Raw genomic sequence first — 72089 nt, forward strand, 5'->3', positions numbered from 1 at the left:
TCATATGTCTACAAAGATGAAGATTGCCGCGGGGGTAAACATTCCAAGGAAAGACTTACAATCATGCCGTGCGCAAACATGATGGGTACCGATAAGTTAAAACTCATTGTTATCGGGAAAGCAAACAAACCAAGGTGCTTAAGTGGCGTGAAGAGTTTGTCGGTCACCTACAAAGCAAACAAATGCGCTTGGATGACGTCAGACATTTTCAATGAATGGCTTCAAAGCTGGGATAAGAAGCTCAGGCGTGAGAAGAGGAAAATATGCTTGGTTATCGACAACTGTCCAGCCCATCCCAATCCAGACAGCTACGACCTGAAATGCATCAAGGTGGTGTTTTTGCCACCAAACACCACATGCCATACGCAGCCCATGGACCAGGGAATCATTCAAAATCTCAAAGTCCACTACAGAACAATATTTTTACAAGAGGGTGTCATGAAAGCAATGGAAAAGGGGAAAGAGCTGGAATGGACTGTTTCGGATGCCATTAGGGCAATTTCCAGAGCATGGAGCATGGTGTCCGAAAATACCATCAAGAACTGCTTCCGTCACTGCAAATTTGAACAAAGCAGTGAAGAAACATCTGCAGCTGATGAAGAGGATAAAGAGGATGAAGAAGACAACATTCCTCTTGCAATGTTGGCTGAAAAGCTAAAAGTCGCCGACATTGCATCGTATGTTGCAGTTGATAATGACATTGCGACATTCCAAAGCTTGTCAGATGCAGATATCGCAGCAGAAATTCAAGCTAAATATGCCCCAGAAGATTCCCAGAATGACGAGGATGATGAGGATGAAGAACCAACTGACATAGCATACACACCTATTCCAACGAAGACACAAGAGTTGCAAAGTGTTATGGAATTACGAGTTTAATTAGAGTCGAGAGAAAATGCATCAGATTGTTTAGAAATGTTAAACAATATTGAATCTTTTGTGTTAAAAGGTGAAAAGGGGAAGCAGAAGAAGATGGAAGATTTTTTTAAAGTATTGCAGAATAAGTAATGTAGCAGTTTTTGTTTTCCATACATGTATTTAATTGTGTTGTATTCAGATATCTTTTTATCGCTTGCAATAATCACTGTTTTTCATATGTACATGCTGGCGTTCGTGGTTTCTCTCGTGTGTATAGAACAATGTCCAGTGCATTATTGAATATTTACTCAGAGTCACTATTGCAAGAGTGCGTTATGAAAATAATAAATGTTGAAAAAAAATGTGACCCATCTGACTTTAACTGAATTGTGTTATGTATATGAATGCAATCATTTTGTGCAGCAATGTTTATGGTTTTGTCTGCTGAAGCGTGAGGATTTTGCATTGGTTGAATTTTAGAAAAGAAATAGTCATTAAAAAAGTGTAAAGACGTTTTTATTTAATGCATAAGTTTATTTTTCACTTCACTATATTACAAAAGCATGCTAGATACGCAATCCATGAACTCAAGGAGAAAATTACATGCCATATCAAAGATCCCCCATTTATCGCCCACTTTTAATGCAGTTCGGCGCAGGATCGGATATATCGATAGCCCGGTTATATCGATATTTTTTCCGAATATCGATATAATGAGACTTTACTGTATTACAAATATACAACATAAGGTGGCCCGAAATATTTCAGTATTTGTTCTCAATTAGAAATCACTCCACACTCTTTATTGCTCTCTGGTTCTACCATATCTTACTTATTGTGTGGAAATATGGAGTAATAACTATAAAAGCAATCTTCATTCGCTAAATGTACTGCAAAAAAGGTCAGTAAGGATAATTCATAATGCCGCCTACAGAGAACATACTAACTCCTTATTTCTAAAATCACAAATACTTAAACTTGCTGATATAGTTAATCTTCAAACAGTTAAAATAATGCATCAGGCTAAAAACAACCAATTACCAAAAAATGTCACCCAATATTTCTCGACAAGAGAGGAGAAATATGATCTCAGGGAAGAACTAAATTTGGAACACTTATGGTCTTTTTAGTTGTAGATCACAGAACCAGGTCACACAGCTTTCGTGCAGGTTTGCAATCGGTATTGCACATCTCTCTCTTTTCTTTTTCAGGGTGGTGCTGGTGACTTGCTCACTGGCTTTTGAGTGTTAAAATGCGTTAAATCTCCCTTTTGAATATGCGCCTTGAACAGCTTTAGTTTGTTGACGAACGCAAACACACTTTGCACCAGGTCAGGCATTATTTTTAACTTACGCTGGAGGGTCAGGTTCAGTCTGTCCAAGTGACGCAGCATGTCGACTAAAAATGCCAGATCCATAATACACTCAAGGTCTGAGAGCTCGGGATAGTCCTTGTCCTTCTCTTCCATGAACAATTTCACTGCATCCAAAAGCTCAAAAAAGCGAAAGAGTACCTTGCTTTTTGACAGCCACCTCACAGTCCAGTGCAGCGGCAGGTCATCTGGAAGCCCTTGGTCCAGCTCACCGATGAGATTCCTGAATTGCCTGTGGTTAAGCGCATGATTTCCATCACAGGCTAATGACGTTTTGTAAATTCAATGATTTAGACATGAGTTGTTCCTTGTGGATGATGCAGTGTAAATTCCAAAAGTCTGGAAATGTTTGATCAGCTTTGCACAGGACCACAAGCCCGTTCACGGATCCGATCAAGGCTGGCACTCCATCCATGGCTATTGCAGTTAGGTTAGGTATGAGCAGATTTGCTTTTGCAAATGCCGCCATCATTGTTTCTTTCACATCTATGCCAGGGGTTCTGTTTTTTTATGTCTGACATGTCTGACTCTTGTTGGGTCATCGACCGGGGATATGGTGTACACCAAACCACCACCTTTTGGTGCTTTCACGACTCTGTACACGACAGTGCGCCTTTTGCGCTCAAGTTCTGCAACAACACCAACTGTCCCTCCGTCAACGGGGCGTCTCGAACATGCTGATCGTGATTGTTTTTCCTGCATTCAGCCTCACTCTTCAGTTTCTCTCGACGCTTTCGAATACAATTTGGAACCAAGCCTGATGCTCCTGAGTCCATTCGTGGACATGACTATGCACAGGGTCCTGGACTCTTCCCAACAGGAAGTCAACTGGGAGCCTGGGCTCCTGCTCAAACATCAAGAAAAACAGGGACTCTCCAGCGGACTGATGGGGGGTGGTGTTATAAGAGTACAGCAGCTGCTTGTTGAAGAGCACTGATTGTCCAACTGTGAACAGCCAGACAGAGCTAACACGGCTGATTGTGTTGCCTCAGCCTTTTTTTCGTGGAGCGCCTTCTGTAATGGCCGTGGAAGGGAGGTACCAGGGATACTGGCGAGACAATGTGCCAGCATTCCTGTTGCTCTCCCAGAGCGGTACTTTATTTCGAACTATATTTTGTTCAATGGCTCCGAGCTTTGCAGTAGACAAGAAGCTAAGCGAGTTGTTGTCTGTGTAGATAACACACTTGTGACCAAGGAGATACTCCCTGAATTTGTCAGTCATGGCCCACTTGAGCGCCACAAACTCCAATCTCAAGGAGCTGTAGTTCACCATATTGCGCTCAGTGGGCCTCAGTCCATGGCTGGCATAGGCTACGGGCCTCACCTTCCCACCTTGCTCTTGTGACAACACAGCCCTAAGGCCACCATGACTGGCATCAACCTCCAGAATAAAAGGGAGGAGAAATCTGCATATGCCAGTGATGAGCTTGGTTTTCCTCCTCTGACAATTGTCACCGATTGCACATTCCAATCTTTTCCTGGTTTTGGAGGTCCCAAGCTCAGCAACCAACTTGTGAAGGGGAGCTGCCACCCTTGCAAAAACCCTCCACAAAGCGACGGTAATAGCTCACAAAACCAAAATAAATCGCAGTTCAGAAACAGTAGTGGGCGGTTTCCAGTTGGCTACCACTTCGACCTTACTTGGGTCAGTAGAGACCCCCTGGTCTGAGATCACATTGTTCCAACTTTGTTGGAAGGAGGCACACTTGGACAGCTTCACCTTGAGATTTTTGGACTGCAAACACTTCCACAAGGACAAATCGCATTAAACATTCAAAAACTGTACATAGAAATAAAGAAGAATAAATAAAACTAATATTTACTGTAATATAATGATTAATTTCTATGTATTTCAATGCGTTTTGGATGAAAGAAAGAATTTGGATGAAATGTTTTATCACTATTGCCCTGTGTTTTAGGTATTTTCTGTCACGATGTGGGCGTCACCCTCTCGTGACAGCTCCTTTTAGTTTCCTTCCTTGCCTCTGTTCTGGTTTTCATGCCCTTATTTTGGTACTACTTCCTTTCTTGTTCCCTTCTGCTTTCTCTCTGACTCATTTCACACACCTGTCTCTAATTTCATTATCCCTATTTAGTTCAGGTGCGTGCTCTATCTGTTGGGGTTTCATTGCGAATTGTCTTTGCTTTGTTGTGGCTGTTGCGTTTTTTTGCTACTGCCTTTTTTGCATTAAACTACCTTTTATTTGCACTTTTGGTCCTGCTCTCTGCACCCTGGGGTCACATCGCTAAGCTCGCAAGCCTACTCGTGACAGAATGAAGCCACCACAAGACGACTTCGCGGAGAGCGATTTCTGGACCCGGCAGATCCTCAAGGCCATGGAGAAGGAATCGGCCATGTTTACCCCGGAGGAGCTGGAGGATATGGTTTGGGGGCCGGACGGCACGCTCATCCCCATGGCGTGGGTGTATCCGGGACCCGCAATGGACAAGCCTATCCGACCACGACGCCGACGCACGTCTCGGCCGACCTCCGCAAAGGGTCCGCGTGGCTGTAAGGTGAGGGCACCCCCTTCCTCCACGCCATGCCACGCCAAGGCGGAATTAACCCCCCACGCTGTCGCTGAGTGCCGGCCCATCACACCACTATTGATGGTGCCCCCGTTACGACAGCCCGCTGAGCCCCAGCCGCCTACCGTTTCAGAATCCCTGTTGCCCCCCATGCAACACGAAGAGGACCGCGGCACACGTTCCCCTCCTGTGCCCAAACCACGCAGCTCCAAGGTTTCCCAAAACCCGGCTCCCGTGCCATGCTGCGTGACGCCCCGGATTCCTCCTGTCCCCAAGCCGCGCAGTCTCAAGGGTTCCCAAACCCCGGCTCCCGTGCCAAGCTGCATGACGGCCCAGATTCCTCCAGTCCCAAAGCCACGCAGCCTCAAGGGTCTCCAAACCCTGGCTCCCGTGCCAAGCTGCGTGACTCCCCGGATTCCTCCTGTGCCCAAGCCGCGCAGCCCCAAGCCCCAGCATCCCCTGGCTCTCGTGTCCAGGGGCTTGATGCCCCAGACCCCTCCAGAGCCCAAACCCCGCCTGAGGTCCCTTGTAGACCTGGTCCGGGCAGCAGAGCGGGCTGAACTCAAGACCCTCCTCCAGGTCCCCCTCCTCCCGTCCCTGGTTCCACATCCAGCAGCATACGGCGTCTGGAATCCGCCTTCGGAAGGGGGGGCTAGTAGGACCAGCAGTGCGTCGGAGGACGCACATCACACCCCGTCCGTGGAGTGTGGGGATGATGCCCTCTGCTGGTCGCCCGAGGAGGAACAGCCCACCGGACCTCCAGCACGACCGGTTCTAGCAGCTAACCGGGATGTGCTGTCCGGTATGTTACCATTCGCCCAAGACTCACATTGCTGTTCCTCTGCTCCACAGTCCAGCCAAGATCCAGGACTCGCTCCTCCTCCGGCGTCCGCTCTTCAGCGACGGGACGCCGCTCCTCCTCCGGCGTCACCGATACCACGGCGGGACGCCACGCCTCCTCCTCCGGCGTCACCGATACCACGGCGGGACGCCACGCCTCCTCCTCCGGCGTCACCGATACCACGGCGGGACGCCACGCCTCCTCCTCCGGCGTCACCGATACCACGGCGGGACGCCACGCCTCCTCCTCCGGCGCCACCTCTTCCACGGCGGGCTGGCCTCCCCTGCCAGGCCCACCACCCTGGCCGCCCCCCAGAGGGGTCCATCCATGGCTTCTGCTGGGCCTGCCGTCATGGGCATCCTCCAGAGGAGCCCGGTTCCCTTCGGGCTGCTCACCCTTCAGGCCGCCCTCCTGCGTGGCCCTGCCACCCTGGCCGACCTCCGGAGAGGTCCGGCCAGCAACCCACCTCCGGTCCCCCCGCCTCCCATCCCTCTTGGTCTGTGGACTTTTTGGACGTCTGGGATCCGTCCTTGAGGGGGGGGTACTGTCACGATGTGGGCGTCACCCTCTCGTGACAGCTCCTTTTAGTTTCCTTCCTTGCCTCTGTTCTGGTTTTCATGCCCTTATTTTGGTACTACTTCCTTTCTTGTTCCCTTCTGCTTTCTCTCTGACTCATTTCACACACCTGTCTCTGATTTCCACTCTCCCTATTTAGTGCAGGTGTGTGCTCTTTTGTTTGGGGCTTCATTGTCTTTGTTAGGTTTGCCTGTAGTTGCTGTCTTTGTTTTTGGTTTGCCTGTAGTTGCTGCCTACATTGCTTAAACTCCATTAAATCCCTTGTACCTACATTTTTGGTCCTGCTCTCTGCATCCTGGGGTCGCATCGCTAAGCTCGCAAGCCTGCTCGTGACAATTTTCATTTGTACTTTTCATGAAGGAAAGGTGCATTGAGGCAATTCTTTAATAATAATCCTATCTGAATGTTCCTAAATAAGCTTTTTACTCAAATTTAAAACCATATCATCAATAAACATCTTATTTTGAGCTGACACAAATAAACAAAAACATGTTCGTGTGAGAGGTCTCACTTGCTCACATTTTGTATTTGCTGAACGTTTGTTGGCAAGTTTTAGAGCTAATATGCTAATAATAAAGAAAATAATAATACTAATAATAATGCTTGCTGACTGTTTTTTTAAAACCCTGATTGGCCCATGCCTAAAAATTAACCAATGATTGACTGACAGAAATACAAGAAAATATATTTAAAAAAAAATATCCATCTACCTTAAGTAAGTTGTCTGTGATTGACAGGAAAGTGAAATACATTTTCTTTCATGAAGACAATCAGAGACCTGACCAAAAACCAGACTGACGTTTGCCTGCAGGCTTTCAATACAAATTCAGGACAAAAGAGAACAACTGTTCTCAAAATACAAGTTTCTTGTCGACATCTAAATGACAGATCAAAGTTTCCAACATGGCAGATCAAAGATGCAAATCAGCAACATAAATAGATCACTCCTCCTATTCCCATTCCAAGCGGATGAGTGTACTTGGATGGCATGAAAGGAGATTGATGCAACATCTTGCAAACATGAGAGAGTCTGTGGGATTGGATACGTTTTATCAATACCTCGTGCCAGGTTACCCCAAATTAACAGCCATGGCTGCAAAGGTTCTATGCATGTTTGGGATTACTTATCTTTGTGAACAGGTGTTCTCCGTAATGAACAATAATAAAACAGAGCCGCGCTCAAGGTTAACAAATAAAAACTTGAATGACATTGTTAAATGTGCTACTACTCAGGATTTGACCCAATATCGATGCACTTGTCAAGGCAAACATATGCCAGATTTCAGGAGCCAGCAGCAGCAAGTGGGCTGCCAGAGTGCAGTGAGAGAGAGAAAAAAAAGTGTGATGACACGAAATTTGTTTGCACCCATCAATACAGATCATTAAAAATGAGATTCATCTGGTGTCATATTAAAGAATTAATATTGCAGGGCTCGACAATAACGTTGTACCGATGGCCCGGGGCAAGTTAAAACAAAATTCGGGCAAGTAAATCCAATCATTAATATTCCCGTCGGGCAAGTACACTTTAGCATGCCGTACTGCCAAGAGTTTTTTTTAAAGCGGTTCTTGTTGGGTGTTGGTAAAACACGGACTGCGTAATTCCGATGGTAATTTGCAAACCAATCCTTGCAAATCTTGAAATGGACCAATCAGAATCGTTTATTTAGACCGCGGTCCGTAATCCACAATCCGCGTTTTACCCACACCCGTTCTTGTTCGCGACCAACCAATCAGCGATCGTTTTACTAGGAAAACATCTATCATGGCGTCCCTGCCAACATCGTCTAATTCTTCAACAACTTCTGAAGGAAAACAGCAAAAAGTGATGAAACAGTGCCTCCTAAACAAGTATTTTATTAGCGGCAGCAAATCAAATGATGGCAAAGGTGAGTGAATCACGTTGCTGTGACAATTTGAAGTGGTCACAATGAAACACCACCCATTAGATCCAATACCAAGTGCTGATTTTGCACAAGCTACAAAACCTAGCGGTTTCATTTCTCTGTGTATTTTTCTCACCTTTGCTTCACAAATTATTGTTTGACCATTGAGCATTTTTTTCTGGATTAAAAACACTTTACTAGTACACAAATGTGTCAAATGTTTCATTGTGGTGCACAACTTATAAATATCACTGCTTACTACGACTACCATGTGTAAGGTAGAATGGCTTGCCATGTTAACATACATCTCCACAAATTTTCAGACATTCCTCCAAATACAATGCATCAGTACTATTATCTGATGAATTATCAGCATATATTGATATATGATATCATTATGGCAGTCTTTTCATTTTACATGGGGCAAGTTCGGGCAAGTAGTTCTCACCTTAAGGATTCCCCATGGGCAAGTGATTTTTGTTTTTAACGTAGAGCCCTGTATTGTACAGTATGTTCTCAGTTTCAGTAGGCCCAGCCTAGTAGTTTGATCTGATGTAGTCTAATCTTATTGCCACTACTATAACTTTTTATTTTATTTATTTTGCATTTCTTTTTTTATTTATTTCAAACCACTTATGACATTTAAGGTGAAAATATCTTTTTCATAGCTCCCACTTGAGTTTGTTTCGTGTGGTGAGTTGGCTCAGGTGTAAAACTGCATTCACTCAACTGTTAAAATAAACCAGTTGTTAACTCCGCCAATCATGAAAATCATTTTTTTCCATTGTTTGTGAATAAATGTGTTGGCCTTAGAAAAGATCCCTTGTCATTCGTGATTACACAGTAATATGTAGGATTAGCATAATACTGACAAACAAAGCTAAATATTGGAGTTGACATTCTTTACCGATCCGGCCCACCTGAGAACAGAAAGTCTGGGTGCGGCCAAACTGAGTTTGACATGCCTGCTGTAAAGGCTGAGTGTCCATCCACCAAGCGAGGAGGGGGGGTGGCACTGCCGGTGGGTTGAGATCACTTAGGGCAGGGGTCAGCAACCCAAAATGTTGAAAGAGCCATATTGGACCAAAAAAAAACAAAAAACAAATGTGTCTGCAGCCTAAAAAAATCAATGCCTTATATAAGCCTTATAATGAAGGCAACACATGCTGTATGTATCTATATTAGCTATATTAGCATACTATAAAAATAACTAAGATGGCTACAAATACATAATGAGCCTTCATGATTAAATGTTTATTTTCCCTGCAGCGCATCCTGTAGGGAATGATGCACCATGTGACCTCTCTGTTGTACGATGCCGCCTCATTTAACTTTGTTACAATATTCATAAATTATGTTTCATTGCTTTAATGAAATCAATCCAATTTTTCATGTCTTATTGTGGCAGAAGGGCTGTGAGCGCCCTCCCACTGTGGGCACAGCACGTGTTTTTCTGATTAGTCTGATTGATGGGTGGCTATATAGTGGGGCTCGATCTCAGGCACGTGCCCTCTTTCTCTCCTGGATCCGCGGCTCCTCGTGGCGGCTCTAGTGTTGCGTGACGTGTGCCGTGGTGGATGAACCGGTGAGCGTGGTTGGCGATAGTGCCGTTGGCGTGCCTTACCAGCGAGGTGTTCGTTCCGGCAACAGGTAAAGTGTGCACCGCTTTCTCCCGTTTCCTTAATGTGCAAAGTGCATTGTTGACATAGTGGGCTTCTTTCCGCGTCCAGCGTGGGACTGTGGTGTGGGGTCAGGCTTTGCCGCTGGAAATTTGTGTGTGGCTGGTATTGAGGCACGAACCCCCTCCCCCGCAGCGCACAGTGAGGCGGGCTGCTGGTTCTGCGGGGTTCAGGTTGCCCTGCCGGGGGCCGTTCTGAGTGTGGTTGTGTTTCCCGTAGGTAAGTCGGCGATGTCCGCCTTATTCTATTGTTTTATTTTGGGCTCCTGACTGACAGTGGTGCTTTCTGCTGCAGCCTTTCTCGATTGGCTTCTGTGGTGCTGCGCTGGTCGTGGCCCAAGTTGCATTGTCCCCACCGCTACAGCTCCTGAACTGCGCTGCTGTTTTGGCTCTGCCTTTTTAAAATTGGGTTTTGTTTTACTTATTTCCTGGTTTGGGTTCACCCATTGTCGTTATCTTCTTTTTAATTAGTTGTGTAATTAAAAGGCCAAAATGTTCTCTATAAAAGCATAATAGAAGGTCAGCAAAAAAAATTTGTTCACTCCAAAGGAACTCAGCTTCCTCAACATGTACAGTCTCTGATTGCACTTCTTGAGGATCTCCTCTGTATTAGATGAAAACCTCAGAAGGCCATCAAATACCGTGCCTAGGTACCTATACTCCTCAACCACCTCCACCGGTTCCCCACCAATGGTGGTAGTGATGGCCTCTGCAAGTTGTCTCTGCTTGCTGCTGTATGTCACAATCACCTCTTTGGTCTTGGTTGGGTTGAGTTGCAGGCAAACGTCATCACACCAGGCGACAAAGTCCTGAAGAACAGAGCTATGGTGTAGATTTGGTGCAGAAAGCAGAGAAAGTAGAACTGTGTCGTCAGCAAACTTCACGAGGTGGCAATGCGGCTGGCTAGACCTGCAGTCGTCCGTATAGAGCAGGGGTCCCCAAACTACGGCCTGCTGGCCGAATCCGGCCCGCCTCCACCTTTGGTCCCTCCCCCCTCCCAGAAAAAAAAATTCTTGACTCACCCCGTCAAATAGAGCGGAACAATGGCGAAAAGATTAGGTAAGAGAAAAACTGATTCAGAATGCAGGGTATTTAACCTGCAGTGGACAAACGATTATTTTTTTGTTCAATGCAAAGAAAAAGCGGTTTGTCTAATCTGTCAAGAGACGGTGGCCATATTTAAAGAATACAATCTGCGCCGACACTTTGAATCCCGTCACAAAGACAGGTATGATAGCTTGCAAGGCCAAATGAGAGCAGACAAACTCTCAAAGCTAAAAAGTGGACTCTTTGCTCAGCAGAATATATTTCTACGCCAAACTCAGCTGAATCAATCATCCGTTCGAGCCAGCTTTCGGGTTGCTCAATTGATAGCGAGCAGCGGTAAACCTTTCACTGATGGAGAGTTTGTAAAGAAATGTTTGAATGCTGTCGCGGAGGAGGTGTGTCCAGAGAGGAAAGATGTTTTTAATGCCGTGAGTCTGTCGGCGAGTACAATCACCAGACGCATTGAAGAACTTGGGGGTAATGTGTATGCCCAGCTGCAGCAAAAGACAAAAGAGTTTGACTTTTTTTCATTAGCACTGGATGAGAGCATGGACGTGCAGGACCCGCCGCAGCTGCTCATTTTTATTCGTGGAGTTAGCGCAAACTTTGAGATGTGCGAGGAGTTGGCAGCCCTCCAAAGTCTCAAAGGGACTACAACGGGGGAGGATATTTTCGGTAAAGTATGCCAAACCATGGAAGAGTTGGACTTGGACTGGTCAAAGCTTGTCAGCATCACAACTGACGTGGCTCCTAGTATGGTGGGCGCGTCTCGGGGTCTAATAGGACGCATGAACCGGGAGATGGAAGAACGGGGTCTCACTGCCCCGCTACAAGTCCACTGCCTAATTCACCAGCAAGCGCTGTGCTGCAAAGTGTTGAAGTGGGATTCTGTCATGAAGGTTGTGGTGTCATGCATTAACTTCATCAGAGCAACTGGACTTAAACACAGGCAGTTCCAACAATTCCTGTCTGAACTGGAATCTGCGCACGGCGATGTGCTGTACTACATAGAGGTCCGATGGTTGAGCCGAGGCAGAGTTCTGAGGCGTTTTTACGAGCTGCTACCCGAAATTAACACATTTCTTCATTCTAAGGACAAAACGGTCCCAGAGCTTTTACCTGTTAAGATTGTGCATGGCACAACAGAAAATTAATGTTCCATGGCCTTTTTTTCTGTGAAGACCCCGGAGAGGGTTATTTGGTTATTATTTATTTCATAATTGTGTTGTTATATATGTCCTGACTTTATTTTTTCTTTGAAGACCCCGGAGAGAGTATTTGGTTATTATTTATTTCATAATTGTGTTGTTAAATATTTCCTGACTTTGTTTTTCTTTGAAGTCCCCAGAGAGAGTATTTGGTTATTATTTATTTCACAAATAGTATTATTTATTTTATTAATAGTGTTATTATTTATTTCCGACTTATTTTTTCCGTGAAGATCCCGGAAAGGGTTATTAATATTTGGTTTTGTGTGGCTTTCTGGAAAACAATAAATGTTTATGTTTAGACACCCATGCAATCGTTACATTTTCTGCTACAAACTGACCCCGGCCCCCCATCAGAGCAGGGAAAAGTTATGTGGCCCTCACAGGAAAAAGTTTGGGGACCCCTGGTATAGAGGATGAAGAGGAGTGGTGATAAAACACAGCCCTGGGGGGAGCCGGTGGAGGTACGGAGGGTGTCGGAGTATAAACCGTTAACAAGCACCCTTTGTGAACGGTCAGTTAAAAAATCCATAATCCACAAAGTGAGCTGATGATCCAGTTTAAAGCGGGTAACTAACTTTTGAGCAAGGAGGTGTGGCTGCATGGTATTGAATGCTGATGAGAAGTCCGCGAACAGGAGCCGAGCAATGGAATTAGGGGTCTCCAGATGAGCATGGATGGCCTCCATTATGAACAGTTTGGCATGGTCCACTCCCCTGCCGGCCCTGTATGCAAACTGCAGTGGGTCCATAAGACTGGCAACAGACTTTAATGATTCTCTCCATAGCTTTCATCACCAGGGACGTCATATGCATGAACTGCATATTCAGAGTGGAGCTGCATGTCACTGGGTATGTTGTTTCATTCTCCTCACTGCGAGTAACTTTGAATTTTGTTGTCTGTCTCTTCTGTAATTAAGTGTTTATGTTTGAACCTGACACTAATTTTGCTAAAATTGCAACTTAAGTTAATTTGGTAGGTTTCTCATAATATTTTTCTAAAATAATTGTTTTTATTTTTACATTTCAATTTTATGCCACCAAAATTATTTTATTTGTACTCTTAATATTACAAGTTCTTTGCAACTATTCTTTGTAACTATTTTCTTATTGGAATGATATTTTGATATCTCTTGATATTTTGACTTCATTATCATCAGGATTTATAGCTTTTATGACAACCTTTCATTCATTCATTCATTTTCTACTGATTATCCTCACAAGGTTCACGGGCATGCTGGAACCTATCCCAGCTGTCTTCAGGCGTGAGGAGAGGTACACCCTAGACTGGTGGCCAGTCAATCACAGGGCACATATAGACAAACACTTGACCACTGTCAGCTTTATCCTGATCCCCCCCGCCCCAAAAAAAAATATATACATATATATAATTTAAAATTACATTGTTTTTCTTCATAATATTATGACTTTTTCTCTTAATAATGTAACTTTATTCTTGTAGAATTACTGCAAAAAATCTTGGTAATTTCTTTTAGACTGTGCCTTAGGCCACTAAAAACTTTCTTGACTTTGTAGTTTTTATCCGTTGTTGTTTTTTTACGTGATTATTTTTAGGGCTTTTGCCCTTTCTGTCCTCCTCACCTCTTGTTGTCTTGTTCTAGTTTTGTTTTATGTGCTTGTCAAAATCTGCTGCTGGCTTATATACAAGAGACGAGACAAGTTCTTTGAGAGTAATGAGCAGTCAAAATTCATAACAGTCAGCTGTAAGGAGACACATCAGTACAACCTGAAGAGACGGCTTCTAGAGAAAATGGCTGACTATTCATGTACATGTTCATATAGTTCATATAGGAAACCACATATGCGAGGAGAGGAGACGATGAAGGGCAGACTCACATGCCTTGTCATCCACGGTTATTTGACCCAGGTGATAAGGACATAGAGAACTACTTTTAGGGACAAGAGGCCCTTAGCCTCCAGCAGATAGTCATAGCAAGTGTGACATTAATGGGTATCATATGTTTGTTAGTGTATAATTAACTAATAACTAATGTTAGTCAACTCATCACTGTCATTATTAAAAAATATTTTTGTTATGAACTGAGGTTGCATCACTGATAGCTATTTGACTGCATGTATCTGGTTGTTTAGTATCAATTATAGCAATTCATTGTATTTTAATTCTTAGTTATCAGAAGGGTTAATTACATTTGGTTAATTACATACACAAATAAAAAAATTACATTTTCCTGACTTGGATTTCAGGTTTTTGGCTGATTTTAGGCACCATGTGTTCAGAAGCCAATGTTAATAGACTCTGCCTCTGCAGGTGTCTGACACGTTTCTATTGCAGGAAAATAACAGGTGTTGATATAGTGTGAACAAGTAGTCTGTGACTTGAGGAGGCAGGTTGTTTAGTCAGCGGCACATCACCTGTCAATCATATGCACTCGTGCACCAAGGACCCCTTGTTCACCAGGAAGTGGACCAGATGCGAGGTGAAGTTGGAGCTGAATATTCAATACACCAAGATTGAGGGGAACTGTACAAGACAACTTTATATCGAGCTTGGATCATCAGAATTGTTACAGACAATGAATGATAAAGATTCTGACTTGCCAGCAGTAATCTACCAGTATAGTTTACTGCAACAGATGTACATCAACTTGACGAACAACCCACTACCCTGCTGTAAAAAACAGCATAGAAAACCAACTTGTGTATACTGGTCTTGCTGGTATGCATACCAGCACGAAAACATAACATATGCACAAAACGTATGCTGGTCTATGCTGTTTTTTTCCAGCAGGGTGCTCCCTCTACCTTTTGGTCTCTGCTGGTGTGGTGAAGCAGCCTACCAGCATGGGATGCCTGTAAGACAAGGATGGACATATTATGCTGGTAAGACCAGCAAGACCAACATACTGTATACCGTTTGTATGCTGGCATGCTGGGATGGGAGGGATGACGGTCTGATGATAAAAGCACATGAAAATATTGCAATGTTTTCTGTCAGGTCTATGCACCATAACAATGAAACGGAAGAAAGAAGGCAACAGTTATCAATTTTACTCGCAAGAAAAACGGAAGAGATGTACTCGGACTCGCGAGGAGAACGGAAGAGATGTACTCAGCATACAATCCTCAACCGCTCTGAGTACACCGTTGCCTCCCTTTTTATTTTCTTGGGGTGTTCCCCAAGTTACAAAGTTTATAATGCAGCCCTAAAGGACAGGGAAGTGGCAGTTGCAACGTGATGTGATCAAGCTTACACAAGCAAAACAGTTGATTGCATTTAGGTGTATGATAAGAAAACAATTGGTGGACTTCGTCGTGCCTCTGTGTGCCACTGTGGTCAGATGTGTTCTGTTTCCTCTTCACAATCTTGTGTGTCTTGTTCCATTCACACTCAGCAGAAGGCCAGCAGGATACAGGGCACATACATATGTACAAAGATAATACTTAAATGTGTTTTCATTTTCCTTGTGTCATGATGCCAACTACTAGAATGAAGAAAACAGTGTGAATAACAGTGTGTTAGCATACATTTAGTAAATACACTTAACAAATACATACATTAAGAATGTGATAATTCAACAAAGAGCAACAAGATGCAATTCAAGTAAAATCAATAATTTACTTGCACGACTTTTAAGATGTTTAAGAGAGGTTTATTGATAACATGGGACTTTCTGCTGTTAGCTGCTGGGGGATAACTTGATGTTACAAGCAGAAGTGATGAAAACATACTTTGCTTGAAAACTTTCTACTATCTTCTCCAGCTTTCTGATGTGGTTCTAGAAGCTTTTTCTGTACTAAATGTAATAACCTCACCAACCATAAACCTCACTGCATGTCACTGTTTCACAGGCATCAATAAACATTTTTACATCAATAGTGATGGGAGCATTTGGGCTGGATATAGAATATAGCCATAGAATTAATGTGGAATTAACGCCAGTATTTATTTTCACTTATAACATTGTGGTATCACGTGTTGTGATTTATTTGGAATATAAAAGAACAGAGATAAGGGGTTAAAAATATTTTAATAAACCTTTTAATAAACCTTCCTCCTGTTTTTTTGTCTTTATCACATGGACGTGGTTTGATAGAAATGCAAGAAAAATAGCCTGCATTCTGGCGTCATCTTGCGACTTCCAAGGCAGCCAATAGCTACTTTCCTTACTGAGGCGTTGGAACAGTGACTACATCCCTTTGTCGCTTTAATTATTTATAATATAAAGATATTTTTTCTAAAATTGTCAAAATAATACTAATGAAAAAAACATTTGCACGTTGACAGGATAAGCGAAGCAGTACATGTCCTGTAGAATTGACTGATGAGGGGCGGGGCGTGATGGTGCCACGTGACACTCATACAGGAAATGACACCCGCGGTCCGCCCTGTCCGAAGTAGCATTGCAAGTTAAGTTGAGCATGAATTCGCCAGCGGTAACAGTGTATCTCATGTGTTAATTGGATTTGATATGCTGACGTGATGTCTGAAGAGCAATACAGCCGCAGGAAGGATCCAAACAAAACAGGTATTGGCATCAAAAAATGTAAACGTGGTACAGGTGAACATTGTTTTGTCTGTGTGCATGTTTAGCTGCGGATATGCTAACTAGTAAGCTAGCTTTGACAAAGACCAAGGCTGATTTTGGATAAATAACAACAATTACATTGACAGTTATTGGGATTCAAGACATCCTCTGTGCAGTTTTATTCCCCACACTGTATCAACGGTGATCACGGCGTGTATGTCGTACAAGAAGTTGTGGCTTTGGCTAACGTTGACAGGTAAGATGTTTGATGTTTGGAAGGCACAGCTTTGCTATGCATGAATGTGTGTTAACGTTTGATATCTCATCATTGGCCTTTTCTTCCTCATAGTTAGCTGCTCAACCAAACATTAGTAAAAAGTGACACAAATGGTATTTTGTGAGGACTCCAAACCGCCAAACACATATTGAGTAATCATTACAAATACGAGCAGCTACTATGTAGTCCATGTTGATTTGAGAGAGAACACACCACATTTCGCTGAATGTCACATTGGTGTCTTTTAAGGATGGACCTTGAAATTCCAAATCGGTATTTTTTCTTGAATGAAATCCTAGCCATATCTTTGTGTCAGTTGGTCGAAGCAAATGGCAGCCCAATGCAGAGTTTTCGCACACCGTGGTTTACACTCAATGTTCCAAACCGCTGGGACCAGGCCGGGTACAGGTTTATGGGCGGGGCCGAACCGGCAGTGGAAATGTTAGGCAGCGGTGTTTCCGTTGCGTGTTGGAGTCACACAAGTGATGAGCGTAAAACCTCCAGAAGATATTTATTGTTCATTCCAGACAGACTGTAACTGTGGACATAACGTGGAAGCTCGGCTTCCCAATAACAGCTTTCTGGTGCCACTCCGCCACGTCACTTCCTGGTGCAGCACCTTACAAAATAAGAGTCTGTATAAAATAAGTAAAGGCGTTCACTTACAATGTTTAACACCCCCACCGACTTTAACTTGTTGCAGGAAAACACAAACATTGTCCTGTATGCCCTAACAAGATATTTACATTCCCAAATGCAAACATTCATTCATTCATTCATTGAGCAAACATTCTCAGTTTCAACTTTGTTGGTGGCCTTGTCAGTACATCAACAACCATTTGTTCAGTTGGATAATATTCAAGAATCAATTTACCACAGTTCACGACCTCTCTTATGAAGTGGTATTTGATGTTGATGCCTGTTTACAGGATTTTTGGCAAGCGCTATCGTGCCTTGATTGTCTAGCTAGCAGTTAGCAGATGTTAAGGCAATGTATTCAGCTTCACAGGTAGGGAGTGCAACTGTTGGTTGTTTTCTTGTTTTCCATGAAATCAGAACGCTTCCTTCACTTAGGCTGACACAATAACCTGATGTGCTGTGTCTGTCTGTTTTGTCTGATGCCCAATCCGCATCACTGTACACTCTCAATCCCAGTCTACTTTGGTTGTTTCTTTTAAAGTATAAGCCTTGTTCTGTTGTACGTCTTAGATATCTTAACACGTGTTTTACAGTGTTCCAGTGTTCTTCGGTTGGTTCATCAAAATGTTGAGAAAGTTTACTGACCACGAAACGGAAGTCAGGTCTAGTGCATGTGGACAGATATATTCCCACAGGCTCTCTCTACTTTCTTGAGTTTGCCATTTTGTCAGCATTTTCTTTATATTCCAGTTTTAGTTCACAAGGAGTCTCCATTGGCTTACAACTTTCCATTTCAAATCTTTCAAGTATTTTGTTCACATATCTTTTCTGTGACATAACAACTTGGTTGGTTGGTTGGTTTCTTTCTAGACCTTTGGATTCCTCCTCATGCTTTCACGGCTGTCTCCTAACTGAGCTGGTTGAGTTTGTTTTGGGGTAATGGCAGGATCCTCACTTTCTTTCTCTTGATCTGATGCTCTTTCTATGTTTCTATCTGCTTTTTCTTTAGTTACTGGCAAGATCTCATAGCCTGAAAACTCAATGTATGGTTCGGATGTTTGAGTTTCTTTTTCATTTAATGTCTTGGTTGTGAATTTCACCAACCTGTTCTTTTGGACTCTCTCTTCATCTGGATAATAAACAAGGTAAGCTGGGCTGTTTTTGTCTTAGCCGATGAAAATTCCTTCCTCAAATCTGGCGTCTAACTTCCCTTTTTCATGTTTGTAGGCAAAGCACATAGATCTAAATTTCTCAAGCTTGGAAACATCTGGTCTCACACCTGTAAACATCTCATACGGTGTTTTTCTTGTATGTCTACCGTAGCATCTGTTCCTGACATAGGCGGCTGTCTGTACAGCATAGTTGCACAGCTTAGCTAGAAGTTTACTCTCTAACAGTAAGCGTCTCTCCATATCATGCAGAGTTCGCCAACCTCTCTCTGCTGTGCCGTTTTGGTGGGGTGAATAAGGTGCAGACTTTTCATGCCTTATTCTATATTTTGTCAACAATTCTTGAAACTCGCTGTTCGTAAACTCAGTGCCGTTCTCTGAACGGACGCACTTAACTTCTCCATAAGGAGCGATGTCTGTAAGGAACCTTTTTGTGGCATGTACTGTTACTTTTGGATTTAAGGAAGTACACATACATGTCATTCGTAAAGGACTGACCATATTTGTGACCTTCTATGCTCGGAGTTTGCATGGGACCCGCTAGATCTGTATGTACTAACTGTAAGGGCTTTGAAGCTTTTCTGTCTGGCTCCCTGTTTCTACTTTGTGTGAACTTTCCTTGTGTGCACACGTCACATATCTGATCTGGTCTGACCACACTCCCCTTTATCTTCATACATTTCACAACACCTTGCAATTTCTGTATGTCCTCATAATTGCAATGTCCCATAATTTCATACCAGGTTTGTATGTCATGGCACGCTTTAACCCTGTCTATATCTTGCTCAACTGTTGTTAAACGTCGTCCGCCGTTGTCCAAGAGATGAATCACTGCTGTTCCTCTGCATTGAGCTATTCAGCTGCGCTGTGTTCCATCTGCCAACTCCACTGAATGGGTCTCCGGCTGAAACGTGTCATCAAAACTCTTGAACTTGTTGATGTCGTTCACGATGTGGGATGTTGCTCCACCATCCACCATGATGCCTTTCATTTTTACATTGTTTTCTGGTCTTTCACTTTTTGTGTGTTTCACTTTGAAGAGATGGTCTTCACTACCTTCTTTCTCTCCTTCAGCGACCTTTCTGACATCGTCTCGTTCCCCCCTTTTCTTGCACAAGGATTCTTTGTGTGTCCGGCTTTGGCAGTAGCTGCACCACGCTTTTCGAGTAAATTGTCTCGCTTTGTGGCCTTTTAGTCCACACTTGAAGCATGTCACGTCGTCAGTCTTTTGTGTGCATGTATTTGGTTTGCGGTGCACATTTGTTTTCATTATGTTGTCTGAAATTTCTGTGCTTTTTATCTTCTCCGATTAGTCTTCTCTCTCAGGAAATGTAACATCGTCCTCATTTTGTGTTACAAGGACTGCGAGTGGCTTGAAGGAGTTTGGTGGCCCACCAAGTATCATGGCTATCAGTAGTCTGTCACTCATGGTTTCTCCTGCATCTCTCAATGCTATAATGAGATTTTCCGCTCTTATTATATAGTCTGTGACACTTTCATTGTCCATCATCTTTATCTTGGTCAATGACGTGTATAGGGTTAATATTCTTGGCTTGCTTTTCCCAGAATAATGTTCTTTCAATATTTTGAGGGCTTTTCTTCAATCATCTGCAGCTTCATGTCGAATCAGTGACAAGCTTTTATCATCAATCAGTCTGATTAGCTCGGCGTAGCAGTCAGCATTCTTCCTTCTGTCTTCTGCTAATAGCTCTTCATTAGCTCCACTGGGTCCAAACAAGATAGTTTCCTTCAAATTTAGGATGTGCAAGTGACCAAGCAATTTTGTTTCCCAAAAATCATACTTCTCTTCTTTTCTGTTGAAAATGAGCTGCGGCGCCGGTACTGCCAACGCTCCTCTGGTCTCCATTTTGGACACTTCAAATCTTCATGTAGTCCTTTGTTCAGTTTAATTCTTAGCTCTTTCCTTCGTGTAATACTTCATGATACTCCTCTTGATATTTTCGTCCTTGACTTATCTCTGGGTTGACTGACTTCACGCGTCGAAGCTCCGTGTAATACTTTGCGGTAAAACTTTGGCCGTCGTCACTTTTGGGTAGCTCCACCCGGGCCCATAACCAGCAGTGTTTCCATTGCGTGTTGGAGTCATACAAGTGATGAGCGTCAAACCTCCAGAAGATATTTATTGTTCATTCCAGACTGGAACTGTAACTGTGGACATAACGTGGAAGCTCGGCTTCCGAATAAAAGCTTTCTGGTGCCACTCCGCCACTTCACAAAAAACGCAGCACATTACAAAATAAGAGTCTATATAAAATAAGTAAAGGTGTCCACTTACAATGTTTAACAGGAAAACGTAAGAAATAAGAAAATAACTACATCAAATTTCATGTAAATGCATATACAGTTTGGAACTAGGGGCTATGACTTTATTATTTTGCCCATCATTTGTTTTAGGGCAGCTATTGAATAGCTAATAAGTAATCTACTTACATTTTGTTTTTGCTTAACTAACAGAACATGAACCGAGAACATTGCAAAACACTTGTGAAAGTTTAAAATGTCGAGCCTCCTTTTGTCACCCGACCTACCAGACCTACTAATTTGCACCAAAGTGAAAGTCATGCATGAAATGTATCTTTTCACAAAAAGCCCTTTTTCTTCATTTTGGTTGAGAACTGACACCTACCTATGTTCTACTGTTGATTACGAAAGAACGGAAAAAGGTAGCACAACCAAAATAATGCAGAGGTTGACATTCCATTACAAAACTTTTCCAGGCTACATCTATTTTTCAATTACTGCACAAAATTTTCCAATGAGGTGATGCATCAAAAATGTAAGGAATTTTGCATTTACTAAATGGACATTTAATTCACTATCACATGAAGCACACACACCGCTGGTAAAGTAAGTGTAAAAGGTTCTAATTAATGTCAAATAAAAACTATTTGTCTTTGACTTTCTTGATTCAACTATGTCAATATTTCGCAATGTTTAAATCCAATAATTGTAATAATGGGTGGCACCTCCAATCCAATGTTATGTTTTTAAAACCTTGAATGTGCTGTTGAATGTTGCTTTTTCAAAATGTTATTTCATAGGGTGTTCAGTGTGCTTTACCTTCACTTTTTTACTTTTTGTCTGTGATTTGGATTGTAGAACTTGAAGTCATGCCTGAGAAATGATCACGATGTGGAAGGAATTCAATTAAATGCTTTGAGACTTAAAAGTAACGTGGAAGAAATGGGCCCGAGGAGGAAGACCTCTAAACTCCAATCTTCAGGGGTTACTGGTAGAGGAGAAGTTGGACAGAGGCCAAATGAGCCAAAAGACTGCATCAATGAACTGTCCCATGAAGTTCTCTGTCATATATTCAGGTAGGAGTCCAATATCAGTTCTATGATTCTATGAATATGATGATTCTATTTGCACTTTTGCTTTGAGATGCTACTGTTTTTGTCATATCTATTCCTTTCTTCTTGTCAGTGCTCCATTGTATACACTTCACATTTGGAACTGATAGATTGAATGGATTGAAGTCAACATTTGTTAGAAGCAAATCAATCAAAATACACTTTCATTGAATTTGTTCAAATACACTTTCATCAACTAGTCAGTGCAGGATGATAAAATAAATGATTTCCTATGTTTATTTCAAGCTTTTATCATGCCTTCACAGCGCTGTAAGAGGTATCACTGCAAGTTATTGCATATTAAATTTAATGAAATCAATGAAAAAAAATCTAAATCTAGTCAAAATAACTAGGGCTGTCAAATTAGTTTTAACACATGCACATCATGTAAAGCCACATCCCTCTGTTAATGACAGAGCCACAATAGCGCCCCCAAAGAGTCACACAGTCTGCCGCTCTTTATTCTTTATTCTGACCTGAACACATCAACCACATTACAATTCCAACATCATCTACAGAGAACTGCACTCCATGATTGTTTTTATTCTTCATCCTTGTTTCTTGACATGATTTATTTTGTAGGTACCTTCCCATGAAGGACATCATCTGTATGGAGTGTCTCTCTAGGAAGTTGAGAGAAGCTGTAACCCTCTACTTGCGAGTGATCAAAGTGGTGGATCTTTGTGCTGGTCGCTGGTGGGAATATATGCCCTCGGGTAAATGAATAACAATTATCACAATTGGCCTGTAACGATAATGGATATATTGATTTATGGAATGATTTAAAAAAAAAACAGGTCGGTAATTATGAGCCCTCAATAAATTGACAGAAGTGTATGCGCGTCCGCTCCATCTTTCTGTGGTAAACAGAAAGAGGGTTCACTCTGCATGTGTCTGTGCACATTGGCTCACACAAAGGAGCCTCTTATTTAGCCTCTTTGTGGAGTTATCAAGTGCTAGCAGTTATCAAGCAGACATGAATATGAATGAAGGCACATTAAGCGAATTGATGGCTAATATAGTATGCCTCAAACAGGTATACTACACTTGAGTACCGTTAGTAGCTCAAATTTGACATGACACAATGATCTTTGAATAATAATACAACACAATTTCTCAGCCAATGTAGGTAGGTCATAGTGGATTATACTGTATATCTCGATTCTGATTCTTTTCACAGGTTAGGTCATAAAAAGGTTGCATGGTTGAAATGAGGTTGCTAACCAAAGTTCTTGGATGAAATATTTGTTTTTTTTTGTTATGATAGGACCTTTTTATGAATGACTCATTAATTGCCATGAGTTTCTCACAATAACCAGATGCCCAACCGTAATTGTATACAGTACATACAGTGCATCTATATAAGTCATTAGTAAAACTAATAAAACAATAGCATCATGAGAAAAGACTTACTTTTTTCTGCTTCAGGCTTTACAGATAGCAGCTTTTTGCTGCTTCTGAAAAAGATGCCCGACCTCGAGCAGCTGTATGGCCTCCACCCCCGACACCTTGAAAGGAGACGAATCCGAGGCTATGAGGCTTTCAGTATACCTGGTGTCCTGGAGGCATTGCAAGCCTGTCCTAGTCTTCTGGTGAGTAGCAGTATAACTGATGCCAGTCAAAGCTTGTCTATCTAGTCTTATAGAGAATAACTTAGAGATGATTGAGCCATGTATCAGTTACAACTAGACAGGATTTTAAGCATAGGTCTGTATGAGATTCTGTATCATAACCTTAGTCAAATATTTTTTTTCCAAAATCACAAATACTTAAACTTGCTGATTCAAACAGCTAAAAATAATGCACAAGGCTAAAAATAACCAATTACCTAAAAATGTCATCCCATACTTCTCTACAAGAGAGGAGAAATATGATCTCAGGGAAGACGCTTATATGCTAGGACTACGTTAAAAAGCCATAGCATTTCAGTATGTGGAATCAAACTATGGAATGGATTGAGTAAGGACCTCAAACAATGCACAACGATGAGCCAATTCAAGAAACAATACAAGCAGTTGATGTTTGCTAAATACAAGGATGAAGAGTCTTGAACCAGTCATGATGTGCTATAAATATCACTATATTGACAGTTACTATGGTACTCATTATGTCATTGTATGGTCATATCACCTTGTACTTTGGTGCTTGACGAAAAATAAATAAAAATACAAAAAAACACTTACCGTAAATTCCGGACTATAAGCTACTACTTTTTCCTCAAACTTTCAACCCTACAGCTTATTCAGTGATGCGGCCAATTTATGTAATTTTTCTAACGGCTGCCAGGGGCTCTCGAGTAGAAAAGGTAAGATTAAGACCGGTGGAATATATGCGTCGAGGAAGACTGCAACGTCTTGTCTTGTGCATAAATTAAATTAGCGTGAACATACCCTCGTCATGGAAAATGCAAAAAGAAAGGCATATGACGCAGCTTTCAAGTTAAAAGCAATCGAGCTGTCCGATAAAGAAGGAAACAGAGCTGCTGCACGTAAACTTGGCATAAACTAATCGATGGTGAGACGCTGGAAACGGCAGCGGGAAGAACTGTTTACCAGTATGTTCTTTTACCAGATCTGTTTTATCAGACCTGTTTTTATCATACTGTGTTGCTATTGTGTTGCTAGCGTGTTGTTACCATGTTGCTACCGTTTTACTGCCGCGTCACAGGCACCGATTGTGAAGAAAGTTATATTATTATTATTGTTAAGTTATATTATTAAAACTTTGAAAACTTTCTCTGTGTACCGTCTTTCTTTGTAAATATGTTTACATGTTTTAATGTGGGCACATACGACTTATATACAGGTGCGGCTTGTGTATGTAAAAAAATAGTTTTTCCTCTAAAAATGTAGTGGGTGAGGCTTATAATCAGGTGCGCTCTATAGTCCGGAAATTACGGTAATAAAAAAAAAAACACACACACAAATTATACTAGAAAGGCAGGAAGTGAACACATGTAACAGTTACTGATTGTAAAAGTACCAGATGGAGGGGTAGGATTTAATAAGCTTTGCTTCTTCCTACTCCTTTTGGACATGTAGACCCGTGAAGTGATTATGTGTAATTGTAACCTGACGCATGTTCAAATGAAATAAAAACCATTACCATATTTTTGACCTATGCTTTGACGGTTTCATCGTATTGTAATTAGAGCTCCTAAATGTGTTAAATTTCTATATTGGGAAAAAAAGAAAAAAGTCAGGTCAAAAGTCATTTTAAACCATATAACACTATGAAAGTTGATCACACTATGGTGTGAAAGTGTTTGCACCCTTCTCGTTTTCTTATTTGTTTGCATGTTTGCCACACTTAAATGCTTCTGACCACCAAACAACTCCTGTGCTATCTCCCTGACATATGGCAACACAGCATAATTTGCTTAGAATTTTGGTATGTTTGGAACTTTTCAAGAACAATTTCAAAACAAAAAACTTAACAAAAGAAAAACGTACCTGCCAAACACAGTCACCACAATAATTCCTGTGCTTTATGACTGACACAGCAAAACCAATAAATCCACAGGGTATACTTACAACCCCTACAAGTACAAATATGCATACATTTACACAACAATTTTTCTATTGACTGTCGGAAAATTGCCACATGGTGGTCACGATGCACCTCCCCTTGTTATGTAGCAGAAACAGTATGAGGCAAAATTTTAGTGGTTTTGGAAGTGTGGCATTTTCATGTATAGCATTTCATGCATGTCGGTATATCATGCCTACACAGGATAATACCTGCTTTTTTTAATGAGGGGGCCTATTATGCATTTTCCATTTTTCTGACCTATAAATGTAGTTTAGAATTGTTTATTTTCGTGTTAAACCATGCTAAATTTTCAGATAACAAGGTTTGCACATTTGGAAGTGAGTCCTGAAAGAAGGTTGGATGGCTCAAAACGCTGTTTCAGATGTTTCATACCCTGTTTCACAACTGTTCCTTTGTGACGTCACAGAGGAGTGGGCCCCCTCTTGACCTTAGCATATATCACAATATTTTTCGGCTGTATTACAATATGACAATGGAGCGAGAGAGCGAGTGAGATTAAAAAAAAAGGTTTCAACAGCATGAACAAAGCTAAAGTAGTACAATGAAATCATGACAATGAATTTGTCTTTCAGGGTGTTGAGACATCCCACCTGGAGCTGGTGGAAGCAGTTTGGAACTATATGCCCCAGGTTCATATCCTCGGAAAATTCCGCAACCGTAATGGGGCGTTTCCAATTCCTCCTGAGAACAAACTAAGCATTCCCATCACTGCAAAAATCCAGACCCTGCACCTTGTGGGTGAGTCAGCCTTTCTGTACTGTAGCTCAACACAATACAATGCTATAATAGGACAACGGTGTTCTAGATATGTTTTTGTATGTATATATGGCTTCAAAATTTGGCCTATGCAGTCATGTGGAAAAAATGACTTACCAAAAAAATGGGCTTACCACATATACACACTCCTTATGCTCCACCATTGTTGTTTTAATGTTATTTACTATATACATTACAATGATGTTTTTGACTGATCCATTTTGAGTACAAAAAGTCTCGGTGAGTGCACACATTTGTGAAGAAACCAGCATCATAAGGAATGCCACACTGTTTCACCTGTCATCTGACAAATCTCATAGTTGCATTAGTGTGTTGGTTTCATATTTGCTTTGCCGGTTGCAGGTGTAAATGTCCCAGAGATACCTTGTGTGTCCATGCTGCGCCACCTTTACTTGAAGTGGGTCCGTCTCACCAAACCTCAGCCATTTAAAGATTTCCTCTGTGTGAGCTTGAGATCCTTTGTCATGCGGAACTGTGCAGGTCCAACCAACTCCCTCAAATATGTTCCCTTGGTTACTGGTTTAGCTTCAGCCCGAAATCTCGAGCAGCTTGAGCTGGTGAGAGTTCCCTTCCTTGGAGGTCTCATCCAACATGTGGTGGAGGACAGCTGGAGATCAGGTGAGAGATAGATGTTGGTTGGCCATAATTCAGTCTTTCATTTCAGCTTGTTGAACAACTTTTATTCCCTTCCAGTCAGAAGTTTACACATATTAGGGCAAATAATTATTTTATCTTTTGTAATGTGTTGCACTTGAATTGTTCCCTCTGCAACCTGTTAAAGGTTCCTACGTTTACATTACAATCCTATTGTAACAGACGCTATGTTCATACCTGCTATGAATTATTTCTTTCTACAACAAAATGCTTCTTCCGACTGCCTGAACTGTTCAGGCAGCAACACCCTCAACTTGAATAGTTGAGGGGTGAATTACTGTATGTACCAACCTCCTAGGAGTAAGCTGTCTACAATAAAAGATGACGGAAGTGAGTTTAGTTGAACTTTATTCTACTATTTAACAACAATAACACTCAGACAATACAATTAAAGCACGCACCTGAGCCCAAGCTCCACTTGCACTTGCTTCCTCCATGTTCATGTCAATTTCGCCATCAAACATGCCGGTTTGCTCTCATCCTATGCAACCTTATGGTTTTAGATACATGCTTTGATTATGTAGTAACAGGTACATTCATGATAACATGTAATGCCTACACTATTTTACCATATTTTGGTAAAAACAAAACATATATTCTTAGTAATTACTGCAGATAAAATACTTCCAATTGTCAAATGCACAGTTGAAGTGTTTTCAGCTTTGATTTGAACTACATTTTTTTCCCATTAAGTCATATTGCTGCTGGCTGCATCTTTTGCCATTTAGATGTCTCAAAAAGGTCTAAAAAGTCTTAAAATGTGTACATACTCTAGATCAGGGGTCAAATGGTGCACCCAATTCATGTTTTTAAAATTGAAGCCAGAATGAAGTCATTGGCCAGAATTATTAAGCATTTCAATCCCATGATGAGTGTATGCACAGTCAACACATTGCACCCCTGGGCATACTTAATGTGTTTTTTTTTTAACATGATACAATGTGGGCAAACAAAACATGTTTTTGCTTCAACAAGGTTTCAACAAACGCGTCATATACTGGGTGCTCGTTTGTCCTCTGTTTTTGTGTTTATTATTATTATTTTATTATTATTTTAATAATTCATTAATCAGTCAGTTATTTTTTTTAATCTATGAATAGGAATTGGAAAAAAACACACACACTTTTAATTTGATGTCTAGCTCTAGTGGTTTTCAAAGTAGACCAGTTCTAATGTCCATGAGGGCTGGAAAAATCTGAGAAATATGCCATCATTAGATTTTCACAAATAGAATAAAGGTTTCACAAAGCACAGACTGTTCTTATCAACTCCCAAGGTTATTCCAGTCCAGATTTGAGAAGTCTTATCTTAGTTTTCCTAGTGGACCAAGTCAAATATGAAGTGTGTGCTGAAGAAGCATCTAAATATGTGGCTGTATTTCATTTTCACAAATTATATGAAAGTTCCACAAATATAATAGTGAGCGTCAGGTAAAGGCTATGTCTTCCCTAAAATGTTGTGCATTCTTTTGCTTGACTGTACCGAATCGAACCTTGTCCTTAAAACCGAGGTACAGTACATACAGAATGATCTTGGAATGATGGTGTACTACACCCCACATATTAAATGTTTGCAAAGAACATTGTACGTTTGCCAACTAGGGCTGAGTAGATGTAAGGATTGTCATTATTTTCATACAACAAATAGTAAACTTGCTCAAGATGAATAAATGAATGAGATGCACACGAAAGACAGTCTTCACAAAAAAACCAGCTGATAAGTCATTGTTCCCCCGCACATCTGTCAAAAAAGCCCTGAATAAGATATAATTGATGTGTTTATTGTTGCTCATGCCGCTGTACAGTATATCATGTACACACTGTGCACTAGAGTGACACCACCAACAGGAAAAGAGCTCTGGGTCTCTTCTGAGATGGATTAAAGCGTATTGCTTTGTCATTGCAGGAGGATTTCGGAACCTCCATACCATTGTGTTTGGAGCCTGTAAAAATGCCTTGGAAGTGGACTTGGGTTACCTTGTCATCACTGCTGCTCGCAGGTGCTTTTCATGCCTTTACAGTCCAGCTAAAAGAGGAGACAGAAATACAGGGAGAGTAAAAAGTATTTGATCCCTAGCCGATTTTGTTTGCCCACTAATAAAGACATGATCATTCTATACTTTTAATGGTAGATGTATTCTAACATGGAGAGACAAAATATACAAAAAAATATCCAGAAATATTTTAATTCATTAGTATTTCATTGAGATTAGTATTTGATCATCCTCAAGTATGCATTATAAATTCTGGCTTTCACAGACCAGGTAGACACTGCCAATCAATTTGTTAACTGAATTGGGAGTGACCAATCACTCATAACCCTTACGAATCACTAAAAAGTCTTACTAATCATAGGTATGAAATACACCTGTTCACAGAATCAGAGAATCAGACAGATTCCAAACTCTCCAACATGGGTAAGACCAAAGAGCTCTCTCAGGACCTCAGAGACAGGATTGTTGACCTGCATAAATCTGGAATGGGCTACAAAAACATTAGCAAGATGGTGGGTATTAATGTAACAACCATTGTTGCAATTATGAGAAAATTATGGATAAGCGGAAGTGAATGAATGAATAACATGACCATCAATAGACCTCGGTCTGGTGCTCCACAGAAGATTTCACCTTGTGGGGTGGCAATGATCATAAGAACTGTGGGAAATAGTCCTGCAACCACTCAGCAGGAATTAGTGAATGGCCTCAAGGCAGCTGGGACCGCAGTCACCAGGAAAACAATTGGCAACACTTGGTGCAATGGAGTAAAATCACGCAGTGCCTGAAAGGTACCCCTGCTTAAGAAGGCACGTGTGGAGCCCCGCCTTAAGTATGCCAATGGTCAACTCAAAGGTGCACAAAGTGATTGGGAGAAGGTGCTGTGGTCAGACGAGACCAAAATTGAACTCTTTGGCTTAAACTCAACCCGTCATGTGTGGAGGAAGAAAAATGCTGCATATGACCCCAAGAATACTGTGCCCACTGTCAAGCATGGCGGTGGAAACATGTAATTTAGAGAGCATCTGCAAAGAAGAGTGGGCCAAGATTCCCCCTGGTGTGTGAGCTAACCTTGTGGTTAACTACAACAAACGACCGCTGTGCTTGCAAACAAAGGCTATGCCACCAAAGTTGCACCAAGTGCTTTTTGCTAGTGGGTCCAATACTTATTTCCCTCAGTGAAATACAAATAAATTAAAATATATTCTTTAAACAAAATCATCAAAGGATCAAATACTTTTTATTCTCATTGTATATTTTAGACACAGTATTAAGTCCCTTAAAAGTCCTGAACTGTAAATATGGGTGTAAGGGAATTGTGATGAAATACTGACTGTGTTCCAACAGGCTTCATGAGCTCCGTATCCAGCCATCACTTACTAAAGATGGAGTATTCTCAGCTCTCAAAATGGCTGAACTAGAGTTTCCTCAGTTTGATACACTTCATCTTGGATATGTGGACGAGTTTCTGTTACAATGTGAGTTCACACTCTGGTCCCGTCATATCCATGCAGACATCTTAGATTATTTCTATAAGCTTGACCTGAAATTAAAAACACTTTTTATCATAACAACATGAGAGAAGTCGCATCCAGTGGGTGAACATAGTGTCATGTTTTTGCATCTGTTGGAATGTAGGCAAGATGAGTCATTCGGAGCTGGTGAAGAATGGTCTTGCTGATGTGGTAGAGAACCCAGGAATCATCACAGATATTGGAATCAAAGTGGTGAATGAGGTTTTCTGTAATATAAAATACCTCCTCATCTACAACTGTCCTCACCTTCATAACCCCCACCACTGGATTACAGGTGATCACTGTTACTTTACACACTTCACTTACATATAGTACACTGTGTATGTATGTTATTGTCATATTTGGGGGAGTAACGGTACAGTCCGTACCTTGGTATATGGGCTACGGGATTTGCCCAGTTTTAATTTAAAAAAATAAAGCATGGAGATGTAATTTGTAATATACTTGCAGGTAATTATCCAATAAATACAATTCTTAAAAAAAATAGAAAAAATGATATGGCATAGAGAAGAATGGAAGGATGTGGGGGACACATTTTTGTTTACAGATGCTAAAAGCAATCCAATGTAGGTCAGTATATTGTGCTATAAGGTACATAAGCTTTGTGTTTTATAGGTAACAAACCAATTGAGTAATATTGAATGGCATTTCTTTGGGGTGTAACGATATTTGTATTATCAAACTACATCCATCTGTATTTGCCGTTCCGGACGACATACACACGTGGACAAAATTGTTGGTACCCCTCAGTTAAAGAAAGAAAATCCCACAGTTCTCACTGAAATCACTTGAAATTTACAAAAGTAACAATAAATAAAAATGTATTGAAAATTAAACAATCAAAATCAGCCATCACTTTTGAATGTTTGATTAACGTAATTATTTAAAAATATAAACTATGAAACAGACCTGGACAAAAATGATGGCACCTCTTCAAAAGATTGAAAACAATTTGAGCAGAGTCACATGATTATCTCTGGTGTGTCCTTTAATTGACATCATAGGTGTCTTCAAACTCATCAGTCAGTCTGCCTATTTAAACTGTGACAAATAGTCACTGTGCTATTTGGTGACAAGGTGTGTACCACACTGAACATGGACAACAGAAAGCGGAGACAAGAATTGTCCCAACTTGGAAGTTCCTGTGACGAGAATGGGACATATTATTCAGAAGTCTAAGGCCCAGGGGACAGTAGCCAACCTCCCTGGACGTGGCCGCAAGAGGAAAATTGATGACAAATTGAAGAGACGGATAGTTGGAATTGTACCCAAAAAGCCCAGAACAACCTCCAAAGAAATTAAAGAGGAACTCCAAGGCCAAGGTACATCAGTGTCAGATCGCACCATTGGTCGTTGTTTGAGTCAAAGGGAGACTTCATGGGAGACGACCGAGGAGGACACCACTGTTGAAAGCTAGACTGGAATTTGCGAAAATGCATGTTGACAAGCCACAGAGCTTCTGGGAGAATGTTCTATGGACAGATGAGTCAAAATTTGAGTTTTTTTGGTAACGCACATCAACTGTATATTCATAGACTGAAAAATCAAGCCTTCTAAGAAAAGAACACTGTCCCTACAGTGAAACATGGAAGAGGCTCAGTTATGTTTTGGGGCTGCTTTGCTGCATCTGGCACAGGGTGTCTTGAAGTTGTGCAAGGTACAATAAAATCTCAAGACTATCAAGGCATTCTGGAGAGAAATGTGCTGCCTAGTGTCAGAAAGCTTGGTCTCAGTCGCAGGCCATGGATCTTTCAACAGGACAACAATCCAAAGCACAGCCAAAAGCACCCAAGAATGGTTAAGAGAAACGCGTTGGGCTATTCTGAAGTGGCCCTCTATGAGCCCAGATCTGAATCCCATTGAACATCTGTAGAAGTAGCTGAAACATGCCATAAGGAGAAGCCTAACCTGAGACAACTGGAGCAGTTTGCTCCCGAGTAGTTGACAGGTGCAGAAGGCTCATTGACACTTACAGAAATCGTTTAATTGCAAGTGATCTTCTCAAAAGGTTGTGCAACAAAATATTAAGTTATGGGTAACATCATTTTTGTCCAGGCCTGTTTCATTAACTTGTTTTTTAAATAATTATGTTAATCAACAATTCAAAAGTGATGGCTGATTTTGATTGTGTAATTCTCAATGCATTTTTATTTGTTGTTACTTTTGTAAGTTTCAAGTGATTTCAGTGAGAATTGTGGGATTTTCTTTCTTTAGCCAAGGGGTACCAACAATTTTGTCCACGTGTGTATATCTAATATTGTTTAAAAGGTCATCAATCGATACTAGGAAATAATGCATTCGATTTAGGCACGGCAGGCTTTTTAATGTACTTTTAATGATTAAGACGTTAAACGTTACAGGATTTAGTCTACCTGTCTGTGATGTCATCGGCACACGCCAGCACGATAAAAGGCACCATAGAATTTCACACAATGGCACCTCCTTGCAGCAGCAGGTTGGAATGGTACAATCCCTGTATTTTAGCGTTGCAGAAATCTGACACTGCGTGCACGCTTCATTTGGAGAGTCCATGTGGACATCTTTAAAAAAATGTTTTCATATGATGTTGGGTTTATTTTTGTTTGCGTACATGTTTACATGTTAGATGATGTTTTCCTTTGAAATATAGCAGATTTACACATGTTGGCTCACACTGACTCACATGGGCTTCAAAAGTTAAGTCTAACTTTATGCCTTTCACATGGTTCAGAGTCAGACTCACCAACACAGACGGGCAGGGCTGTTGTCTATATTCAGTTATTCAGTAATAACCTCTTCGACACTCTGTCGCTGAATGCCTCGCCTGCTTTTTGCTTTTAGGCAGACTGTCTCTCACTGAAAGTATGTGCACTGTGGGGAAATAGGACATTATGTCGTAGGGAGGGCAAACACACACTGCAAAATGTAATGCAAAACCACTGGCTGATAAGGTGACTTGTCATGTTCAGGGTGGACTGAAGATGTACTTTATCATCTGTAATTCATATCCATTAGTTGGTAAGTCAATTTATGCTGCATTTTGTGTTCTCAGATCAATCCAGATGGAACCGACTGGTTGATCTGACACTGGTTCGCTGTCACGCTATCAAACTGGAGTCCTTCTCCCAGTTCATAGAAGCATTACCCAGTTTAGAGTTTATATGCCTGGACCAGATGTTTCGAGAACCACCCAAGGTAACCAGTTTGCTTCATTGAAATTAGTGTGACTCACAGTGGTGCAACATTAGCTTAGCAATAGTGCATAGTATAGTATGTAGAATAACATACAGCAGAGTATAATTTCTTTGACTTTTTTTACTGTTGTTTTTAAAGGAAAAGTTATTGCTCTACATTGGTCAAATGTAGAGCAATTTATCAGATCAGGTATCAGAAACAAGTTTTTGCCAAGTCGAAAATTGTTTGTCAAGCGCAAATGAACCAGTTATGTACTGTAGGTAATCTGTAGAAAACAGAAAACGTGCAGGTAAATACATTTAAGCATTGGCTTTGTTTTAAAATGTCCCTTTATGTTGAATGGAATGAGTAAAGACATTGGAGGAATAACATAATAGGGGTTATAATGTCTTCTTGATTTGTTGTTGTGCCAGGGCTGTGCCAGAGTGGGCCTAAGTGCAGGAACTGGTATTGGTGTCTCTTCTGCACTTGTCAGCAACCAGAACGCCAACAACGACAACAACAACAACAACCACCACCACAATGAAGCGAACCTACCTCCTTCTCCCCCTCCACCTGTTAACAACAACCAAAGGCAGCAGCACAATGGTAGTTTTACATGCTTATTTATTGTACTGTACAGGGGCCCCTTGTTCTTATTTATCATTCAAAATAATTCGGCATAAAAAATACTTTGACTACCATAAAACATCTGGAAACTTATATACAAGTTACATTTCAGTATAGTTGGTTGTCGTATAAGTGCAAAAATTAGTTAGTTTGTGTCCGAGGTTCCAATGAAAGTTAGCATTGACAACACAGGGCTTAAAGTATTCCGGCACTGTGCTGGATCGCCGGTGTTTCAATATGACCAAAGAAAAAAAATAAGAATCTGCTGGACCCAGACAAACACAGACATTGTAGCCATGCTGTAGGGCTCCAGCTATTGCTGCCCCCCCCCCCCCAAACCGCTACTGTCCAATCCTACGATTATGCTGCGTTCAAGACAACTTGGGGAAAGGTGTATGTTTTTGTGTGCTCTGCTCCAAGAAGCTAGTGTATGCTATAAAGGTGGAGCCGAATACAGTATTCGGAATGGCACGAATAATGACTTTAACGAATATTAATTCACACAAATACTTTTGTATTCGGGAACAATTAAAACATATGAGAGGGCTGTGTTTCTTGTGAGACCGCAGTGCATGCCCGGATCAGCCAATAAGTGACTGGTGTTCTGCAGTCGGGGGTGGAGACAGAGCAGTCTGTCTGCCACTCACAAGTCGCTGCGACGGAGGAGGCTGAACTTGGTTGTATCCGTATTTTGCTTTGTAAACGTACTACCTTTCACCTCAACTGGATTTCATATGCTGTTTTCTACTATCAGTAATAGCGGAGTTTGACCGAGAGATTATTCCGTTGGGCTGCATTTAGTTGCTATTTACTTCTGCGGTTGGGTGTTCCCCCGTTGCCTCTGTTAGCATTAACTCTAACTAACGTTAAGGCTGTTGACATGTGTAACATTCACATTGGATTTAAACGCTTAAGTAAGTCAGGCTTGGGAACTTGTGTAGAATTGTATGCACTTCTGGGTGGTATTTGGTACATTTAAGTTAGTGGGGGGTTAAGTGTGTGTGTGGGGGGGGGGGGGGGTTCATGTTCACAATGATATTTTAGTTATTATATGTAGTATTTTTATTTATTTACTTTAAAAAAATTGGGGGGAGGGGGTGTCAGGCTCAAGATTTTTTTTTACTTTAAGTCCTAAAAACATGATTCAGTGTTTTCTCCTCACAGCACCAGCAGAGGTCAATGGTGTAGAGGATGAAGAGGAGAACGTTGGGATGGAAGTGAAAGGAGCAGAACGGGTGGTAGCTGATGATGTCACTGGGCCCAGCCGTCCTAATGCTTCACCACAACCTCCTGAGGATGACGAAGAGCAAGCAGGTATGGCATTTTTCCGGCATAAATGGAAATCTGCAGTTTGTATAATATAAAAAGTCAAGTTATATGCATTTTTTGTATTTAATGTAAGTTATTATGGATTGATGTTTACTTATTGATGTTATTACTTATTGTCTTTGCTATTTAACCAATTGACTGACCGCATTATTCAGAGAAAAGTGCTCCATACTGCCAGTATGAGTTTCTGGGCATTTTTGCCGATCTTTAAAGACCCACATATTGAGTTTTACTACTACATAAACATTGAAACTATGTAGAGAAACTTGAGACTCTCCTCTATCACCAGAAAGATTTTGTTTTTAGGCTTTTTGACTTTCGTTTCGGAAAAAAAGTGTCTTGGGCAAGACCGGGATCAACAATAAATGAAAATGAACTTGATCATTTTTATCCTTGTCTCCCACCTCCAAACTAGCAGGAGGTGTGTCTATTCGGTGCTCTGTTTCAGCACCTTCAGCACTATATATACAATATATACAATTTCACTGCACGCAAAACAAATAGTTATTGAGGCAGTCTAACCAGTGTGAATTAAGCAGACAAACAAAGATTACATTTAAATGGTATATTATGAATGTTTTGGAAAAGCGGTATGGAACAAAATAGATCAATTAAACAGCAAGTCAAAAAGCAATGAATTAATAAACCTAAACCACAGCTTTTACTTAAGTTGCAAAACCACACTGTGCAAAAAACCCCAAAAGAAAACATGCATCAACATTTAAGTTAAAAGGTTTACAGGGTGCACAAGTTTTGACTAATTCACACTTCACCTCAATATAATAACGATCATTATACGATTCATTCATATTTCTGTTCATAGATTCAATAGCATTTCAACTAGATTACGTAGAATCCATTATACACAGTGCATGTTCTACTACTAGTTAACATTGAGTTTAACAACCATCAAAGATATAATAAAGAGACAATCAGGGCTCTACATTAAAAACAAAAATAACTTGCCCATGGGGAATCCTTAAGGTGAGAACTACTTGCCCGAACTTGTCCCATGTAAAATGAAAAGACTGCCATAATGATATCATCAAATTTTTAGTAAGCAGTGATATTTATAAGTTGTGCACCACAATGAAACATTATTGAATAGACAGATTTGTGTACTAGTAAAGTGTTTTTAATCCAGAAAAAAATGGTCAAACAATAATTTGTGAAGCAAAGGTGAGAGAAATGGAAGCGCTAGATTTTGTAGGTTGTGCAAAATCAGCACTTGGTATTGGATCTAATCAGTGGTGTTTCATTGTGACCACTTCAAATTGTCCAGCAATGTGATTCACTCACCTGTCCCATCATTTGATTTGCTGCCGATAATAAAATACTTGTTTAGGAGGCACTGTTTCATCAGTTTTTGGTGTTTTCCTTCAGAAGTTGTTGAAGAATTAGACCATGTTGGCAGGGACGCCATGATAGATGTTTTCGTAGTCAAACGATCGCTGATTGGTTGATCGCGAACAAGAACGGGTGTGGGTAAAACGCGGACTGTGGACTATGGGCCGCGGTCAAAATGAACGATTCTGATTGGTGCATTTCAAGATTTGCAAGGATTGGTTTGCAAATTACCACCGGAATTACGCAGTCCGTGTTTTACCAACACCCAACAAAAAACTCTTCACAGTACGGCATGCCAAAGTGCACTTGCCCGACGGGAATATCACTGATTGGATTTACTTGCCCAAATTTTGTTTTTAACTTGCCCCGGGCCATCGGTACATCGTTATTGTCGAGCCCTGGACAATTATTAAAAAAAAAAACAGCTGAAATCAAGGTAACACAATAAAAACCTAAGCCAATGACATCACTAGTCATTTGGTCATGCAATAATAAATAAACAAGTCATTTCATTGTGTATTTCCTCAGGGCCCAGTGGCTTGGTCCAGCAGTGTAGACCACCTGGTGTTGCCAGTCCAAAGCCCCCACTGGTCCCCTCTGATTCGGACAGTGAGGAGGAGGAAGGCCTTACTGCAAGATTAACTCCAGCTTCCTGTTCACAGCAAGCTATTTCTTCTACAGAAGGTGTGTATTTGACTTCAGGTAATTTGTTGTTGTAACAGATTTCTGGGAAACAAAATATTCTAACAATATATTATTTAGAATGCACCCTTCCTTGTCCGTATGCTCTCCGTGTGTTCTCTTACTAAAAACAGAAACTGCGTGTTAGTCTAATACATTTAGGCCTGTCACAATATCACAAAATTTTGCTGGTCATTCATTCATTTTCTACCGCTTATCCTCATGAGGGTCACGGGGGGTGCTGGAGCCTATCTCAGCTGTCTTTGGGCGAGAGGCGGGGTACACTCTGGACTGGTCTCCAGCCAATCACAGGGCACATATAGACAAACAACCATTCACACTCACATTCATACCTATGGACAACTTGGAGACGCCAATTAACCTAGCATGTTTTTGGAATGTTGGAGGAAGCCGAAGTCCCCGGAGAAAAGTGGAGCGGGCATTTGGAAGAAAGGGTAGTAGAATAAATACACAATAGTAGAAAAAAAATACATTGAACGTAACAAAAGCCACCACGAAAGGGACGCCTGTATTGTCATTTGTGTGCTGGCATAAATAACCCAAAGAATCCATGGTTATAATAAGTACTACTGAATGACTCACACAAAGCTTGGGAGATTGTGATGAGCTCGGATAACACCAAAATTGAGCTCTTTAAATGGACTACAATGCCAATAGTAATTACGTGCCATGGCAGGGTTTCGTATCACGTCACCCGTGTGGACCAATAAACATGGTAATGATGCACCATACAGCCGTTTAGAGAGAGGGGAACTCACACACAGTAAATAGGATAACAGCACCCTGTTTAAATAAACCATACCATAATACCATCAAATTCTGGATTCTTCTTTTGTTTTGTAAGGGAGTAAAGGCGATGTAATGTAATGATTTCCTGTGTGTATGTGACATGTTAATGCTGTATATTGTTGAAAATCATGTATGACTTGAATACATCTGTAGATGTGTTTCTAGGTAAAGGGAAGACTCCTCTGCGGAGGAGCGCCAACGTGCCTGCAACACAGACAGTGAATGGTGATGGGAAGCCTTCCGCGTCACAGGGCAGCTGTGAAAAGAGCTGTCAGGTGACCAGTGAACAGATCAAAGCGGACATGAAGGCAGCTTCTGATAACAGCTGTAAAACTAGCAGCAAAGGAGTCAACACTGAAGGAGGGGAGAGCTCTGCAAGAGCAGACACTGGCACACTGAGGGGTCCTGGTGTCTGTGGGGCGGCAGAGACACCGGCGACTGAATGTGTGGGCGGGGTTGGACCCAGACATGAGGGGGTGGGTAGTAGGACTACGCACAGAGAAACCACATCCGTGGATACAGCTGGGCAAAGTTGTAGAACTACTGAGAGTTGCAACGGTGGCATAAGGGAAGCTGGATTAAGGCACACCTCTGGTACTGCTAATGCAGAACATCTGGAACCCGTTTGTTCTTCTTCAAATCAGACTTCACGGCAACTGGTGTGTCGGGGGAACAGACGACCACTCCCTGTTGCTCAGCGGTCAAGTTCTAAGCGAGGTCTGGACAGAAATGAGGACGCCATACCCAGACGACCTTTGACCCGGTCTTGCACTCGCACATCTGCTGTGTGTCTGGTACCTGAGACAGGTAATGTTCATTGATATGAATGATAGTGAAAAAGCATCCATTCTAGAAACAGAAGTCTTAACAACTGCTCAAACTCTTCATGTAGTATTACTCACTGCAATCACAAGGTGGCAGTAAACGTCCACCACATAATTATCTTGCTGGATGCTCGGGGTGCAACGGTACAGGTAGCCCATGGTATGGTCCTTAGCTCTGTATTTGGGCTACGGTTTGGCCTCTGTGTCTCTATATTTTTGGTGCATAAAGAGAACAACTTTTTTCTCCCACAATTTTTATTATTTAATATTACAATATGATTTTAAAAAATGAAATTGCAATCTACTAGCAAATAATTACAGAAAATTTTGAGAATGGGGTTGCTCCTTTGACGTGTACATGCTAAAAGCAATCCACTGTAGTTCAGTATATTGTATAAGCTATGTATTATAGGTGACAAAGCAAGTTAAGGTCAATATCTAGTAATATATTTCATTAGAAAGAACCCAGGACAAGCTGCGGGCCAAAAATTGACCTTGGGCTGCAGTTTTGACACCTCTGGTTTATCGTGTGTCTTTTTATGTAGGTGATGGAGGGTAATGATTATTTTTGATTATTTTTGTTTTTAGTACAAATAGCTGCAGTCTGGATCAACAGTCTGGATTCTTCTACTTTCTCTTTTGGCTTTTCCCTTCAGGGGTCACCACAGCAAACCAACCGCCTCCATCCAACCCTGTATTCCACATCTGTCTGTCACACCAACTACTGTCATGTCCTCCTTCACTACATTCGTAAACCTCCTCTTTGGTCTTCCTCTACGCCTCCTACCTGGCAGCATCCTTCTACCAATATATTCACTATTTCTCCTCTGGACATGTCCAAACCATCTCAACCTGGTCTCTCTGACTTTATCTCCAAGGCCTCTAACATGTAATGTCCCTCATGTAATGTTCCTGATCCTGTCTTTTCTTCAGTGGCACTGTCTCTAGACCAAACATGGCTGGTCTCACCGCTGTTTTGTATACCTTTCCTTTCATTTTAGCTGAAACTCTTCTATCACACAACACTTTTCTCCACCCGTTCCATCCTGCCTGCCTACGTCATACATACTATTATTATATATATGTTATTATTATAGTCTAATTGAAATTATTAGACTATGAAACCATACTGCTGCTTAGATTATGAAACCATACTGCTGCTCACAAATGCTGACTTCTGCCCTTAGTTTAACTACTAAGCTTAACTACTTTTTCCCATAACTTAATTGTATGGCTCATTAGCTTTATACCTCTGTAGTTGCCACAGCTCTGCAAATCACCCTTGTTCTTAAAAATGGGCACCAACACATTCTCCATTCCTGAGGCATCTTCTCACCACCCAAGATCCTATTGAACAACCCAGCAGATTACTGCTACCTCTCCCAGACACTTCCATACCTCCACAGGTATACCATCAGGACCAAGTGCCTTGCCCACTCTTCATTCTTTTCAATGCTCTTCTCACTTCCCCTTTACCAATCTTTGCTACTTCCTTGTCCACAGCAGACACCTCTGCTACGTTTCCTTCTCTCTTGTTTTCCTCATTCATCAACTCTTCAAAATGCTCTTTCCATCTTCCCATCACACGACTGGCATCTGTCAGTACGCTTCCATTCCTACCTGTGACCACCCTAACCTGCTGCACGTTATTCCTGTCTCTGTCTCTCTGTCTTGCCAACCTGTAAAGGTCCATATTTCCCTCCTTACTGTTCAACTTAGAGTACCAGTCATCATAGACCTCTTGTTTGGCCTTTACCACATCTACTTTCACCTAACGATTAATCTCTCTGTATTCCTGTCTACTCTCTTCAGTCCTCTCCTCACCACTTCTTCTGAGCTAGCCTTTTTCGCTGTATACACTCCTGCACCTGCACAAGAGGCCTTGTTTATGCAGCTTGACAATCCAACCATGTTCAAGAAGAGAAAGCTTCTTAGCGTGAGCCATCAGGAGGGCATGACCATGTGAATCCCTGACAGAAAATTTGAATTTTGAAAGTTGGTGTCCTTTCTTGTCGACATTCTCGTATATCATCATTACTGGACAAATGAAGATAGAAATGTGCTTTTGTGCAGGTGTTTTCAAGAACGCAATGAAGGAAATGATTTCCATGAATAAAAACCACAAAAAGATGTTTCTTGCAAAGAATTTTAACACACAGTATCTCTATGGCTAGATCTTTCAAGAGCCAGGCCTCGTGTAACGTCAAGGAGGAAAAGAATGGCTGACAAATCAACCAGTACTTCAGACCCGGTTACAGAAGATGACCATGAACAGGTACCATCCAACACTTTGACACGTTCTTTTGGTCATAATTTGATCAATGTAGTTATTTAAGCCTAGGTCACAACTGGATGAACGATTTTTTAGCATTCCCCAAATTGATGCATTTTTTTGTTTGTGGATAACATTGCTGTGGTGACCACGAAGGAGTAAGATTTGATGGAGGATGGATGAAATGTATGAACGTGCGGTGGCCGCACTAATCACGTACTGTATGTGGGGTGCAGATGTGGTGCACAACACACATACAAGTCTGCAAGGGCAAGGTATGAAGAAATGTACATTTTATAAGAGAGACACATGTTGGTCATAGGACGACACGCGATGATGTACAGTACAAAGTTTGTCTTGAAACCTGAAAAAAAACACAAGCACCCGTAGAGTTTGACATGACAAAGAACCTCTGCAGCCGGTCTGTGGCTCGAAAACATGTCACACATGCACCCTCTATGGGCCTCTTGCCTTTTAGCACGTAGACTGCCCGAAGGAGCTAGGATGATCATTTTTGACGTCAGATTGATTCAACAGTTGCATTGCAAATTAAGGTAAATACAGAGGCTAGGATGAAATAAGCTTTGCCTCTTCATACACCTTTTGGACATGTGGAAGTGTGATTTAAATTATATGATGTATTACATTGAGTATAAAAAAAATCAAATAAAATCAAACAATTACCAAACCATTGTCATTAAAAATATAGCTATATCGCCCACCAATAGAGACACTTGTGGCTGTGGCCCCACCCTTCTCTTCATCTTCCACCAATGTGGTGACTGACATATCAGGTCTTGTGTATACAAGCATATTAAATGATTTGACATAATAGACTTTATTGCTTCTGCGAGAGGACGGTAAGAATCACAAGTATAAGAACATCCAACATACATAATGTAACCAAACATCTTCCTCGTTATTACTCATACTATTCCACACCTTTTTCAGGTTTTGTCCCTGAAGAGCAAGAACTTGGTGGGAATCACTCTGACCAATTGTGGAATCACCGACCTGATCCTTAAAGACTGCCCGAAGATGATGTTCATTCATGGTAATGTACTGACCTTTAATTTTGTGCTTTTGCAAAACTTTGATTCAACTTTGATTGGTTGTGGTGTGAACTACACTGACTAGTATATATATACATATACAGTACAGGCCAAATGTTTGGACACGCCTTCTCATTGAAAGTGTTTCTTTATTTTCATGCCTATTTACCTTGTAGATTCTCACTGAAGGCATCAAAACTATGAATGAACACATGTGGAGTTATGTACTTAACAAAAAGGTGAAATAACTGAAAACATGTATATTACATTATATAACATATACGTATAACATTATATTCTAGTTTCTGCAAAATTGCCACCCTTTGCTCTGATTACTGCTTAGCACACTCTTGGTATTCTCTCGATGAGCTTCAAGAGGTAGTCACCTGAAATGGTTTTCCAACAGTCTTGAAGTTCCCAGAGGTGTTTAGCACTTGTTGGCCCCTTTGCCTTCACTCTGCAGTCCACCTCACTCCAAACCATCTCGATTGGGTTCAGTTCTGGTGACATCACTCTCCTTCTTGGTCAAATAGCCCTTCCACAGCCTGGAGGTGTGTTTGGGGGCATTGTACTGTTGAAAAATAAATGATGGTTCAACTAAACACAAACCAGATGGGGTGGCATGTCCTGCAGGATGCTGTGGTAGGCATGCTGATTCAGTGTGCCTTCAATTTTGAATAAATACCCAACAGTGTCACCAGCAAAACACCGCCACACCATCACACGTCCCCCTCCATACTTCACAGTGGGAACCAGGCATGTGGAATCCATCCATTCACCTTTTCCAAACCAATTTCACCAATTTTGGAACCAAAGATGACAAATTTGGACTCATCAGACCAAAGCACAGATTTCCACTGGTCTAATGTCCATTCCTTGTGTTTCTTGGCCCAAACAAATCTCTTCTGCTTGTTGCCTCTTTTTTAGCAGTGGTTTCCTAGCAGCTATTTGACCATGAAGGCCTGATTGGTGCAATCTCCTCTTAACAGTTGTTCTAGAGATGGGTCTGCTGCTAGAACTCTGTGTGGCATTTATCTGGTCTCTGATCTGAGCTGCTGTTAACTTGCGATTTCTGAGGCTGGTGACTCGGATGAACTTGTCCTCAGAAGCAGAGGCGACTCTTGGTCTTCCTTTCCTGTGTCCGTCCTGTGTGCCATTTCCGTTGTAGCGCTTGATGGTTTTTGCGACTCTACTTGGGGACACATTTAAAGTTTTTGCAATTTTCCGGACTGACTGACCTTCATTTCTTGAAGTAATGATGGCCACTCGTTTTTCTTAAGTTAGCTGATTATTTCCACAATATGAATTTTAACAGTTGTCCAATAGGGCTGTAGACTGTGTAGTAACTCTGCACAACACAACTGATGGTCCCAACCCCATTGATAAAGCAAGAAATTCCATTAGTTAACCCTGATAAGGCACCCCTGTGAAGAGAAAACCATTTCAGATGACTACCTCTTGAAGCTCATCGAGAGAATGCCAAGAGTGTGCAAAGCAGTAATCAGAAGAAACTAGAAAGAAACTAGAATATAATATACTATGTTTTCAGTTATTTAATCTTTTTTTGTTAAGTACATAACTCCACATGTGTTCATTCATAGTTTTGATGCCTTCAGTGAGAATCTACAATGTAAATAGTCATTTACACAAATAGTCATGGAATGAGGCTGTAACATGACAAAATGTAGAAAAAGTGAAGCGCTGTGAATACTTTCCGGATGCACTGTACATGCTGTTTCTACTAGGGATGTTCCAATTGATCGGCCGCCAATCTGTATTCAGAATTCTGGATACCATTTAAAAATTAAAATTAATACATAAATAAGTACTAATGATCGCGCCCACTCCTTATTAACTCATTCAATCCCAGCCATTTTCCAAAAGACATCCGCTCCAGTGCTGGAAAACGTAGATAAGAAGTTTCAGCAAAATACCGTCTTGCACCAAAAAGGTAGAAAGCCATACACATTTAGCCAAAATATCTACACTATGCCACAGCATGAACACAAAAAGGGTTTTACATGAAAATAATTTATTTACAAATTTAACACTATGAGCTATTTACAATTTTCACATATGGAAATGAACTGGGTGTGCACGCATGTGCATGCATGTGCATGCATGTGTATGCATTAAAATGTCCCCTCAATGAATAACCACCTGCACACTACACTCCCCCATGATTTTCCACTTCTTGCTTGCTGTGGCTAGTGTTACATTGTAATGGTGCATGCTGAGCCTTATAAAATGCACTTCTGCCACCTTGTGGCTGTTTTCACTGCTTAAAGCTGCACTAAACATGATCTCTTTTATTGGGCACTTGTGCCATCACCCCTTTTTGCCTTTCGTACAAAATAACGTAAAATTACATATTTGGGATCGGGTGTTCATGTTGACAAAATTTGTATCAAATGAGTTAATGACAAATTTTATTAGTAACTAATTCCTTCATTGTAATTGCACATTATTGCACACAGTCGTTTTAAAAGGTAGGGGCTGTGAGGAGGAGGAGAAAAAGTGTACACTCCATTCTACTGCAGCAGCTGGCAGCTATATTGACAATGAATGAGCACAAATCACTGAAAAGCCTGAATCCCTCATGTCGAACAGAGGCTTCTTACAGACAAAGGATTTGAGATATTGACACCACAAGACAACCGTGAGTGGCCCAAGAGTTGGGAAGATCTGCTCGTTTTGCAAATTGGTCTCTACCAAAAGTGACTGCAAGAGAGTGAGGCGAAAACAGACAATTGAAGCTGAGGGAAAAAGGACAGTGTCTTTAATATGGCAGTCAATGGGAGAATTTTTAGGTCTTTGTTGCTTCTTGGGGCCACAGAAAGCAATTCGTACATCTTTCAGACATAAGAGCGACATTTTTGGAAAGGGGGCGAAGATTCCTACATTTTCACCAAAATAAATCAAGTTGGCTGACAGTGCGGCCAGGAGGAGAAGTTGTTAGCAAAAAAAGATGTTATGTTTGAGCCCTTGGCTCTAGCGCTAGAGCAGGGGTCACCAACCTTTCTGAGGCCGAGGGCTACTTTGTGAGCACAGATAGTATGAAGGGCTACATGACCTGTTTGCGGTGAACCTCATCGCGTTCTTGATTGTCCACATCCAAAAAAGTTTTCTTGTTCTTTGTCAAAAATTGTGAAGCTCTGAACGAGGCTTCGGTTGCATTCTGTGATTTTTTTCACGGGCCTAGTGAAAAAATTCCTTTGTATGTCCACAGCTGCCTTTAACAAATGGGCCTTTTCCGTCCTTAATGCGCTGCCAGGTGGGTAGCTGGCATGAGGCTTTCGTGACAAGTTTTGAAGTGTCTCTCCACCTTCTGCCGCTTTGGTTTTGCAACAGTCGTCCCGCAAATAAGGCACATATATTTTTCTTTAAAAGACGTAAAGAAAAACTCTTCCTCCCAATCACTGTGAAAAATTTTAGTCTTTTTTCACTTTTCTGCCATGTTTTTGGGGGCTAAACTGCACGAGTAAGCTAACTCCTCATCACCGCTGCACTATATCAGAAAAGCGGTGAGCGGATGCATGCGCACACATGAACTTTGACTTCTAGACATTGAGCAATTAATCACGTTTCTACGTGACCATATGGCTGAGTTACAAGGCTGTGAAAAGTACATTCTTGTTTTTCTCTTGCATGTGGTGTGAAGCGTGGCTTTGTGCAACACTTGAGTCTTCATTATATTGCACTTTATTTCTGCTTTGTGTCAGCGACACTTTGCACAGTTTCAATAAATGTAGCGAATCATCTCATCAGATCTTTGCTTCATTTTGACCCACATCACGCTGTTGACTCCCTGGCCAGTCAGAGCCATATATTGTATAACTAATGCTTTCACTTTTTAATTAATTTCATTTAATCCAAATCAATGGAAGATGCGACCCAAATCGTATTGTATTGAATATTTTTTTGGCCAAATATTGCCATACATATTGTGAGTTAATTATGTGTATTCACTGTGTATCGCATTGCATTGTGAGATTAGTGTATCGCTACAGCTTTAAGGTTTAAGAACAAACAGTTCGGAACAGTTCTTCTTTGTCATAAAGTTCTTATTTTATTTGCATTGATTGTATTTGTCAAATATAATAGATTGTTGCTTTGTAAAATACCATTTTCATTTGGTAAACACAAAACAGTGCTTGTAAGGACTATATGTATATATGTATGTAATATGTAAGGACTCAAAAATGTCAAGCCTATGACTTGAGACTTGTCTTGAGTTTAAAGACTTCAGACTTACTTGAGACTTGCAAAACAGTGACTCCCACCTCTGTGAACACTGAAATCATACAAAAACGAAGCCCACTCACCATTTATTGCTGTCATCTGTGTAAGATGAACAATGTTCTTATTGGGAATATCTGTAATTTCACGAGCCTGATTCATCATTTGATCATTTTGTTCATGTTTAATCCCAAATTGAGTGAATGTACTTTCCCTCCCAACCTTAAGCTACGAGATGCCGGGTGTTGAAGCAACTGCGAGTGGAAAGTGCACCAATTGTGAACAGATTCGACTATGCACAATGTAAGAAGCTGAACATGGAACAGGTCCTGGATCAGATACTGAGAATCCCTCCAGAGCGCAACCGCATTATCTACATGCGTCCTATGCACCAGGTTGGTACCGTGTCTCTGTAGATATCTAAAGCTCTTCGCCCTGATGTGACCATTACTATGAGCTGCTGTACACAGTAAAAAAAAATCTGGTGTTCCACAGGAAATTATCCTGTTTGCACTTACAGTTGTGCTCAAAAGTTTTTAAAATAACATAATGTCATGGCTCTCTTGAGTTTCCAGTTATTTCTGCAACTCTCATTTTTCTCTGATAGTGATTGGAACGGATACTTGTTTGTCACAAAAAAAAATGGTTCTTTTATGACTTTATTATACATAGGTTAACAGAAAAAGTGACCAAATCTGCTGGGTCAAAAATATACATACGACAATGCTAATATTACTAATATATTAACATTGGTTACATGTCCCCTGGCCATATTTCACTTCAATTAGGTGCTTTTGGTAGCCTTCCACAAGCTTCTGGTTGAATCTTTGACCGCTTGTCTTGACAGAATTGGTGCAGTTCTGTTAAATTTGTTGGCTTTCTGACCATTGTCCACATGTTTTCGATTGGGTTTAAGTCAGGACTTTGGGAAGGCCGTTCTGAAGCCCAATTAAGCCATTCCATTACAATTTTTGATGTATATTTGGGGTCATTTTCCTATTGGTACACCCCACTGCGTCCAATACCCAACCTTCAGGCCGCTGATTTCAGGTTGTCTTGAGGAATTTGAAGGTAATCGTCCTCCTTCATCATCCCATTTACTCTCTGTAAAGCACCAGTTCCATCGGCAGCTAAAACAGGGTACTACTTCAGTACTACTATTCAGTACTACACTTCAGTCAAGCCTGAAGGTGGCACTTTTGGAGAAAGGGCTTCCTTCTTGCACGGCAGCCTCTCTCAGTCCATGGCGATGCAAAACACACTTGACTGTGGACACTGACACTGTGTTCCAGCAGCTTCTAAATCAGTGGTCTCAAACTCAATTTACCTTGGGGCCACTGGAGCTAGGGTCTGGGTGAGGCTGGGCCGCATCAGGTTTAAAAAAACAAAAACACATTTATTAAAAACAGAAAAAATACAATTAAAAAACTGTCTTCAATGCTTTCTGCTATACCCTACACTTTTCAGTGTTTTGGTTCCGAATTCCCACAAGAAAAGCTCTGATAAAACATTCCATTGTTCTCAAATATCTTAATTTTTATTAACTATACAAAATAAGATGAAAAAACTAATAAATCAAAATAAAGTACATCAATCAGTAATAAATAAATAAAATAACAATAAAACACCAAATAAGAAAAACCACATATAGTTGGTGGGTAGAGAATTTTTTTTTCTCAGATTCAAATTTTCAGATTCAAATATTACCAGTTATTTAACCTTTAACGTGAACATTAATTAAACTTAACCATTTTAGCTAATTAGCAAGTTAGCATCGTTACATCTGGGAGCAGCGTCGTAACTTGCAAAAGCGCGTCAATTGTGTCCGGTGTGCACACAGCTTTAAGCTGTCATTTCTGGGTACAAGATACAGCATCCATATCAAACTGAACATATCAAACATTAAACTTTCATATCAAGGTGGGGGCCTCAAGCCTGCAATGTCTGTATTATTCTATTTTTTTATATTGCTAATGTTATTCAACCTTTACTCTTGGCTGTTAGATCGACTCTGTAGCATTGGAACGTCAGCTCTTCCAGGGTCCCTATCCTTACCACATCGCTATTGTGCACGAATTCAGCAACCCTCCCAATGTACGCAACAAGGTGCGCATTCGCAGCTGGATGGACACCATTGCCAACATCAGCCAGTGAGTAGTGTGTGCGATACTGTTTCAGCATGACCATGATTTCATCTTTCATCTTTGTCTGTGTTTCCTGGGGCCGCTTTTGCAATTTGGTACCTACCTCAAGGTGCCTCGACATTAATCCACAAGCAGAGTAGCATCACGCATGCAGATTGAAGAGGCTACAAAAAGCAGGCAACAAAAGAAAAGGAAATCCAAATGTCAGGTTCAAACTCCTGTGACACTTGTAAAAACACTTAATTACAGAAGAGACAGACAACAAAATTCAAAGTTTTTTTCGCAGTGAGGAGAATGAAACAACATACCCAGTGACATGCCACTCCACTCTTTTATTTTCTTTAGGAGGTCCCTAATACATTGTCGTGCAAGGGGAGGGGGGAGCAAGCAGTTGCACAAGCTGTACTTGTTGTCAGTGTGTGTGTGTGTGTGTGTGTGTTTGTGAGAGTAATTGCTTTGTCTGCATGTGTTCTTATCTTGGCACATTTTTGCATGTTGAACAAGAACATCTTCAAGGTCACTGCTGGCGCTCCCAGGCACCTCCAAGACTTGTGGCGCTGGCAGTAGCTGGTCAGGGTCACAGAATGTTCCTGCTTCAAAACACTCAAAACTCTTTCTATTGTCTGAGCAATCGGATATAAGGGTGATAACTAACACCAAATTAAAAAAAACGGACAGAAAAAAGGCTAAGCAGCTAGTCGAACATTGTGGCATGTGCAGCAGTTTTGCCGCACTCAGCAACTTAAGTAAAAGCTGATTCTCTGATTATTAAATTGTTTTTGGCTGTTGTTATATTTTGTTCTACTTACTCCTTTTCCAAAACATTCATAATATACCATTTCATTTCAACTTAATCTCTGTTTGCCTGCTTCATTCACACCAGTTGGACTCCCTCAAGAACTCTTTCTTCTGCGTGCAGTCAAAATGCATATAGTGTATACATAGCCCGAAAAATATTATGCCACGTCTATTCAGGAAATGAAAAACTCTTATCTAAGTAATTAAACCAATTGGTCTTTCATTATTTTGTCAAATGTTGTATTTTTTTTGTGAATTTATTAGTGCTCTGCTAGGACCTGCTCAAATCAGTGCGATGTATTTAAATGTGTTTGATAGGTACAGTGCATCCGGAAAGTATTCACAGCGCTTCACTTTTTCCACATTTTGTCATGTTACAGCCTCATTCCAAACTGTATTAAATTAATCTCTTACCTCAAAATTCTACACAAAATACTCCATTATGACAATGTGAAAAAAATGTTTTTTTGACATGTTTTGAATTTATTAAAAATAGAAAACAAAAAAAATCACATTTACATAAGTATTCACAGCCTTTGCTTAATACTTTGTTGATCCACCTTTGGCAGCAATTACAGCCTCAAGTCTTTTTTAATATGATCCCACAAGTTTAGCACACCTATCTTTAGGCAGTTTTGCCCATTCTTCTTTGCAATAAGTCTCAAGCTCCATCAGGTTGGATGGGAGACGTCTGTGCACAGCCACTTTCAGATCTCTCCAGAGATGTTCGATCGGATTCAAGTCTGGACTCTGGCTGGGCCACTCCAGGACATTCACGGAGTGGTTCTGAAGCCAATCTTTTGAGATCTTGGCTGTGTGCTTCGGGTCGTTGACCTCAGGCTGGGGAGAAGGTTCATTTTTCAGCAGGACAAGAGCGCTCTGGAGCAGGTTTTCATCCAGGATATCTCTATATATTGCTGCATTCATTTTTCCTTCTATCCTGACTAGTCTGCCAGTTCCTGCAGCTGAAAAACATCCCCACAGCATGATGCTGCCACCACCATGCTTCACTGTAGGGATGGTATTGGCCTGGTGATGAGCAGTGCCTGGTTTCCTCCAAACATGGCGCCTGGCATTCACACCAAAGAGTTCAATCTTTGTCTCATCAGACCAGAGAATTTTGTTTCTCATGGTCTGAGAGTCATTCAGGTGCTTTTTGGCAAATTCCAGACGGGCTGCCATGTTCCTTTTACTAAGGAGTGGCTTTCGTCTGGCCACTCTACCATACAGGCCTGATTGGTGGATTGCTGCAGAGATGGTTGTCCTTCTGGAAGGCTCTCCTCTCTCCACAGAGGAATGCTGGAGCTCTGACAGAGTGACCATCGGGGCCTTGGTCACCTCCCTGACTAAGGCCCTTCTTCCCCGATCGCTCAGTTTAGAAGGCCGGCCAGCTCTAGGAAGAGTCCTGGTGGTTCCAAACGTCTTCCATTTACGAATAATGGAGGCCACTGTGCTCATTGGGACCTTCAAAGCAGCAGATTTCTGTATCCTTCCCCAGATTTGTGCCTCAAGACAATCCTGTCTCGCAGGTCTACAGACAGTTCTTTTGACTTCATGCTTGGTGTCTGTGCTCTGACAATTTGGAATGAGGCTGTAACATGACAAAATGTAAAAAAAGTGAAGCGCTGTGAATACTTTCTGGATGCACTGTATATGTAGTTAAATATATTTAAGTCAGCTTTGTGTTATGATGTATGAGATTCTGATGGTATGATAACCTTGGAATATCATGGTTTCACGTTATGCCTCTAAAATATGTTAATTTTAAATATCTTTGTTAAAAAGAAGAGGACAAAGAACTATGTAATAAATATAGTATTTAAAGTGAATTAATTGTTTATTGGTAAATCAATAATAAAATGGTGTTTTCTTAAGTGAGTCTAGTGTGGCTAATTCTGCAACTAAAGTCACACCACCATAAATACTGTATCTTAATTAGTAAAAAAAAAAAAAAAAGTTAATAGTTTATAGCACTTATCATCCACTCCTGTCTCGTTCTGAAATCACAGCTTCACATTTGGTGACCCTCCTCATCCAGTAGTATATGTTGACCAAGATTTGGACACACCCGCTGTACCGTAAATGTGACATACAAGCTCTGACCACATTTGTTCAATAATGAAATATGTTGATGGCACAGGAGCTGAGAACTGTGAAGGAAATGTTGTATGTTGGAAATGTGTCATGTGTTGTAACCTTCACTCTGGTTAGAATTAAGTATAGAGTTACAACATCATCCAGTTTGAAGTATGCATTATTCCAGTGTTTGTGCGTCTGTCTTGCAGGGAGTTGATCAAGTATGAGTTCTTCCCAGAGTCCAGCAGGACTGAAGAAGATGTGAAGATGTATCCTAAATACCCCTGGGGCCGAGACATTTACACGCTAGAAGGTAAAACACACTCAAACGTCTTCCATGTTGTCATTTTATATTTTATAAAACCAGTGGAATGTATACACACAAGAATCCTTCTTTATAAATTGTATACAACCTTCTACTGTATGCACGCTTCAAAAGCATAGAGCCCTCTGGACATGAAATAGCACCCTTATTCATGTTTAATTTAGGCCCAAAACACAGTCTGTTTGCCTTAAATGCATCAACTGCATCAACACTCGGTCATTGAAGGTGTTTTCTTTGTTAGCCATCGCTCCACTACAGCAGCAACTCTTAACATCTTTGATGGTTTGTGCTCTCTGTTTTGTTACTTTTGCAACATTAATGTAGCAGAATCAAAGCTTCTCAATGTTGAAAGGAACAGATGTCAGGAAATGTTCACCCTGTTTATTGAAAGCCACTGTAACACACAATGGGGTAAAAAAGATTTAGTCTGCCACCTATTGTGCACGTTCTCCCACTTAAAAGGTGAGAGGTCTCCCATTTTTATCATAGGTACACCTCAACTACGAGACAAAATGAGAAAAAAAACAAATCCAGAAAGTTACCGTCAGATTTTATTTGCATATTATGGTGGTTTTGGGTAAGTCTTCACAAGGTTTTCACACACTTTTTGTACACATATTTTGGCCCATTCCTCCATGCAGATCTCCTTGAGACACGTGATATTTTGGGGCTGTCACTAGGCAACATAGGCTTTCAACTCCCGCCAATGATTTTCAATGGGATTGGGATCTGGAGACTGTCTAGGCCACTCTAGGATATTGAAATTCTTCTTAAGAAGCCACAAATGTTGATTACTGTAGGTGACCGTATCCTTCATTCTGCCTTTTCAAATTGAAAGTGTGTTTTATCTTTTTAATGGATTTCCATAGCACGCACAATTGCAATGTTTACACAGCCCCTAAAAATTACCTCCAAGCATAGACCACCTCTTATGTCAATGATTAACATAAGCCCACCTTCATTCACAACTTGCATGCAGTGGCCCTGTGTGAAAAAGTGATTGTCCCTGGTTGGGCCACCCATTGCAGCAACAACTGTAATGAACTGAACTTGCAATTAGTTTCTTACAGCGCTTTAGAGGGATTTTTGGCCCACTCATCTTTGCAGAATCGTTGTCATTCAGCCCTCATTTGAGGCTTTTCCAGCATGAACCACCTTTTTAAGGTCATGCCACAGCATCTCAATAGGATTCAGGTCAGGACTTTGACTTGGCCACTCCAAAGTCTTCATTTTTTTTCCAACTTTTCAAAGTTCAATTTTTGTTTTGTCAGACCACAGAGTATTTTCCTAAAGGTCTTTGGGAGAAGATGTTTTTTTTCTGGCAAAATTGAGACAAGCCTTCATTTTTTTCAGCAGGGGTTTTCGCCTTGGAACTCTCCCGAGCAGACCATTTTTGCCCAATGTCTTTTTTATGGTGAGGTCATGAATACTGGCCTTAACTGAGACAGGCGCCTGCAGTTCTTTGATGTTGTGTTGGGGTCTTTTGTGACCTCTTGAATGAGTCGTTGCTGCACTCTTGGGGTAGTTTTGGTTGGTCGGCCACTCCTGGGAAAGTTCACCACTGTTCCATATTCCATACTGTATCCACTATTCCTATATTTGTGGGTAATGGTTTGCTGGAGGGGATGGGGGGGAAATCACTTTTTCCCACACAGGGCAAACATTTTCCACACCACTGTATTGTTGTCCTTTGGATACTGCTTTATCATATTTGTTAAACTGTTCCTTTTTCAATTTGGTATCAAATAAATATGCAGACTTAAAATTAGAGTGTTTGCAAGTGGACAAAAGTGAAGCTCAAGTTCAACTCATATTCATACAACTCATAAAAGATATTGTCAGGTTCAAACTCCAGTGACACTTGTAAAAACACTTAAATACAGAAATACAGAAGGGACAGACAACAACACTCAAAGTTACTCGCAGCGAGGAGAGTGAAACCACATACCCAGTGACATGCCGCTCCACTCTGAGTATGCAGTTCACACTCCTCTCTTTTTATTCTCTTTCGGGGGTCCCTACTACATGGTCGTGCAACTCTAGGGGGGGGGGGGGGGGGGCAGTTGCACGAGCTGTATTTGTTTCTCTATGTGTGTGTGTGTGTGTGTGTGTGTGTGTGTGTGTATGTGAGAGCAATTACTTTTTATTGTTTTATGAGTTCTTATCTTGACACATTCTTGCAGGATTGACATGAGCATCTGCAGGGTCGCTGTTGGCGCATCCAGGCACCTCCAGGACCTGGGGGTCGCTGGGGGTCTCTGATCAGGGTCACGGGAACATTCCTTCTTCAGCACATTCAAACACTTTCTATTGTCTAAGCAAATGGATATAAGGGTGATAACTAACAAAATAATAATTGTATTTACATTTTATTCTAACAGATATGTAGCACGAACACTTACTATTTATCAGGGCTCATGCTAAACCTCAGAATCAGAATTTTACCTTGCAAAATACAAATGTTTGGACCAGAAATACATACTCACTATAAAACTAATTAAGCAATTAATCTTGTTCAATATTTCGAGTTAATGCAGATTTAAAATGGTTTAGTTTTTAAGTGTGCGGGTGGAGGGGGGTACATGGCTTTAATTCAAATGCCTGAAGGGGTACGCCACTGTAAAGTTTGGTAACTACTGTATGTAAAAACGGCATACTGGACGTACTATGTAAAAGTGACACTATGCATTATGTAAAGTGCATACTAGAGAGTAAATTGTGTACTAGAGGGATGAATGCACTATGCAAACTATATACTATGTATATACTATGTGTGTATATGTGTGTGTACTTGGATTATGAGGCAGGGCCCATTTTTTTAATGTTGGACTTCTGATATGTGGCCATTCTCAGGATTGTTGGATGGCGCCCCCTACAGCATGATAACTGACTTCCCCTGGCTCAGGACCTTGAGAGCAGCTAACCCCAACAGCTACGCCCGCTATGACTTTGAGGACGACGAGAGCAGTGAGTGTCATGTTGTACATTTGGTGTGACTGACCAGGATTTGCTCATAGCAGTGCTTGTTTCCTGCTCACTCTTGCTAGCCACCATTTATGCCCCACGGCGGAAAGGACAACTGTCAGCTGACATCTGCATGGAGACCATCGGGGAGGAGATTTCCGAGCGGCGACAGAGCAAAAGAGGGGTGTTTCAGAGAGTTGTGGTCCTATTCCTCCATCACTGTGACACACCAGGCGAACCTGTTGACGATGACTACATTTAAAATCTTCTGTAGGAGTCTCTTCCGTGTAAAATCTTACTTGGTCGGATTTAATTAGAGCTGCAGTGTACAGTGGGGCAGAAGAAAAGACTAAAGTTGACCCTCCAAAATCCTGTTTTCTTTTATCTTATTACCCTCCCTTTGAAAAGAAAGAACAGTTTTTCACATCTTGAGAATTTTTTTTGAAGATTCATTAGGGGTTCGGTATTATGCAATACTTCCAATGAATATAGAAATACATGGAGGTATTATAATGCTAGCCTCCGTGTGTTTTGAGTATAGAAGATGTATTTTATATTTTGAATTTAGGCATTAAACAGACTGCAAATATAAACACATAACAATACAAGCAAATGTAGTCCCATCATGCTCCATAGTGCCTGCAAGACTTCGCCTGTGCAAGATGTTTTTGTGCAGGGAGGAACAACATGAACAACTGAAATGTTTGAAAGTATTTCTCTTTGTTGATCACCAATTGTACAAATGTTGTGGATAGTCACATGCTTCCATGTTGTTTATATGTTTATAAGAAGACTATTTCACATGATGAAAAATAAAACTCAGCAGGAAATTAGCTGTCACATGACTTCATTGTGATCCCCACTGATAGGTCATTCATGCACTTTGATAGGTCATTCATGAACGTTAGTGTTTTGTTGGCATCGTATATTAATATTTAACATTTTCAAGAAATATAGCATATATTTATTTCAGCCATGCTTAAGTAAGTTCAAGCACCCCTGAAGTTCTTAAGTCCACATTCATAATTAGGTGTTTTTTTTCTCCAAAATATATGCTGGGTACCGATGGAAGAATGGTGTTAATATATTTCCAGGTCTGGAAAATGATGGAAAACAGAATAGTGGTAACAGTCTTAGAAACAAGAATATTTTCCATACTTGAGTTTCTATTTGTTGTTTTCAAAAAGATGGTTCTAAATAACTTTTAAAAGTTCTAAATAACTTTCTAAGCCACTTGTTAGGGCAGCTTAGTTTGTGTGAACGCACCCAAACATTTTTGGAAGATTGACAGGTTGAATGGCCAGCCATTCATCTTGTGCCGTTTATCCGAGGTTTGGTCATGGGGGCAGCAGCCCATGTAGGGAAGCCCAGACTTCCCTCTCCCCGACCACTTCATCCAGTTCGTTCTGGCGGATCCAGAGGCATTCCGAGGTCAGTTGTGAGACAAGCTCTTCATGTGTCCTGGGTCTTCCCCGGGACCTCCCCGGCGAGGCATCCTGACCAGAGGCCCAAGCCGCTATCTGGTTCTTCTCAATGTGGAGGAGCAGCGGTTTCTCCCGGATGACAGTGCTTCTCATCTTCCCACTAAAGTAAAGAGCACAAATAAAGACCCGAATGCTTTGCTTGCGAGTGGCAGCTCCATAATAAAGAAGTTGACAAACACAATTTAGTTGGATCCCACCAGCATGTACAGGACCTCTGCATCGACAGTACATTCCATCTATTCATCATTTCGTATTTTACATTTGTTTTCTGTATGCAAAACTATATTTTCGATAAATGCATTTTATGTTTGTACTTCATGGTGTCTGGAACGTCTGACCTTTTAAAGCTACAAATAATATTTACATACATCTGTATACGTACATTGTGTGTTTATAGATTGTGTGTATGTATCAGTATGTGTATATACAGCATATGTATATACGTGTGTGTATTATGTTTGTACTGTATGTCTTTTATTTCACTGTTTATGTGTCATAGGGTTCTGATGGGGCTTGGGACCCTACCTCGATGTTTGGGGGTGATGCTAATTGTCATAGCATCTTTGTACTGTACAAGTACTGTAATGTCCAACTATGATAGCAACTACTAATTACGGATATTTCAACACTGAGTAATTCATGTGACTACATGAACCACGTCATGTCGAAATGTAACTTGTTAAACTAAACTAATAAACTATACTATACCATACCAAGCAGGGATCGCCAACCAGGGGCTTTGGAGCAAACAGTAGCGGCTGATGTAGAGAAGCTCAATCTTCTTTCTCTTTCGGCTTTTCCCTTCAGGGGTCGCCACACCAAATAAATCGCTTAGAGTAGCTAAGCATGCTGAAATAATAATACAATATATAGAATAACTAAATTGTTTTGTCAATGTTCTCATGCAAAACGTTGTAAACTGTGGGTGTCCACACTTTGGTAATGTTCTTGCAAAACAAGTTTATTTAGTTAGCATGGTTCCCTTCACAACAAATACAAAATAAATGTCATTCTAACTCCATCCAAAAGGTGGCGGTAATGTACCCAACAACAAACATTAAGTTTGTGGTTTTTGGTTGGACGAGTGAGAGAGTACACCAATAGGAAATTGACAAGAGGCTCCCCACCGAAGTGTTGCAGAATGTTTGGAAAACTTTTATTGCCGTTCATTCTCCTCTTTATATTTCAGCAGGACCCTGTTGACGCACAAAAGAAAAAGGAGGTATTTTTATTTTTATAGACAGCTGACAGGGACTGTTATGTTTTAATATCTATTACAATTTCTTGTCGTTTTAAACTTTTCTGGTGGGCTTCCTGTATTCAGCAGCTAAGCTAACTAGATCAGAGCCGACTTGTGGACTATTCTGAAAGGCGATAATTGTTTCTCACAGTACGTTAGTTTTGTTATGGTGACAGAAGCCAGCTTGTGTTGTCAGTTTTCAATTAGGAGTCATTTACCGTCCCTTGACAGCAAAAGGTGCATATTGAAACACACTTCCGGTTAGATATTTACTTGCACTTGAATGGCGTATTCTTTTTTTTTTTTTTTTACCTGTCTTTTAGCCAACGGTAATACAGCGTTCATAGTCAGGTCTTTTAAAAACAAGAGCCGACTGCACAATTAATAAAATAGATTTAGCATTTTCTCTCATTTACAAAGCGTGTGAATTAAAAATACAGGTTGAAATATGTACATTGTTTTACGAAGTGATAACGAACGTTGCAGAATGTCTTTAACAAACAAGTTGACTTTTGATAGACATGTATTTGTTCAACAACTATTGGTAACATGCTAGCCTCTCATATTTTTTGGTCGAAAAAAATGTAGTTTGGGGATGAAGAGGAACAGGATTTATGTAATAAACATATAGCTCAGCTTATGGTTATATTTACAATATTGAAGAATGGTAATGGTTTCATTTTTTTTTAACATGCATCAGGTTACAATAGAATACATTGGACAGTTCCACATCTCCAAACTTATTAGGAAGAAAAAAAAGCTTTATCAAATAATTTAAACAATATTTTCAATAGAAAATATATTATTCTAAATGTGGGAATATTTACAAAAGTCAGTATCATGGTTGCAATCACAAATGCATGTTATCACAAAATGATAATTAGTGTCTGGCTTAGCCAGTGCCCCAATTAGTTGATAGGTGGCGGTGATAAGAGGAAAGTGACTTACTGTCAGGCTGTACTATTACAGTACTTAGCGGAATAAGAAGGAGTAGGAAGAAGAAGAGGAGCAATAAATAGATGAAAATGGCCAACAAGCAGTGAACATTTACACAGGACCTGCTGTATTCAACCACAAAACAGCTATCATTTATGGAAAACTGTAATACACTGAGCCTGTGAACCGCGAGGAATGACTAAAACAAGACTCGAAATCCAGTTCACCATGGTAACCTCTATGTCTCAAATGGAAAACCCAGGGTTTACATACTCAAGAGTTTTCCCTCTAACCGGCTTTCTGGAATACCCCACCGGAGATGGTTCACAGTCATTGGGTTGAATTTCTACTCCTGTCTGTCTTTGGTCCTGTGTAGACTCTCCTGTCAGAGAAGGTGACCCAGATGATGGAGTGGACCGCCAAGCGTTCTGTCATTAGAATGAATGGGGATAAATTCCGCCGCTTTGTGAAGGCTCCCCCCAGAAATTACTCGGTGATCATCATGTTTACAGCGCTTCAGCCGCAGAGGCAGTGTGGGATCTGCAGGTGAGAATTAGATGATTTAACATCTTTGTGTACACATTATTCTTGTTTCAAAGTTCTGTATATGTCCACGTGAAGCTATGGCTTGCTCCAAAAAAAGCACGTGTATTACTCAGTTTAAAGGAGCTCAAAGTAAATCCATGATGATGTTAGCATAGTCCATGAAGCCATGACATGCAACATTTCGCTTAAGAATCGCAAACCACACAATAAAATGGGTGTTAAATTCTTATCTTTGTATTCACATGCATGTTTTCCTTTCAGACAAGCCGATGAAGAGTTCCAGGTGCTGGCGAACTCCTGGCGTTATTCCTCTGCTTTTACAAACAAGGTCTTCTTTGCGTCTGTGGATTTTGATGAGGGATCGGATGTCTTTCAGATGGTGAGTGGTGCTGGGTTAAACAATTATTTTTGTAATCGATTAATCTAGAAAATAGTTTTTCGATGCATAGATTAATCTAACAATTAATTTTTAAATTCGGTTTGATTCGATTTTGATTTGATTTTGATCTCCCCATAATTTGACCTATATAGCAATTAATGCTAATTTGTCACCATGAATAAAAGCACAAATTTCTTCTTTCCAAAATGTTTTATTAAGTTATATGGTAATGATAATGGTAATGATGAGCTCCTTCCTTCAAATTGAAGGTGGAGTTGATCATTAAAATCACCTGCATTGGTGACCGGCTAGACAGAAAACCTGCAGTGTCTCGGCCCTCCATGGCATGAGTTTGACACCCCTGTCTAGAGCATTCATTGTCAAGTAGGGTCTCGGGTGTGAGTGATTCAGAAGACTCTTATGAAGAAAGACAAGTAGCAATATTTTACCAGAAGCAAATTTACGAAGATTATTAAGAACAAAGTTGAAATATGATAAAATAAAATAAAAACGGGAAAAGTGGTTTCAAAAAATGGTGTGAAAGTTCATTCTGCAGCTCCTCCACCATGAAATGTCCTTAAGATAATGGAGCGAAGCAATGACCAAGGGTCGATTGGAGGTGCGACAGGCAGAAATGCCAAGCAGCCAGAACCACCACCTGTGCATGTACCGAACATGTTCTGGTATAAGTCGCTTTTTTTTCTGAAAGGGATAGTTGGGATTTTTGACAAGTTGTGTGACCTCCCCATCAGTGGTGTAGTACATCAACAGGACTGACCCCACAGTTGGTCCTGTGAACCTCGGTCTGGTCAGATTTCCGTGATGAGAAACGTAGCCTTGGTTAGTTATTGGGGTTACATAAATAAAATGTTGGCTTCTCAAAACAATATGCATTCTTAAGCAGAATACATTTGCATGTACTGCAAAATGCCTCATAAAAATCTGACATCACAAATTGCTTTGCTTAACTCTCTGACGTCTTATTAATGCGTACTATCGCATGTGCGAAGATGGCTGCAACCCCTGCATTTTCATCTGCTGTGGAACATGTATAAACGATAGATGCGGCGCTCACGGCGGGTGCATCTTCATCACATACACAACAATGCCTGTATGTACACCCACTTGTCTTAAATTGCAAAGCACATTTATTTATTGGTAACAAGTTGATGTGGTTGGTAATTCAAGTTATGTTTGGTTATGGTTAGCTGGCTAGTTAAAGCTTGCGCCAACCAACAATTCAAAACATGGCAAATATATACACTTAAATATTAATTAATATTCCTTGAATTGCTGATGTTTTTGCTAATTATTAGAATGTGTTGCGGTTTTCATTTCATATTTGTGAATTTACGGCTTGGTTATCATATTTATATTATTGAGGTGTTTAAATGACTCTTCTGTTTAAGTTGCATGTCACATGCTGTAAACATAGGGTACTGTTTTTGGTATACCTCTATGATAATATGTAACCCAATATTGTTTACTACAATATACAGTTGAAGTTCAATTTTTACATGAAAAATGAGTGAGGGTGCAAATCTCCAGTTGGTATGTGATGGATAAAGGAAGATTGCGAGCACCCTATTGCAAATACCCTCATGTTTTGGGGTTTTGTTTTCAGCTTTTATGCATAGAAACACTTTGCGTATGGATTCTACACCCACCTACTATGAATTGTCAAATGAGATGACAATAAAAAGGTACGTTGGGTACCTTGGATTTGTTGGACTTTTCATTTAACTTTGAGATTTTCAAAGATTTTTGGTTCGCTTAGCAGGATATGGCAATAGGTGTTAAAGCTGTATTTGTTTGTTTTTGTTGCAGCTCAGTATGAACTCTGCTCCGACATTCCTCCACTTCCCTGCCAAAGGAAAACCTCGCAAGTCCGATACCCATGAGCTCCAGCTCAAAGGCTTTGCAGCTGAGCAGCTGGCAAGATGGGTAGCAGACAGGACTGGTGTGCAGGTAGCTGTGTACCTGAAATCATCCTCAAAGCCTGTATTTGGTTGCCTAAAATACACTTGACATTCCCGTACAAGTACAAATGGAAAACAATACAAAAGAGGTCATTTCTCACAGAGGGATGTGTACTATTTGGTGCTTTGCTCAAGTGCACCTGGACAGACTTGCATGTTTCCAACTACTAGTTTAGTTTTTTTCTTTGCCTGCAGTGGACGCCAACCAGTTCAAATTTAGCTGTTTAATTGTAGTTGATTGCGTCTACTAGCTTACAGGCAGGGAATGTAGGTACTGAATTCACTACTTTGACTTCACAACTGTGATAGAAACCAAATAGTGATTTCTGGTGTTAATCATACACTATTGCCACATTGGTCTGCTTATTTTATTTGTGTTTTTATCTCAATGTTGACATTTGTGTTTTCAGATACGAGTTATTCGTCCTCCCAACTATGCTGGGCCGCTCCTCCTTGGCTTCCTCCTGGCTGTTATTGGAGGACTGGCATATCTACGGAGGAACAATTTGGAGTTTCTCTTTAACAGCAACGTCTGGGCCTTCGCTGCATTGGTAGCTACAAAACAACTTGTAAAATAAGACCTTTTCGGGACATTGTAGTTGGCAAAATGCTATTAACACACACATTCTTCTCAGAAAGTAGAGAAAAGAAGATAACTTCCATTTTAACTGTATATTCCCAAGCTGCATAAAATATATAGTTCTACACTTGCAAGGTCTGTCATACACATTCTGTATATTACGTTTTAACACAATTCTTTGATCTATTGTGCAGTCCTATTGCATTCTTCTATAATTTAGCTGCATAACTCAACAACTACAATAAAGACTTGGTTATCATCGTGGCATAAACACAATCGCATATTTATCTTTTACAACCATCTAAAAGACAACACAACTTGAAAGCATTCCCACCACCATACCTCCACCAGGACTATAGTTGCACTGATACAAAGTGCTGTATGTACATATGAGTACTTAGAATGCAAAACATCCCCTGCAGTTTATTGTCATTGAAAACAATCCTTTAGGAAGCATTATTTAGCATGTATTTTATTTATGAGTATATGATGTAATGTTCAAATGAAACAAACAAATCAATATGTTTGGATCTGTATAGATGCACCCAAAAATCAAAGTCTTCAAATGAAATATAAAGACGATTGCCCATCTTTACACTAAACACATCTAAAGTGCCACCTGAGGAAAAAAGAAAAAAATAATGACAAATCGAATCACTAGTAAAACTGCAAGTATTAGGAATAATGACCAGATAATGTCAGCTTTGTTGAAATGCACAATTGTTCCACCTCACGCTGCATCACTTAGCTTGAGCAGTTTTTCCCACTTTATTTCAGTGCTTTGTCCTGTTCATGACCTCTGGCCAGATGTGGAACCACATCAGAGGACCACCGTATGCTCACAAGAACCCTAATACTGGCCAAATTGTAAGACACGTCATTTAAAACATGATCAATTGTGCATCAAATAATTGCATTTTGTTATTTCAGAGTTATGTCCACGGCAGCAGTCAGGCCCAGTTTGTGGCGGAGACCCATATCATCTTACTTTTCAGTATCCTTTGCATATAGTCGTTTGGGATGTTTGCTGTTTGATACATCCTCTTATGAAACCATAAGAGGATGGAGATGACTGATGAAACCTTGACTGCCTGATAAGATGCTGGTGTTACCATGGGAATGGTGCTGCTGTGTGAGGCCGCTGGCTCTGACATGGACATTGGAAAAAGAAAGCGTATGTACACACTCTTTTGTCTGTTAGCCTCAGCTTTTGTCTATTTAATACATCACCATCATGGTGGTTGGGTGGGCCACGCTGGCACTATTCTAGCACAATATTTGACCTGGAATGGTTGACCTGCCAAGGCTTTGCAGGAGGTTTTCACCAAACACACAAATCAATATCAGCAATCAATAATCAATAAGAGCATGCTTGGATGAGTTTGGTGTGGAAGATGGTAGGTGCCGCAGGTCCCAGATCAGCAGCTTCTCACCTCCCAAATGTTCTATAGGATTTAATGAAGAGTCCCCGCAGACACTCTCCAACACCTCGTAGACATGTGAAGCAGTTGTGGCTGCAAAGAGAAGCAAGCAGAACAATTAATGCTAGAAAAGATCAAATTAGCAGGTAGAACTACTCCCAGAGTTTGCTTCTGTAGTTAACTCGCCATGCTCTAACACTGTCCATGTGCAGTACTAAGGAAGGTAGTGATACAAACACACAATCAGGAAAAAGAAAATCATCAAATCACATGAGAGTAAGAGTGTGTGCACGCTTCCTTACCATAAATGTCAGAAGTTGTTTTGTGGTTTTGAAGTGTGAGGTTGTTGCACAATCTGACCGCGAGGTGTCAGTATTATACCATTGAATTATATCTCTGGCATGTCAATAACATCACTTTTCTGCAACAATTACACTGCTACCAAAATTACAATTTTTGCACACGTTTTACAAATTGCAATTGGCCACCAGTCTTTAATTCTAGTAGTTCTATACTACATACCAACCTTTTAGACTTACTGTATGTATTCAGGATGTTGAAAGTGTTGCACTTCTGACCACATGAAGTGGAAGTGCCACACTCTGTGCTAACTTTGTTTTTTAACTTATACTTAACTTTAATGTTTGTCACTCTTGAAACTTGTTGGGTACAATAACATAAACTGGACCTACTATGCTATTTTTTGTGGACTTAATACAGAAAGCTCAGAAAGTAGGGATGTTTCGATCACCCCTAGGAACACCCCTAATTACCACACATATTGCCTTTAGCAACATCTCCACATAACCAGCCGCCGTTTGATACCCCAGCACAACCTAAAGGGCCATTGTTCCACTGAAGGAAACAACGCAGCAGACCATGATGCCACTCCCGCCACTGTGCTTTGTGGAAAGCATCTCAGGTCTGTTGGAAGCCATCAGGACTGTCAAGGTTAAAAGATTTTCATCAGAGAGGAAAAAAAAGTTTCTTCGACCTTTCATGTCCCATGTTTGATACGCTCATTCAAATTCCAAATGGGCAATTTTGTGGCACTTAAGAAGATGAGGTCTATGAAGATGTTTTTTCTTCTTAAAATCCTTCTCTCGGAAATGCCATCTGATGGTTATTGAATTGCACTTGGCAGCAGTAACAACCTTCATTTGGACTGAGGATTGTCCCATGTCAAGATGGACAGCCAATCAGATCCTCCAGATCAGGGCTGGTGACATTTTTATGGTCTATCAATGGACTTTTTTTGTTCCATAACCCTCAGGATGTTTGAAGAAGTTTCAAATGACTACATCCTACCTCAGCAGCCGTGGCGTGTTGTGAGAGGCCTTGCTTATGAGGCTTTGCACAGCAAAGTATGCAGTTTGCCTGACACTCAAGAGCTCATGACGGCACATACAAGTACTTGTAAAACAGCACGGACGTTTGCACGCAAGCAGCGGCGAGGAAGTTTTTATATTTAACCCCGCAGACCCCCCCACAACGTTTAACTGGTATGTTTGGAAACACCACGGATTCTCAAAGAACGCCAGAAGGCTTGACAAAACGTCCGTCATTTGAAAGAATGCTGCGTTATGAAGATGTACAACGGCAGCACGACAAACATGCAGACCCACACACGGACAAGTCTACCACCACCTCCCCGTCTAGTTCCTCGTCGAACACCGGGGAAAAACTAAGCAAATCAAGTCAGTGGATCTTCTGCTGCTTTCCAAATTGGCCAGGAGCTATTTGTCCGTCCCTGCAACAAGTGCCCCCCCCCCAACGAGTGTTCAGCACAGCAGGTGGATTGGAAGTGCTATGTAAGAGCAACATTTGTTGTGTGCGACTGTACAATAATCCCCACTTATTGTACAATATTCCGTACTACAAAAATGTGTTTTGGCTTTCTAAAAGGGATTAATTCTATTCACATAATATTTATGGGAAAAATGGATTGGGTTGGAGTTGGACCTTCTAGAAGGGATTAATGACACTAACCAAGGTTTCTCTGTATTAAATCTTTTATTCTAACACCGTAAGTTATTGATTTGTGTGTGTGTGTCAGTTATGTGTGTTGCAGGTGTTGTTCTGGTGATGCTGTTCTTCAGCTGGCTGTTGTCCATTTTTAGAGCAAAGTATCACGGATACCCGTATAGGTAGGCAACACTCGCCCCTGAAATCATTCGTGTTGTCATTTTGTAGCATATACTAAAACTTCCTCTGCGTCTTTTCCAGCTTTCTGATGAGTTAGTGCTGATCAGCATACTCCTCCTGTTCTCAGCCTGTATTGACCTGGAATACAAAAGTACCTCCATTATGCCATCATTATTGTCACATTGTTCTTACTGGAAGACAGTATTTGTCTTCTGATCCGTTGAGCCAAACATTCACGGATCATGCTTTGCAAAGACCTAAAAAGCAGTACAACAAAGATGCAGGTATCACTTGATTGTGTACATTGTGTCAGGTTTTCTCCTGGGAAAGCGACACAAAAGCACAAACATTGGGTGTACGAAACTGAGGATATTTTAATGGACACAATCTATGTCAAAGTATAAAAAACAGACTGTAGAGGCACAACAGAATGGATAAAGTGCAGTTTACTAAATCCAGTGATTCTTTTAAAACTCGGTTTGCCAAATTACAGAAATCTACACATTCATTTACAATACACAATTTAAAGGTTCCTGCTAATTAAGATTAAAGCAGGGGTGTCCAAAGTGCATTTGCACCCTGTGGCTTTTTCTATTGGCATATTCTAAATATATCAATTAACAAAAAAACATCTAGAAAAAAAAGTTGTATACTATCAATAAAAATGTTATATTGGGAAAAATAACAATTTTCGTCACAAAGTTGACATTTTGTCTGATATGAGAATAAAGTCAAAATATGTTTATAAAGTTGTACGTACGAGAAGAAAATTTACAAGAAGTTGAAATACTTCTGAAATAAAAAATAACAGAAATAGAAAAAAACAACTGGAATTTTATGAGAGTACTGTCATCATTTTAAGAGAAAAATTCCAACAGAAAAATGTTGCGGTTTTATGAGAATAACCCCCGAATATTAGGATTTTAAATGTCATTTTAATAGCATGGTGTTGAAGAAACATGACGTTATTTTTAAAAACTATAAAACTTTTAAAAAAATATTATGTTTGGAAAATTAGGATGGGAATGTAGGAATATCAGAATGTAGGAATAAAGTCATATTACAAGAAGACATTTTACTAAGATTATTTAAGAAGAATGTTGAAAATGTGAAAAATTAAAGCAAAGAGTGAAATTGATGCCGTTTTCACCGATATGATGAAGCTGAGATATAGTTTTTTCTCGAAATTTCCAAGCATATGACTCACTGGAAAACGGTTGGACAACCCTGCCAGAAAGAGTCGGCTGGCAAATGAAGCAGTTATATTTATGATCACACTTTAAAGGAAATGCTGTCTAATATAATGTTAAGGCTGGTTTCAGTTTGTGTGTGAATAGTTTTTGCGAGAAAACTTTACCTTAAGTGCCTCATACAGCATATGTAAAAATTATTGTACTGACGAGATGCCAAGTGCTCAAGGTTTTTATTTCTTTTGTCTTTTTTTTGTCTTCCACAAAACATGTATAGCCCACATCCCGCAACTATGTAGTTTATTGTGGCAAGGAAACGATGTACAACTATAGGTATCAGAGCAATTGGCAACCTAAAATGCAAAAGTATGTCTAACAAAACGTACACGAGATAAACAAGAAATCCCTCGTTCGTGGTGATTTATCAGTTCCAGACCTGACCATGATAAATGAAGTTTGGCAAAGTAGGATTCCCCATTCATAAATGGAATATTTTAGAGAATAGTTACAGCACAGAAAACTGATTCCAAACTTCTCATGTTATTTGAACCCTCATTTTGCCGGCATAAGGTGTGTGTTTTTTACTGGCATATGGTGTGTGTTTTTGGGGTTAGTGACTAAAATGTCCGCTGATAATATGCAAAAGAAGATGTGGCGAACATTCTTTTTTGGCTGGAAGTGTATTGTGTGTGTTGAGAATATTGACTGTTAAGATGAGCTGGGTGCAAGAATAAACGTTCCTCTTGTGTTTTTTCACTTGAGACCATGCACAACATGTCACATTAAAGCAGTAAAACACACCTCCGCTTTCTGTGAGGGTGGTTTGTTGCAGCAGGCTGGGCAATGTGTGAGCCAAACTGCCAACAGAATAGTCGGGGTGTATGCTTGCCGGATTTCAGTACTGAGGAAAGTATAGTTGCTGGGGGACAGTTAAGTCATGAGTTTGCCTTCTCAAAATAATATGTGTATATTTGCATGACAAAAGTGCCTACTTGGAAAAAAAAAATCAGACCTCACTAATTGCTCAGCGTCAATTTCTCTGTCGTCGTATCACTTTGCACTTTTGACCAATGTTGAATAGTACGTCTTTCAGTGTTTGATTCTTTATGTTTGAAAATGCTTCATTAAGGTAAAAGAAATACACACCGTGCATAAACATGCATATTTACCTCTAATAGGCTGTATAGGTCGACTACGAAACATTAATATATTTTTGAAAAGCTGCAAAATTCGAAGGGGTTACTTATTTCTAGTGTTTGATTGTTCCAAGTTTATCCTTAAATATTTATGTATTTTCAGTGTGGGCGTAATCGTCGAAGTGATATACTGTGGTGTTTTTGTTTTGTATTTGTTTTTTAAATATGCCTGGCTAACAAAAACTGAGCTCCACCCTCGGACTTTGGACATGGGAATGAATAGTATGGATACATCACACATTGTTCTATGTTCACGTCATCTTTACATATATGAAAACAAATTAAACGTTTTGATGTGCACTGCTTCAGATTCCATCTTACCTACACAGAAATTAATTCATCAATTAAAATAATTACTCCATTTTCTTTAAATGAATTTTGTCCTACTGAGTGTTTAAGGATTAATTCTGAGACTTTGGCCTTCAAGATAAAGGTCTATATTTTGAAATATATATTAGTCATTGCATTGTTGAGGTGCTAAGAATAGCATTTCCCTCCTCCCTTTCAAACTGCCTAGATGTATGTATGTACTATGTATGTAATGTGTGTCTGTATACCAATTGTGGATTATTTGCAGAGGTGGGTTTTTTTAGTACTACCAAAAGCGTCCAGAGGAGGCAGCATGAGCTAAATCGACACTTTTTTTTACAACGTTGATGCAACGAAGAAGAATTTCAGCAGGATGTAGAGCAGCTGTTATTCACTATCATTGTTGTGGACTTTTCGTCTGGACCAAATATGGAGAGTCCGGAGTTAACATTTACTTTAGCCTACACCGTTTTCTCCCTCTGTTTCGTATTAACGCCCAACGAGTTCCGTTCGGCAGGTTTGACTATCCAGAACCTTTTTTCTTCCTGGCTGGGAAGCGAGGACTTGGGCTTCATCCAGTATCACGTCAGGAGGAGCAGCATCACCCTGCTGGTCCACTCAGCACTGCCACTCGGTACTGTTTGCCAATACATAGCATGTTCAACACACGTGTTAAATATGTCAATATATTCTGTTGCAACACATTTCACAGGACTTTAATTCAACTAGAGCTGCAGCTAGCGATTATTGAAGTAACTGATTAATCTGTTTATTTCTATTTTTTATCAATTGATTAGTCGGATTTATAAACAAAACAAAATGCCGCCTTTTTCGGAAGTAAGACTTCAACTGACAGTCACCTGGTTGCCGCTTCAATATCCTTTAAAAATACAGTGGTAATACAATCAAAATGTTTGTCAGATAGCTTCAGTAAAACAAGCTCTCTTCCCTCCCCCAAGCCCAGCTCCTCTGTTTATGTGGTTAGCAATGGCTCTTATGGGAAAGTCACTTTTGTTTACAATTCCCAAAAAACGCCACCAAAAGCAGCATTACCCCAGAGGCTGCTTCACAACAAGGTTTTAAACTTTTAATTAGCCTCTAACCGTTAAACTTAGATGAAATATTGCCACCTGCTTTGAAATAGGAAACATGATACTTACTTTTACTTACAGTTTTATTGAAATTTTCAACCTTTTTCTCACCTTCAAAGCTGCACACTTAGCACCATATAAGACCAACAACAAAAAAGCACCATGTAATAACAATTTTAAAATAAATATGAGGGAGATCCATTTGATTAATTCTTATCAGATGAGTAAATATGACAAATAAATATTACAAAATATTACAAATATTACATTTTGTTAGTGATATCAAGTAAGTTCATGAAACACTGCTACATTTTGTACAACATTATCAATATGAATGTACATCCCGACATATGTGCTGGCTTCCTCCAAAAATGGGGAAAATCCCAAGGGACACGCAGGTGGTTTGCATGGAGTTTGGACCAGCAGACAGCACACAAAGCCCATAGGAAAAAACGAGATGCAGATTAGGAGGAAAAGAAGGAGGAAACTAACCTTGATTGTTTACAAGTATCATGTATACAGGAATAACCCTGTTTGCTCAAGCATGTAAATGTTCCGAATGTTTCAGAAACCGGAATATTATAAGGAATATAGAAATTAGAAGAAATTCGAAAATTTCACTCTGAAATCGCATAGAACATAAGAGTGAAAGTTTTTCTCTGGTTTAAAATGGCCTACGTACATAAGCACATACCTCTGTTGGGTCAATACATGAAACATTGTCATTGTGTGTCATGACTTACTATCTCTATCCATCTCTGCAGGTTACTACATGGGCATGTGTATCGCTGCTCCAGAGAAACACCCGACGTATGTACACCAGGTTAGATTCTTATGAAAGTTTGTTCAAGGTGGTGGGGGTGTGTGGCATTGTTTTTAGACAAAGGCTGACACAGTATCACACCCTGTGATGGCATGAAACATTGGAAGAGCACATGCCTTCTCTGGACCAAGGGAGGAAGCTATTTCATGGGCTGCAATGTAGCGGTAGTTCTTGCCTGTCCCAAAGGCAAGTTTCTGGACTACCATCACTGCTAGGACCACGACGTCACTGTCTACTGTTCGAACCTGTATCTGGTGGTGACCATGTTGTGCAGCGTGTGCTACATGTAGCATCATGCAGTGTCTGCCTCTTCTTGGTTGCATGGTGCAAGTGAGTTGACGTCCTCTTGCTGTGGAACACAGATCACCTGCTCCCCATCAGTGACCACCAGTTCCTTGCCTTCTTCTTGAAAGGACTCTGCAAGCATGGTGGAGAGGTAGCTGAAGAGCTCCACTTTGTTGCTATCAACTCACAGGAAACTTTGCCAATTTCCTGGTATGACTGCAGAGTCGACAACACACCGACACTCCCTTTCCACGCTGTTCTCTGGATGATGCCTTTAGGGAATCTGCTCTGTAGCTGTCCCACACAAGGCCAAGACGTGATACATGTTGGAAATGTTGTACAACGTATAGGATGAACACTTGCTGTGCATATTCCTCGAACGTGTTGGCAGTACCCGGCTTCAACATCTGTACGATTACTGCTCCATCGAGGACAACAGCAGTGGCAGTAGGAGCTTCAGACTGAGGCTCAGCATGGCCTTCAAGGCACAACAGCAAGTCACTCTTGCTCCCAGGTACAGTCTCCCTCCGTCAGATAAAGCTGGAGGGCATTGCTGATTTTCATGCCGGAAGAACTCTTCTAGATTACCATCACGGGTCTGGCAGCCGATATATAATCGTGCAAAGAGCGCAACATCATTCTTCAGAGATTTGTCCTGTTCTTTTCCTTTGGGTATATTGGGTCCTCTCTTGGTCGCAAACAGTGGTAGCTTGTTCCGTTTGATTGCCACCTCAATGGACTTGGTTCTGTCCACGATGCATTCCTTTGAGAATGCTTCAAACTGGTCTTGGCCAATCTGCTTGGCGTTACGGACTGTTTCTATGACTGCAGGGTCTGCGATCTCCATTGTGTCGAGCACCAGCAAGTCCTGACTGTCCTCCTTGAAACGGTTGCCCAGCTCTTCAATGATAGCCACGAGTGAGCGCACATCTCTGGCAAAAGTGTTCTGCACACTTGGTGTCTCTTCGTGGTGACGTGTCTCCTCTTGGTCGTGTGGATGCAGATTCATTCATTCATTCATTTTCTACCGCTTATCCTCACAAGGGGGTGCTGGAGCCTATCCCAGCTGTCTTCGGGCCAGAGGCGGGGTACACCCTGGACTGGTGGCCAGCCAATCACAGGGCACATATAGACAAACAACCATTCACACTCACATTCATACCTATGGACAATTTGGAGTCGCCAATTCACCTAGCATGTTTTTGGAATGTGGGAGGAAACCGGAGTACCCGGAGAAAACCCACGCATGCACGGGGAGAACATGCAAACTCCATACAGAGATGGCCGAGGGTGGAATTGAACCCTGGTCTTGGATGCAGATTGAAGTCGTCAAATTCCACAATCACTCTAGCAACCTCCGGTCCGGCAA

General features: G+C 40.8%; 3 protein-coding genes across 7 annotated transcripts in view; all 3 read left to right on the top strand.

Moving 5' to 3' along the window:
• Positions 1-16336: 16336 nt before the first annotated feature.
• fbxo38 (F-box protein 38) lies at positions 16337-55946 on the top strand. Of its 5 annotated transcripts, XM_058063497.1 has the most exons (22): positions 16340-16502; positions 16649-16758; positions 21708-21925; positions 22544-22677; positions 23390-23553; positions 26086-26251; positions 26633-26908; positions 28850-28943; positions 30285-30415; positions 30576-30746; positions 33504-33646; positions 34060-34234; positions 35420-35569; positions 37460-37615; positions 38576-39229; positions 41421-41521; positions 42470-42572; positions 47038-47204; positions 48814-48959; positions 52037-52140; positions 55006-55119; positions 55200-55946. In XM_058063497.1, the coding sequence occupies exons 3-22, from the start codon at positions 21792-21794 to the stop codon at positions 55376-55378; spliced, it is 3462 nt and encodes a 1153-aa protein (XP_057919480.1). In that variant the 5' UTR covers positions 16340-16502; positions 16649-16758; positions 21708-21791; the 3' UTR covers positions 55379-55946. The 5 variants fall into 5 exon arrangements, with proteins under 5 accessions (XP_057919479.1, XP_057919481.1, XP_057919483.1 ...); XM_058063496.1 differs by lacking the exon at positions 16649-16758 and having other exon boundaries at positions 16337-16502; XM_058063498.1 differs by lacking the exon at positions 16649-16758 and having other exon boundaries at positions 16337-16502; positions 38588-39229.
• A 1721-nt stretch (positions 55947-57667) lies between these two features.
• Positions 57668-68512, top strand: LOC131110475 (magnesium transporter protein 1-like). Its single transcript, XM_058063642.1, has 10 exons — positions 57668-57822; positions 59153-59322; positions 59584-59701; positions 61529-61669; positions 62091-62231; positions 63038-63127; positions 63191-63254; positions 63360-63434; positions 65738-65828; positions 65908-68512. Exons 1-10 carry the CDS (start codon positions 57742-57744, stop codon positions 65921-65923), a joined length of 987 nt encoding a protein of 328 aa, XP_057919625.1. The 5' UTR covers positions 57668-57741; the 3' UTR covers positions 65924-68512.
• Positions 68513-68855: 343 nt separating this feature from the next.
• tmem129 (transmembrane protein 129, E3 ubiquitin protein ligase) overlaps positions 68856-72089 on the top strand; it is a 7856-nt gene continuing 4622 nt past the window's right edge. Inside the window, exons 1-2 of the mRNA XM_058063641.1 lie at positions 68856-69155; positions 70377-70435. Coding sequence (XP_057919624.1) covers positions 68951-69155; positions 70377-70435 — 264 coding nt within the window. The 5' untranslated portion in view covers positions 68856-68950. The remainder of the gene's footprint in view (positions 69156-70376; positions 70436-72089) is intronic.

This window comes from Doryrhamphus excisus, chromosome 23 (genome assembly GCF_030265055.1).
Source record: "Doryrhamphus excisus isolate RoL2022-K1 chromosome 23, RoL_Dexc_1.0, whole genome shotgun sequence".
In the NCBI taxonomy this organism is placed as follows: domain Eukaryota; kingdom Metazoa; phylum Chordata; class Actinopteri; order Syngnathiformes; family Syngnathidae; genus Doryrhamphus; species Doryrhamphus excisus.

Bases quoted from the DNA above. Each gene is read 5' to 3' on its own strand.
- fbxo38 (XM_058063496.1), top strand. From the start codon at position 21,792: ATGGGCCCGAGGAGGAAGACCTCTAAACTCCAATCTTCAGGGGTTACT. The intron at 30,747-33,503 runs GTGATCACTGTT...TTGTGTTCTCAG, and splicing joins CCCCCACCACTGGATTACAG to ATCAATCCAGATGGAACCGA. The intron at 42,573-47,037 runs GTAATGTACTGA...CCCAACCTTAAG, and splicing joins GAAGATGATGTTCATTCATG to CTACGAGATGCCGGGTGTTG.
- LOC131110475 (XM_058063642.1), top strand. From the start codon at position 57,742: ATGTTTGGAAAACTTTTATTGCCGTTCATTCTCCTCTTTATATTTCAG. The intron at 59,323-59,583 runs GTGAGAATTAGA...TTTTCCTTTCAG, and splicing joins AGGCAGTGTGGGATCTGCAG to ACAAGCCGATGAAGAGTTCC. The intron at 63,255-63,359 runs GTATCCTTTGCA...CTGCCTGATAAG, and splicing joins CCATATCATCTTACTTTTCA to ATGCTGGTGTTACCATGGGA.